Source organism: Pelophylax lessonae (assembly GCF_965119305.1).
Source record: "Pelophylax lessonae genome assembly, chromosome: 4".
In the NCBI taxonomy this organism is placed as follows: Eukaryota; Metazoa; Chordata; class Amphibia; order Anura; family Ranidae; genus Pelophylax; species Pelophylax lessonae.
Window position 1 is genome coordinate 6,116,041 of NC_138771.1, and position 72,089 is coordinate 6,188,129.

Below are 72,089 nucleotides of genomic sequence, written 5' to 3' on the forward strand. Positions count from 1 at the left end.
CACCCAGTAATCAGCACAAGTTAGAATGTGGGCAACTCGGCGGTCGTTGTGTGACCTCTGTGGGAGGTGTATCGTCCGTGTCCTCTGTATCCCCCCAGCCACGCACCAGTGATGGCCATGAGCTGGCCTGGGTGCCACCCTGCTGTGAACATGGTTCCATCTCCTCCTCCAGCTCCTCCTCCTCCTCATCCTCCTCATCCTCCAGAACTGTGCCCCTGCTGGACAATTGTGTCCCTGGCGTTTGTGTGTGCAGGAACCCACCCTCGGAGCCCCTTGCGAATGACTGCCCTGAAAGCCTTGGAAATGTTACCTCTTCATCCTCCTCCTCCTCATCCTGTGCCACATCCTCTTCCATCATCGCCCGAATTGTTTTTTCAAGGAGGCATAGAAGTGGGATAGTTAAGCTGAGAATGGCGTCAATGCCACTGGCCATGTTGGTGGAGTACTCAAAACAGCGCAACAAGGCACACAGGTCTCGCATGGAGGCCCAGTTATTGGTGGTGAAGTGGTGCTGTTCCGCAGAGCGACTCACGCGTGCGTGCTGCAGCTGAAACTCCACTATGGCCTGCTGCTGCTCGCACAGTCTTTCCAGCATGTGCAAGGTGGAGTTCCACCTTGTGGGCACGTCACATATGAGGCGGTGAGCAGGAAGGCCGAAGTTACGCTGCAGCGCTGCCAGGCGAGCAGCAGCAGGGTGAGAACGCCGAAAGTGCGCACAAACGGCCCGCACTTTCTGCAGCAGCTCTGACATATCGGAGTAGTTTTTAAGGAACCTCTGCACCACCAAATTCAGCACATGCGCCAGGCAAGGGATGTGCGTCAAACCGGCTAGGCCCAGAGCTGCTATGAGATTTCGCCCGTTATCGCACACCACCAGGCCGGGCTTGAGGCTCGCTGGCAGCAACCACTCATTTGTCTGCTGTTCCATGCTCCTCCACAACTCCTGCGCGGTGTGTGGTTTGTCCCCCAAACAGGCAAGTTGTAAAACTGCCTGCTGTCGTTTACCCCTGGCCGTGCTGAAGTTGGTGGTGAAGGTGTTACGCTGTCCGGATGAGGAGGCGGTAGAGGATGAGGAAGCGGAGTAGGAGGAGTTAGGAACAGGAGGCAAACTGAAGCGCCCTGCAATCCTCGGTGGTGGAAGGACATGCGCCAAATTGCTATCCGCCTCAGGCCCATCCGCCACTGCATTTACCCAGTGTGCCGTTAGGGAGATATAACGCCCCTGACCGTGCTTACTGGTCCACGTATCGGTAGTTAGGTGGACCTTGGCACAGATGGCGTTGCGCAATGCACACCTGATTTTTTCCCCCACTTGGTTGTGCAGGGAAGGGATGGCTTGCCTGGAAAAGTAGTGGCGGCTGGGCACGACGTACTGTGGGACAGCCACCGACATAAGGTTTTTAAAACTGTGCGTCTCCACCAGAGGGAATGACAGCATTTCAAAGGCCAATAATTTTGAAATGCTGGCATTCAGGGCCAGGGATCGCGGGTGGGTAGGGGGGTACTTCCTCTTCCTCTCAAGTGTTTGGGAGATGGAAAGCTGAACGCTTCCACGGGACATTGTGGAGATGGTTGTTGGTGACCCAGGTGGTGGTGTTGCTGACAGATCGTCTGTTTGCGGGGTGGCAGGTGCCGGTATCACTACAGATGTGGCTGGAGCGGCCGAGACTGCAGCAGAAGAGGAAGCAGGAGGAGCCAGAGACGTTTCTTGGTTTTGAAGGTGTGTACTCCACTGCAGCTCGTGCTTTGCACTTAGATGCCTGATCATGCAGGTTGTGCTCAGGTTGAGAAGGTTTATGCCTCGCTTCAAGCTCTGATTGCACAGGGTGCAAACCACTCGTGTCCTGTCATCAGCACATTTTCGAAAGAACTTCCACGCTAGAGAACTCCTTTGAGCTGACTTTGGTGCGCTCGTTCCCTTGCTGCGTTGGGCAGTAGCGGGCGTAGTGTCTAGGGCACGGCCGCTCCGCTTCTGCACCCTGCTCCCTCTTCTGCTGTGCTGGTGGCTCTGTGCGACCACCGCCTCTTCCTCCAAACTACTCAGGTCACCTGCATGACGTTCATTCCATGTGGGGTCGAGGACCTCATCGTCCTCCACATCATCTTCCACCCAGTCTTCACCCCTGCCCTCCTTGTCGGTCTCCACAATGCTGAACGCCGCAGCAGTTGGCACCTGCGTTTCGTCATCATCGGAGACATGCTGCGATGATCCTTGCATGTACTCATCTTGAGAAATAAGTGGTTGGGCATCGCTGCACTCAATCTCTTCCACTTCTGGGGCAGGGCTAGGTGGATGGCCCTGGGAAACCCTGCTGACAGAGTCATCAAAAAGAAGAAGAGACTGCTGCATGGCTTGGGGCTCAGACTGCTTGCCTGATTTGCAAGGGGGTGAGGTGAAAGACGGTTGGACATCGGCTGCAGGTGCCAACTGTGACCTTTCTGCAGTAGACTGGGTGGGAGACAATGTGAAGGAACTGGAGGCACTGTCAGCAGCAAACCAATCTACTATCGCCTCCACTTGTTCTGGCCTCATCACTTCTAGGGGCGTATGATGCCCTACCAAATACTGATGCAGGTTCTGTCGCCTACTCACACTTGAGGAAGGTGTTTCACTTGTGCGTGTAGCTGGCACAGATCGACCACGTCCTCTCCTTGCAACAGGAGCTCTACCAGCAGCACCACGACCCAGGCCACGGCCCTTATTTGACGGTCTCCTCATATTTCTGTAATTTAAGATCTTGCCCTAGAAAGGTTTTTATTGAATAGCGGAATAGGAAATATGATCCAAAAAAGTGTATGTATCTTGCACGTACAAAACCACACTAGGCCCCAATTACTATTGTTTCTACCCCTAAAAGGATGGATGAGGAGTAGGAGGAGTATGGAACAGACAGCACCCTCAAATCTTCAGAAGTATGAGATGAACCTCAAAAACTTGGAAAGGTGGATCTCACACGTACCGACACAGACTATCCCGCAATTCAATTGATCCTCAAAGGTTTTTATTGAATAGCGGAATAGGAAATATGATCAAAAAAAGTGTATGTATCTCGCACGTACACCACCACACTAGGCCCCAATTACTATTGTTTGTACCCCTAAAAGGATGGTTGAGCAGTAGGAGGAGGAGTATGGAACAGGCAGCACCCTCAAATCTTCAGAAGTATGAGATGAACCCCAAAAACTTGGAAAGGTGGATCTCACACGTACCGACACAGACTATCACGCAATTTAATTGATCCCCAAAGGATTTAATTGAATAGCGGAATAGAAAATATGATCAAAAAGAAAGTGTATGTATCTCACACGTACACCACCACACTAGGCCCCAATTACTATTGTTTGTACCCCTAAAAGGATGGATGAGGAGTAGGAGGAGGAGTATGGAACAGGCAGCACCCTCAAATCTTCAGAAGTATGAGATGAACCCCAAAAACTTGGAAAGGTGGATCTCACACGTACCGACACAGACTATCACGCAATTTAATTGATCCCCAAAGGATTTAATTGAATAGCGGAATAGAAAATATGATCAAAAAGAAAGTGTATGTATCTCACATGTACACCACCACACTAGGCCCCAATTACTATTGTTTGTACCCCTAAAAGGATGGTTGAGCAGTAGGAGGAGGAGTATGGAACAGGCAGCACCCTCAAATCTTCAGAAGTATGAGATGAACCCCAAAAACTTGGAAAGGTGGATCTCACACGTACCGACACAGACTATCACGCAATTTAATTGATCCCCAAAGGTTTTAATTGAATAGCGGAATAGAAAATATGATCAAAAAGAAAGTGTATGTATCTCACACGTACACCACCACACTAGGCCCCAATTACTATTGTTTGTACCCCTAAAAGGATGGTTGAGCAGTAGGAGGAGGAGTATGGAACAGGTAGCACCCTCAAATCTTCAGAAGTATGAGATGAACCCCAAAAACTTGGAAAGGTGGATCTCACACGTACCGACACAGACTATCATGCAATTTAATTGATCCCCAAAGGTTTTAATTGAATAGCGGAATAGAAAATATGATCAAAAAGAAAGTGTATGTATCTCACACGTACACCACCACACTAGGCCCCAATTACTATTGTTTGTACCCCTAAAAGGATGGTTGAGCAGTAGGAGGAGGAGTATGGAACAGGCAGCACCCTCAAATGTTCAGAAGTATGAGATTGTGTTCTATGTACCCCACAAAGATTGTGTTCACTGCACCCCACAAAGATTGTGTTCACTGCACCTCAAAAAGGATTTTGTTCACTGCACCCCACAAAGATTGTGTTCACTGCACCCTAAAAGGATTTTGTTCACTGCACCCCAAAAAGATTGTGTTCACTGTACCCCCCAAAGATTGTGTTCACTGCACCCCACAAAGATTCTGTTCCCTGTACCCCACAAAGATTGTGTTCACTGCACCCCACAAAGGATTTTGTTCACTGCACCCCAAAAAGATTGTGTTCACTGCACCCCAAAAAGGATGTTGTTCACTGCACCCCAAAAAGATTGTGTTCACTGCACCCCAAAAATATTGTGTTCACTGCACCCCAAAAAGATTGTGTTCACTGCACCCCACAAAGGATTTTGTTCACTGCACCCCAAAAAGATTGTGTTCACTGTACCCCCCAAAGATTGTGTTCACTGCACCCCACAAAGGATTTTGTTCACTGCACCCCAAAAAGATTGTGTTCACTGTACCCCCCAAAGATTGTGTTCACTGCACCCCACAAAGATTCTGTTCACTGTACCCCACAAAGATTGTGTTCACTGCACCCCACAAAGGATTTTGTTCACTGCACCCCAAAAAGATTGTGTTCACTGCACCCCAAAAAGGATGTTGTTTACTGCACCCCAAAAAGGATTTTGTTCACTGCACCCCAAAAAGATTGTGTTCACTGCACCCCACAAAGATTGTGTTCACTGCACCCCACAAAGGATTTTGTTCACTGCACCCCAAAAAGATTGTGTTCACTGTACCCCCCAAAGATTGTGTTCACTGCACCCCACAAAGGATTTTGTTCACTGCACCCCAAAAAGATTGTGTTCACTGTACCCCCCAAAGATTGTGTTCACTGCACCCCACAAAGATTCTGTTCACTGTACCCCACAAAGATTGTGTTCACTGCACCCCACAAAGGATTTTGTTCACTGCACCCCAAAAAGATTGTGTTCACTGCACCCCAAAAAGGATTTTGTTCACTGCACCCCAAAAAGGATGTTGTTCACTGCACCCCAAAAAGGATTTTGTTCACTGCACCCCAAAAAGATTGTGTTCACTGCACCCCACAAAGATTGTGTTCACTGCACCCCACAAAGGATTTTGTTCACTGCACCCCAAAAAGATTGTGTTCACTGCACCCCAAAAAGGATTTTGTTCACTGCACCCCAAAAAGGATGTTGTTCACTGCACCCCAAAAAGGATTTTGTTCACTCCACCCCAAAAAGATTGTGTTCACTGCACCCCACAAAGATTGTGTTCACTGCACCCCAAAAAGGATTTTGTTCACTGCACACCAAAAAGATTGTGTTCACTACACCCCACAAATGATTTTGTTCACTGCACCCCAAAAAGATTGTGTTCACTGCACCCCACAAAGATTGTGTTCACTGCACCCCAAAAAGATTGTGTTCACTGTACCCCCCAAAGATTGTGTTCACTGCACCCCACAAAGATTCTGTTCACTGCACCCCAAAAAGGATGTTGTTCACTGCACCCCAAAAAGGATTTTGTTCACTGCACCCCTAAAAGGATTTTGTTCACTGCACCCCAAAAAGATTGTGTTCACTGCACCCCAAAAAGGATGTTGTTCACTGCACCCCAAAAAGGATTTTGTTCACTGCACCCCAAAAAGGATTTTGTTCACTCCACCCCAAAAAGATTGTGTTCACTGCACCCCACAAAGATTGTGTTCACTGCACCCCACAAAGGATTTTGTTCACTGCACCCCAAAAAGATTGTGTTCACTGCACCCCAAAAAGGATTTTGTTCACTGCACCCCAAAAAGGATGTTGTTCACTGCACCCCAAAAAGATTGTGTTCACTGCACCCCACAAAGATTGTGTTCACTGCACCCCACAAAGGATTTTGTTCACTGCACCCCAAAAAGATTGTGTTCACTGCACCCCAAAAAGGATGTTGTTCACCGCACCCCAAAAAGGATTTTGTTCACTGCACCCCAAAAAGATTTTGTTCACTGCACCCCAAAAAGGACGTTGTTCACTGCACCCCAAAAAGATTGTGTTCACTGCAGCTCACACACAGAAAAATGGATGTGGATCACTGACACCTGCCTATCTCCTATCCCACACCACACAGCAATATCGATTGTAGTTTGTAGAACACAGTTTCCCTAAAATTCAGCAGCAGCCTCTCCCTAACAGGATTGAGAAGAGATCGTAGATCAGGATTGAGTGCAGAGTCACCCCACCCCCCACACAGCAATATCGATTGTAGTTTGTAGAAGACACTGACCCTATAATTCAGCAGACTCTATCCCTAAAATGCCTACAACTCGCCCTGCCTAAACACTCCAACCTGTCCCTCAATTCTATCCGGACACAAATGGTTTTTTCCTGCCTGTCTTTCCCTAATCAGCAGCCAGCACGTTGATGTGTGCTCTGTCCCTGATCTAAGCAGCAGAATGAAGACGCTGCGGCTGCCTGGAACTTATAAAGACTTGGTCACATGCTTCAGACGGCCAATCACAGCTACTGAGACATTTGCAGGCATGGCTGGGATGGCTTAAGGCACACCAGTTAAACGATTGTTGATTGGCTGTTGAAAGCCCGCCATGAAAAGAGCGCCAAAGCATGCAAAACCCGGAAATAAAACGACCGAACACGGATTTTTACCCGAACATACAGTAAAGTGTCCGTGTCCGTGTTCGGGTACAAAAAATCCAATTATTCGGTACGAACACGAATAATACAGTCCGTGTTCGCTCAACACTAGTCAGGAGGAAGCCGGGCCAGTAACAGAAATCACAAGCAAAACACAAGTCATGGTGCAAGGAAGGCTCTGAAGACACATCAGCACTGACACTGAGTTACAGCCTCACGTAATCCCTTGGTGCCTCCCAGCCCTTTAAGGTGTGTGAGATGCCGGGAAGTGGGGTTTATGATCATGTGACCACAGTGATTGGCTGTCACGGCAGCCACATATCCAGAAAGCTCCCACAGCGACTGGGAGCTTTTGATTAGCCACCGGTAAATGTTCCGGGAGCGCGCAGGGCATGCGCTCTCGGCACAGCCATTTTTGCAATATTGCGCGCAAATATGCGGCCGCTCTGCGCCAAGGCCCACCCACTGAGAGAGTACATATTTGCTTGCTGCCGGCGCCAAGAGGTTTAACAAATCTGGTGCCAATGCTTGCTCTGTGCGTGTGCGTACGCTGTGATGCACGTGCACATGTACAACCGTGCGCACAACTTAAGTGCACAGATATGTATGTGCACATTTTTCTGAGCCAGCCGGCTAATAGGGATTCACTGATACTTCTACAGTAATGGCTGGATTTCGGCGTATTGTGCAACGTGCGAGTCGCTCTGTCGCTGTAATTCGAAGGCTGCGGTAGAGGCCCCCCCCCCCCCTGTTTTATTACATTGAGGACACAGAAGCAGGTGGTACATTTTATTTTATTTTTTTTTTATTCAAGCTGGAAATCCCTCTAAACACAGAAGCAGAGGGTCTCCTATATGTACTTTTTCCGCGTCCGCCGATGATTGTACACATCATCCCTGAAATTCTAATATCTTATTACCATTCGCAGCAGTATGTTTGGGAAGATGGAAAGGTCAGCGTATTTTATTTGGTGCCCCCTTTCTACTCCGCGGCACTAAATCCCAAGGCGAAGAAAAAAAAAGGGGGGGGTTGCGCTTTTCGGAACACGGCGCGAGCGAGATTTACATTTTCGCTTTGGTAACTTATAGCGGGGATTAAGGGAGAGGCAGAAAGCGCTGTGTAATATTTCTCCGCTGACTTGTTTTATTAGCTTGCTTTAAACATGTTACATTACTGCATTTACTTGAATTGGCAGCCTGATAAATACCTCTCTTGGTCGTGATTGCGATTGCTCAGGGCATTAATATTATTACATTCTGTCAGTGGGAAACGTCTGAGAGATGACTTACTGTAAAGATTACACGCTGAAATAAATCATGTTTCGTTCATTGTTACCGTTTATGGCCTCTTGGAATGGAGTCAATCTCCTTTTAAGTTGCATTTCTATTTTTTTTTCTGCCGTACTCTCAGCCTGTTACATTATGTATCGCTGTCAGATTGGAACAGATGAGGTGTCAAACATGAGCCTTTTTGAATAATTTCCACCCTCGGGTTGTTTTTATGAAGGACAAGTACAAAACCGCAGAAGGCATTAAAAAAGGAGGGGGTTGGGGTTACCCAGCTGATACGGCTGAAAATGGGTCAGAGGTGGGCTCAGAACATGTTCTGTACTCTGCATTATGTGGCCGGGCTTCCTAATAGCTTTTGTAACAATAGATGTATACATACTTTTTTTTTTTCTTTTACCGTCCTTTTTTCTGTTCTTTTTCTTGTTAAGAAAAACAACCTTCCCCTCCGGGTGATCAATGTACATTGCAGGGATTTTAATAACTTTGTAACAGATTCCTGCCTTTTGCTGCTCTGAAGAAATAGCTGTTTGTTTCACCATGTCCTGTGCAGACTGATTCTGAATGGGAGGGTCTGGTTCATTATGATCACCTGGTGCACTCTCAGTGTTCTGGTGAGAAAAGCTGCAGTGTCTGCATCCCTTTAGAAGTATTTAACCCTTGTAGTAAGAATTTTGGTGAGATAGCCTCCACAGGATACCTAATATATGACTTGTATCTTCATGCAGGCTTTGTGTTGCTCTGAAGAAATAGCGGCTTATTCCATTGTGTCGAGGGATTCTGAATGGGAGGGTCTGGTTTGTTATGATCACCTGGTGCACTCTCTGTGTTCTAATGAGAAAAGCCGCAGTGTACTCTGAATTTGGCTAGGCTTCCTAATGGCTTCTGTAACAATAAACTAACCCAACATGTGTTGAAGACCAACATCTACAGAATTGGATGGCTTTTGACTTTTGTTTTATTTCATATTTTTTACCTTCTTTTTTCAGTTTTTTTGTTTTGTTTTTAGAAAAAAAAAAGTCCCCTGTGGGTGTCAGCATCCCTTCAGAAGTATTTAACCTTTGGGGAGTATCTCACCAAAACTTTACACAGAATGCCTCCAGGTTGCCATATTGCATTGAATTGTAATTTTCCACTATGTCCTGGATATTAGATAATGTGTAGCAGATTCCTACTTTTTGTTGCTCTGTTTGTATCGCCATGCCCTGTGCAGACTGATTCTGAATGGGAGGGTCTGGTTCATTATAATCACCTGGTGCACTCTCAGTGTTCTGATGAGAAAAGCTGCAGTGTCAGCAGCCCTTTAAGTATTTAACCCTTGGAGGGTATCTCACCAAAATTCTTGCTACAGAGGATACCTAATATATAAACGGTATCTTAATGCAGGCTTTGTGTTGCTCTGAAGAAATTGCTGCTTATTCCATTGTGTCCTGGGGATTCTGAATGGGAGCATCTGGTTCATTATGATCACCTGGTGCATTCTCAGTGTTCTGATGAAAAAAGCCGCAGTGTCAGCATCCCTTTAGATGTATTTAACCCTTGGAGGGTATCTCACCAAAATTCTTACTACAGAGGATACCTAATATATAAATTGTATCTTAATGCAGCCTTTGTGTTGCTCTGAATAAATAGCTGTTTATTCCATTGTGTTATTTGGATTCTGAATGGGAGGGTCTGGTTCGTTATGATCACCTGGGGCACTCTCTGTGTTCTGATGAGAAAAGCTGCAGTGTACTCTGAATTTGGCTGGGCTTCCTAATGGCTCCTGTAACAATAAACTAACCCAACATGTGTTGAAGACCAACACCTACAGAATTTGATTTTCTTTGTCTTTTGTTTTCCTTTTCATATTTTTTACCTTCTTTTTTTCTGTTGTTTTTTTTTTTTTTTTAAGAAAAAAAGTCCCCTGTGGGTGATCTATGTACATTGCAGGGATATTAACAACTTTGTAGCAGGTTCCTACTTTTTGTTGCTCTGTTTTTTCCCCATGTCCTGTGCAAACTGGTTCTGAATGAGAGGGTCTGGTTCATTATAATCACCTGGTGCACTCGCAGTGTACTCTACATTATGTGGCTGAGCTTCCTAATGGCTTATGTAACAATAGATATATACATTTTTTTACCCTCCTTTTTCTGTTCTTTTTTGTTGATAAAAAAAGCACTCCCCTCCGGGTGATCTATGTACATCTCAGGGATTTTAATAACTTTGTAACAGAGTCCCACCTTTTGCTGCTCTGAAGAAATAGCTGTTTTGTTTCCCCATGTCCTGTGCAGACTGATTCTGAATGGGAGGGTCTGGTTCATTATGATCACCTGGTGCACTCTCAGTGTTCTGATGAGAAAAGCTGCAGTGTCAGCATCCCTTCAAAGTATTTAACCCTTGGAGGGTATCTCACCAAAATTCTTACTACAGAGGATACCTAATATATGACTTGTATCTTAATGCATGCTTTGTGTTGCTCTGAATAAATAGCTGTTTATTCCATTGTGTCCTGTGGATTCTGAATGGGAGGGTCTGGTTCATTATGATCACCTGGTGCACTCTCAGTGTTCTGATGAGAAAAGCTGCAGTATCAGCATTCCTTTAAAAGCATTTAACTAGAGATTGACTGATTATCGGCAACACCTATATATCGGGGGCTGATCTGCACTTTCCCCGATATATCGTAATTGGCCCCTGAGGTTACCGATATTGCCAATATTTCGGGAAAGTGCTGTACCCGAATGATGCCTGTAGATAGAGGCATCACCCTGTTACCGGCGTCCATAGCCGATGGTCGGCTGACTTGTAATGACAGCCAATGCGGCTGAGAAGCTGTTTGGCTGTCATTACAAGGAGCGGGAGGGGACGTCCCCCGCTCCCGCCACCTTCCACGGCTCACCTGGCTCTCCCGTCCCACCGGGAGACCCGGGCATTCTACCTCCACCGCCGCCGCAGAAGAGAAGACCCGGTGTAGCATGAAGATGTGTCCCCGTGAAAGCCAGTATCCCTGCAGCAAGTGCGCATGCGCCGGTCTCCATGTAAAAAACCTGGAAGTGATGTCATGCCGAATTAAAAAAACTGACAGCATTCAAAACAGCCAAACTTGGAATTTTGAATGCTTTTCAGTGCCGAGGAGGGGTGTGGGGTCTTTTAGACCCCCAGATCCCTCCACAAGGAATACCTTTGGAAAAATAAAATAAAACATTTTTCTTACATGTCCAAAAATATCGGCCGATATCGGCCAATACCGATATCCGATGACCAAAATATCGGTATCGGCATTAAAAAAAAGGATATCGGTCGATCACTACATTTAACCCTTGGAGGGTATACCACCAAAATTCTACTACAGAGGATACCTAATATATGACTTGTATCTTAATGCAGGCTTTGTGTGGCTCTGAAGAAATAGCGGCTTATTCCATTGTGTCCTGGGGATTCTGAATGGGAGGGTCTGGTTCATTATGATCACCTGGGGCACTCTCTGTGTGAGAAAAGCTGCCATGTACTCTGAATTATGTGGCTGGGCTTCCTAATGGCTCCTGTAACAATAAAATAACCCAACATGTGTTGAAGACCAACACCTACAGAATTACATGGCTTTTGTCTTTTGAATTTTTTTTTTTTTTTATATATTTTACCTTATTTTTTTTGCCTGTTTTTTGTTTTGTTAGAAAAAAAAGTCCACTGTGCATGATCTATGTACATTGCAGGGATATTAATAACTTTGTAGCAGGTTCCTACTTTTTGTTGCTTTGTTGGTTTCCCCCATGTCCTGTGCAAACTGATTCTGAATGGGAGGGTCTGGTTTGTTATGATCACCTGGTGCACTCTCTGTGTTCCAATGAGAAAAGCTGCAGTGTACTCTGAATTATGTGGCTGGGCTTCCTAATGGCTCCTGTAACAATAAACTACCCCAACATGTGTTGAAGACCAAAACCTACAGAAATGTTCTTCGTCTTTTGTTGTTTTCATGTTTTTACCCTCTTTTTTTTTTTTCAGTTTTTTAGAAAAAAAAAAGTCCCCTGTGGGTGATCTATGCACATTGCAGCGATATTAATAACTTTGTTGCAGGTTCCTACTTTTTGTTGCACTGTTTGTTTCCCCATGTCCTGTGCAAACTGGTTCTGAATGAGAGGGTCTGGTTCATTATAATCACCTGGTGCACTCGCATTGTACTCTACATTACGTGACTGAGCTTCCTAATGGCTTCTGTAACAAAAGATATACATTTTTTACCCTCCTTTTTCTGTTCTTTTTTGTTGAGAAAAAAAACACTCCCCTCTAGGGATGATCGAACGGTTCGGGTCGACCATCAGTTCGACCCGAACATTGACTGTTCGAGGTTCGGCCGAATTCCGAACTTTTTGCTGAAAAAGTTCGGAATTCGTCAACCAGAACCGACCAAAATGCAATGGGAGAGGAACTGGGCTTTAAAAGCCCGTGATTGGACCAGAACCATCAGTAAAAGCCAATCGAGGGGGCAGGAGAATGCTAGGAATGTGATTGGAGTGACTAGGGGGTCCAGAGGCCAATCATTAGTGAATACGTCCCCCAGTATATAAGATAGCCCCGCCAAATCTCTACCATTTTAATACAGGGCTGTGGAAGAGAGTGGAAGAGGTTCTGTTACTCCTGCTCTCAAAGTGTCATTTTGCAATTATTAGTGTCAGGAAAGGGATATCTAGTGTAGTTAGGGTACTATTTTCCACTTTAGTTAGATTCAAAAATCTAGTTTCTGTAGGGAAAGTGTTAAGTGTCAGGGTGACCGTAGTGTAGTGTAGGGTTAACTGACTCTGACTGCTATGGCAGGGTGACCAAACCCTTCCATGTCAGGGTGACCGCCATAGAAAAAAGATTGTTTCTCTTAGAACACTTATAGAACCGGATAGTGGCTTCGCCCCTGTCACCCTGCTTTTTGCTGCAGGCGTTTATAGGGCTTTTTTGAGGACATGTTTGGAGTCAGACATGACATCAGAACTTCTGTGTAGGGGTATATATACACACACACATGTCTGTATATATACACATATATAGGTGTGAAAGTAGCAGAACACTATGCTTGCGCTAATGAAAAAATGAACACCCATATGGCTTCTCTGCTATAACACCTATATATGTGTATGTGTATAAATACATATAAGTGTGTGTGTGTATATATACCCCTATACAGAATTTCAGATGTTTTGCCTGCCTCCAAAGACCCCAAAAAAATGCCCAAAAAAAACACCTGCTGCAAAAACACACCTGGGCGTTTTTGTAGCTGGCATTTTTTGGGCGTCTTTGGAGGCAGGCATAACATCTGTACTTCTGTGTAGGGGTATATATATACACACACACACACATATATATATATATATATATATATATATATATATATATATATACACATATATAGGTGTGGAAGTAGCAGAACACTATGCTTGCGCTAATGAAAAAATTAACACCCATATGACTTCTCTCCTTTCACACCTATATGTGTGTATGTGTATAAATACATATATGTGTGTGTTTATATATGCCTCTATACAGAATTTCAGATGTTATGCCTGCCTCCAAAGACCCCCAAAAAAATGCCCAAAAAAAACGCCTGCAACAACACACCTGGGCGGTTTTTTTTGGCGCAGGTGTTTTTTTGGGCATTTTTTGGGGTTCTTTGGAGGCAGGCAAAACATCTGAAATTCTGTATAGGGGTATATATACACACACTTATATGTATTTATACACATACACATATATAGGTGTTATAGCAGAGAAGCCATATGGGTGTTAATTTTTTCATTAGCGCAAGTATAGTGTTCTGCTACTTTCACACCTATATGTGTGTATGTGTATATATACATACATGTGTGTGTGTATATATACCCCTACACAGAAGTACAGATGTTATGCCTGCCTCCAAAGACGCCCAAAAAAACGCCAGCTACAAAAACACCCAGGTGTGTTTTTGCAGCAGGCATTTTTTTTGGGCATTTTTTGGGGGTCTGTGGAGGCAGGCAAAACATCTGAAATTCTGTATAGGGGTATATATACACACACACTTATATGTATGTATACACATACACATATATAGGTGTGAAAGGAGAGAAGCCATATGGGTGTTAATTATTTCATTAGCGCAAGCATAGTGTTCTGCTACTTTCACACCTATATATGTGTATGTGTATATATACATATATGTGAGTGTGTATATATACCCCTACACAGAAGTTCTGATGTTATGCCTGCCTCCAAAGACCTCCAAAAAATGCCCAAAAAAACGCCTGCTACTAAACCGGCAAGGTGTGAAAATAGCGGAGCCACTATCCTGTTCTATATTAATTATAATACAAACAAACTTTTTTTTTTTTACTGGTTCTGGACATGCTACAGAGCTGAAACTTCACAGGTACACCTTTTATACCCCCCCAGACACAAAATTCAAAGAAATCTCATTTTTTTTCAATAACTTTTCCAATAATTGGCTCTCTATCAAAAATGACAATTTTTAAGAACTTTTTTTTGTGTGATTAATAGTCCCTGGGGCATGACCCAGAACCCTAGGCACTTTTTAGGGGCATTTATTTGGTTTTAGGGCTTCAAAATGGTGTTTTTTGATTACCGAAGTTCGGGTCCCATTGATTTCAATGGGGTTCTGAAATCCGGGCCGAACTTTCAGGAAGTTCGGGTGTTCTGGTCGAACCGAACTTTTGAAAAGTTCGATCATCCCTACTCCCCTCCAGGGGATCTATGTACATCTCATGGATTTTAATAACTTTGTAACAGATTCCTGCCTTTTGCTGCTCTGAAGAAATAGCTGTTTGTTCCCCCATGTCCTGTTCAGACTGATTCTGAATGGGAGGGTCTGGTTCATTATGATCACCTGGTGCACTTTCAGTGTACTGATGAGAAAAGCTGCAGTGTCAGCATCCTTTCAAAGTATTTAACCTTTGGGGAGTATCTCACCAAAACTTTACACAGAATGCCTCCAGGTTGCCATATTGCATTGCATTTTTATTGTTCCACTATGTCCGGGATATTGGAAACTTTGTAGCAGGTTTCTGCTTTTTGTTGCTCTGTTTGTTTCACCGTGTCCTGTACAGACTGATTCTGAATGGAAGGGTATGGTTCTTTATAATCACCTGGTGCACTCTCAGTGTTCTGATGAGAAAAGGTGCAGTGTCAGCATCCCTTTAAAAGTATTTAACCCTTGGAGGGTATCTCACCAAAATTCTTACTACAGAGGATACCTAATATATGACTTGTATCTTAATGCAGGCTTTGTGTTGCTCTGAAGAAATAGCGGCTTATTCCATTGTGTCCTGGGGATTCTGAATGGGAGGGTCTGGTTCATTATGATCGCCTGGTGCACTCTCAGTGTTCTGATGAGAAAAGCTGCAGTGTCTGCATCCCTTTAGAAGTATTTAACCCTTGTAGTAAGAATTTTGGTGAGATAGCCTCCAGAGGATACCTAATATATGACTTGTATCTTCATGCAGGCTTTGTGTTGCTCTGAAGAAATAGCGGCTTATTCCATTGTGTCTGGGGGATTCTGAATGGGAGGGTCTGGTTTGTTATGATCACCTGGTGCACTCTCTGTGTTCTAATGAGAAAAGCCGCAGTGTGCTCTGAATTTGGCTAGGCTTCCTAATGGCTTCTGTAACAATAAACTAACCCAACATGTGTTGAAGACCAACATCTACAGAATTGGATGGCTTTTGACTTTTGTTTTATTTCATATTTTTTACCTTCTTTTTTCATTTTTTTTGTTTTGTTTTTAGAAAAAAAAAGTCCCCTGTGGGTGATCTATGTACGTTGCAGGGATATTAATAACTTTGTAGCAGGTTTCTAATTTTTTGTTGCTCTGTTTGTTTCCCCATGTCCTGTGCAGACTGATTCTGAATGGGAGAGTCTGGTTCATTATAATCACCTGGTGCACTCTCTGTGTTATAATGGCAAAAGCTGCAATGTACTCTACATTAACCACTTGCCGACTGCCAGCAATACATATACTGCGGCAGTAATGTTTATAAATGTGAAAAAGTTAATCAATATATAAATAAACAAAGTCCAAATCGTGTATAAATAAATAATCAAAAATATTAAAGTGCTAGGGTGCTGATAACACCAAAGTGCTGGGGTGCTGGGGTTCAAGACAATTCCGTGCAGGGTGCCTTAGATATATTGATTAACTTTTTCACATATATAAACACTACTGCCGCAGTATATGTATTGCTGGCAGTCGGCAAGTGGTTAATGTAGAGTACACTGCAGCTTTTGCCATTATAACACTGAGAGTGCACCAGGTGATTATAATGAACCAGTGTAATGTTCTGGTACCTTTGGTACCCTAATTCCACTTTCCTTAGTGTATGCGCCCCACCATTCTCTTTTGGTAAGGTGCGCATACACCTTTAAGACCGATGCTGTCATCATTGAGCGCCGCAGGAGCGGCTATTTCAACCGCCGGCGGTCTCACTAACATTGTTCGTTCAACGCCGCATAACCTGCCTTGAAGCTCACATGCTTGCAAGCATACCTCGCTGTCGGAACCTCGCTGCTGATCCCTGTATCCCGCTACCGGATCACCCGCTCATACCGAACCTCTCTACTACTGCTTGCTACTAGTGATAAGAACCCCGCAGGGGAATCCTCCATAAACCTTCATACTAAAGCTTACACTATCTAGCTCTGCATACTAAGGACTGTTACTATCATCTGCACTATCTAGATTGCTAGCTCTTGAGCCTACTAACATCTATCCTTGCACTGGGTTAGTCTCTCCTGTATGTCATCTGCTATCCTATCATGTACTACCATACATGATTGCTAACCTATCTGCATCCTTCCTGTTACCATCTCATTCTCAAGAACATTCCTCTCAAGTGTCTGTCAACTATTGTCTCTACTTAAACCTGTCTCTTCAGCCTATCACCACTATACTACTATATACATAGATCACTCCAGGAACATCTTATTGAGTGTGTGTATTTGTATGCTGAATCAGAGACTATCCACAGTGATGAGTCTTGGGAGTTGGGATTGGTATCTCAGCGTTTCTCTACATGACTACTGAGTGGAGTATTTCTGCAGCTGCAAATCCACATTGTTCAGAAAACGCAGGAGCGTTACAACCAGACCCCCCCATTCAGAATCAGTCTGCACAGGACACGGGGAAACAAACAGAGCAACAAAAAGTAGAAACCTGCTACAAAGTTTCTAATATCCCGGACATAGTGGAACGATAAAAATTCAATGCAATATGGCAACCTGGAGGCATTCTGTGTAAAGTTTTGGTGAGATACTCCCCAAAGGTTGAATGAAAGGATGCTGACACTGCAGTTTTTCTCATCAGAACACTGAAAGTGCACCAGGTGATCATAATGAACCAGATCCTCCCATTCAGAATCAGTCTGAACAGGACACGAGGGAACAAACAGAGAGTACTTCACATACATATGATCTTTTAGCACTGTGCACTTTACATAGTTGATTGAGTATTATTTCTTCATGAGTATATGAATCTTTATATGAATTATGAGAGAGTTATTTTTGCAAGCGCTGTTTTTTTCTTGATTACATTTTATATCCGGTATTTTTGCTTGGTGAGCAGCTGCTGCAATATTTTATTTCTTATTTTAGCTCACTTAGCGCGGGTTTAATTAATATATATATATACACAGGGCTTTTTTTCTCAGAGAATAGGTGCAGGAACTCCCCCTTATAAGTCCCCCCTTGTCTCTGCTCCCCACCCCTCTACAAGAACCGTCCCTTGGTTTCACCCCCTACCCCCCCCCCCCCTCCCCCACCCAGTACTGCCCCAAGTATCAGTTTATGGTGCTAAATAATTTGTATGGAATTTGTTCTTGTCTAATAACAAGAAAAGCAGTTAAATAGATCCCCTGGAGCCAGCAACAATAGATCCCCCAAGCAACGATAGAGTCCCCCAGCAACAGTAGACCCCACCCCAGCAACAATAGATCACTCACACAACAATAGACTCCCCCAGCAACAATGGACACCAACCCAGCAACATTAGGTCCCTCCAGGAACAATAGATTCCCCCAGAAACAGTAGACCCCACCCCAGCAACAATAGATCACTCACACAACAATAGACTCCCCCAGCAACAATGGACACCAACCCAGCAACATTAGGCCCCTCCAGGAACAATAGATTCCCCCAGAAACAGTAGACCCTACCTCAGCAACAATAGATCACTCACACAACAATAGACTCCCCCAGCAACAATGGACACCAACCCAGCAACATTAGGTCCCTCCAGGAACAATAGATTCCCCCAGAAACAGTAGACCCCCACCCCAGCAACAATAGATAACTCACACAACAAAAGACTCCCCCAGCAAAATAGACCCCACCCCAGCAACAATAGATCCCCAAGCAACAATATATTTCCCCAGAAACAGTAGACCCCCACCCCAGCAACAATAGATCACTCACACAACAATAGACTCCCCCAGCAACAATGGACACCAACCCAGCAACATTAGGTCCCTCCAGGAACAATAGATTCCCCCAGAAACAGTAGACCCCCACCCCAGCAACAATAGATAACTCACACAACAAAAGACTCCCCCAGCAAAATAGACCCCACACCAGCAACAATAGATCCCCCACAAGCAATAATAGACCCTCACACAAAAACAGATCCCCATCAGTGACAGTAAATTCCCCAGCAGACAGCATCAATAGACCCTCCAGCACACCCCTTGCTTTTATATACATTTAGTGCTGGACAGCTTGGCCTGGCACTGCTCTCTGTCTTTAACATTGGCATCTATGGGAAATATTGGACAGCTTGGCCTGGCACTGCTCTCTGTCTTTAACATTGGTGTCTATGGGAAATCTTGGTATGGCACTGCTCCCTGTTTTTAACATTGGTGTCCATGGGAAATCTTGGTAAGGCACTGCACCCTGTTTTTAACATTGGTATCTATGGGAAATATTGGATAGCTTGGCACAGCACTGCTCCCTGTCTTTAACATTGGGATCTATGGGAAATATTGGATAGCTTGGCACGGCACTGCTCCCTGTCTTTAACATTGGTATCTATGGGAAATATTGGATAGCTTGGCACGGCACTGCTCCCTGTCTTTAACATTGGGATCTATGGGAAATATTGGATAGCTTGGCACGGCACTGCTCCCTGTCTTTAACATTGGTATCTATGGGAAATATTGGATAGCTTGGCACGGCACTGCTCCCTGTCTTTAACATTGGGATCTATGGGAAATATTGGATAGCTTGGCACGGCACTGCTCCCTGTCTTTAACATTGGTATCTATGGGAAATATTGGATAGCTTGGCACGGCACTGCTCCCTGTCTTTAACATTGGTATCTATGGGAAATATTGGATAGCTTGGCACGGCACTGCTCCCTGTCTTTAACATTGGGATCTATGGGAAATATTGGATAGCTTGGCACGGCACTGCTCCCTGTCTTTAACATTGTAAAAAACAGGGTGCAGTGCCATACCAAGATTTCCCATAGACACCAATGTTAAAGACAGGGAGCAGTGCCGTGCCAAGCTGTCCAATATTTCCCATAGATGCCAATGTTAAAGACAGGGAGCAGTGCTGTGCCAAGCTATCCAATATTTCCCATAGTTGCCAATGAATACTGAAAGCTGAAAATTGGTCGGGGCAGGAAGGGGGTGAAACTGCCCTGTATTTAAGTGGTTAGGGGAACCCTATGACAGAATTTTTTTTAAAAAAAGGCATGGGGTCCTCCCAAAATCTATACGAGGCCCTTTGGGTCTGGTACAGATTTTAAGGGGAACTCCATGCCAAAATTTAAAGAAAACTATCCGAGCATGCAGCTTGGCAGCCCAGGAAAGGGGTAGGATGAGCAAGCAGCCCCCCTCCTGAACTATACCATAGAAACATAGAAACATAGAATGTGTCGGCAGATAAGAACCATTTGGCCCATCTAGTCTGCCCAATATATCTGAATCCTATGAATAGTCCCTGGCCCTATCTTGTATGAAGGATAGCCTTATGCCTATCCCATGCATGCTTAAACTCCTTCACTGTATTTGCAGCTACCACTTCTGCAGGAAGGTTATTCCATGCATCCACTACTCTCTCAGTAAAGTAATACTTCCTCATATTACTTTTAAACCTTTGCCCCTCTAATTTAAAACTGTGTCCTCTTGTGGTAGTTTTTCTTCTTTTAAATATGCTCTCCTCCTTTACCGAGTTGATTCCCTTTATGTATTTAAATGTTTCTATCATATCCCCTCTGTCTCTTCTTTCTTCCAAGCTATACATGTTAAGGTCCTTTATCCTTTCCTGGTAAGTTTTTTCCTGCAATCCATGTACTAGTTTAGTAGCTCTTCTCTGAACTCTCTCTAGAGTATCTATATCCTTCTGGAGATATGGCCTCCAGTACTGCGCACAATACTCCAAGTGAGGTCTCACCAGTGTTCTGTACAGCGGCATAAGCACTTCTCTCTTTCTACTGCTTATACCTCTCCCTATACATCCAAGCATTCTGCTGGCATTTCGTGCTGCTCTATTACATTGTCTTCCCACCTTTAAGTCTTCTGAAATAATTACTCCTAAATCCCTTTCCTCAGATACTGAGGTCAGGACTGTGTCAAATATTCTATATTCTGCCCTTGGGTTTTTACGCCCCAGGTGCATTATCTTGCACTTATCCACATTAAATTTCAGTTGCCAGAGTTCTGACCATTCTTCTAGTTTTCCTAAATCCTTTTCCATTTGGCGTTTCCCTCCAGGAACATCAACCCTGTTACATATCTTTGTGTCATCAGCAAAAAGACAAACCTTACCATCGAGGCCTTTTGCAATATCACTTATGAAGATATTAAACAAAATTGGTCCCAGTACAGATCCCTGAGGTACCCCACTGGTAACATGACCTTGTTCTGAATGTTCTCCATTGACTACAACCCTCTGTTGTCTGTCACTCAGCCACTGCCTAATCCACTCAACAATATGGGAGTCCATGCTCAATGACTGCAGTTTATTGATAAGTCTTCTATGTGGGACAGTGTCAAAAGCCTTACTAAAATCTAGATATGCAATGTCTACTGCACCTCCACCGTCTATTATTTTAGTCACCCAGTCAAAAAAATCTATAAGATTATACCAGGCCGTTTGCCTCAACATAGAGAGGGTGCTTTGGGGGTGCCCCCCAAAGCACCTTATCCCCATGTTTATGGGAACATGTTTATGGGGACAAGGGCCTCTTCCCAACAACCCTGGGCTGTGGAGGTCTACAGCAGGAAAGCTTATCGGAATCTGGAAGGGAGCTCCCAGCCTCTCCCCCTATATGTAAATAGATACGGGTACATTGTACCCCTACCTATTCACTAAAAATGGGTAAAAAAATGTAAAAACCACAGAAAACTGTTTTTGACAAGTCCTTTATAAAAAAAAAAGAAAAAATAATGTCCCTCGATGTAAATCCATCGTCAATCACGACGCCCGCCAGACCCGAAAAATAGAAAAAAAAAAAAAAGTTTTTCCTCCTAAGAGGCTACCCACCTTATGCCCGATCTTCAGCTTTGACAGCTGTTATATAGGCAAGGGGTGGGGCCACCCGGTTACGTCACCTGATGGCAACACCCCCTTCTAACATCTCGGCCCCAGCCCTGGGTTTTCAAGGAATAAGCCATTGTCCACTTCAACATGGGGACAAGATGCTTTGGGGTGGGGGGCAGAACCCCCCCCCCGCCCCCAAAGAACCCACCACCTCCATGTTGAGGGCATGTGATCTGTTATAGATCAGGAGGGGGGGGGGGGCGGGCGCTCGTGCCAGGCTGCATGCTTGGGAAAGGGCCTGGGATGGACTGGGGGGGGGGGGGGTATGACTCTACGCCATTTTTTTTTTCATCTGTATTGCCGGGAGCCGACAAGTTTACATCTTTTATATTTTACAAACAAATTGGGTTTTGTATTTTGTTTTTTTGTTTTTTTAACATTAAAATGAAAAAAAAAAAAGTGTGTTTTTTTTACTAAAAAATTGCTGCGAAAATACTGCGTGACATGAAAAAATCGCAAAACCCAACAATTTATTCTCTAGGGTCTCTGCTTTAAAATATATATATAATGTTTGGGAAAATCTTACTAATTTTCTAGCAAAATAAATTGTTGCGTGTAAACAAAAAGTGCCAGAAAAAGCGCAGTCTTCAAGTGGCCACTTTATTAGGTACACTTGTTCATTTACTTGGTAACACAAATTGCTAATCAGCCAATCACATGGCAGCAGCTCAATGCATTTAGGCATCTAGATGTGGTGAAGACGACTTGCTGAAGTTCAAACCGAACATCAGAACGGGGAAGAAAGGGGATTGAAGTGACTTTGAACATGGCATGGTTGTTGGTGGCAGACGGGCCGGTCTGAGTATTTCTGGGATCTCTGGGGATTACAGAGAATGGTGGGAAAAGGAAAAAATATCCAGTGAGCGGCAGTTGTGTGGAGGAAAATGCCTTGTAGAGGTCAGAGGAGAATGGGCAGACTGGTTCCAGATGATAGAAAGACAACAGTAACTCAAATAACCACTCGTTACACCCAAGGTATGCAGAATACCATCTCTGAATGCACAACACATCCAACCTTGAAGCAGATGGGCTACAGCAGCAGAAGACCACACTGGGGTGCCACTCCTGTCAGCTAAGAACAGGAAACTGAGGCTACAATTGGCACAGAATCACCAACATTGGACAATAGAAGATTGGAAAAACATTGCCTGGTTGGATGAGTCTGGATTTCAGCTGCGACATTCAGATGGGGGAGGGTCAGAATTAGGCGCATGGATCCATCCTGCCTTGTATCACCGGTTCAGGCTGGTGGCGGTATAATGGTGTGGGGGAGGAGGGGGGGTAATGGTCCAGGCTGGTGGTGGTGGTGTAATGGTGTGGGGGAGGAGAGGGGGTAACGGTCCAGGCTGGTGGTGTAATGGTGTGGGGGAGGAGAGGGGGTAACGGTCCAGACTGGTGGTGTAATGGTGAAGGGGGGGGGGGTAACGGTCCAGGCTGGTGGTGTAATGGTGTGGGGGAGGAGAGGCAGGGGGTAACGGTCCAGACTGGTGGTGTAATGGTGTGGGGGAGGGGGGGTAACGGTCCAGGCTGGTGGTGTAATGGTGTGGGGGAGGGGGGGGGTAACGGTCCAGACTGGTGGTGTAATGGTGTGGGGGAGGGGGGGGGTAACGGTCCAGGCTGGTGGTGTAATGGTGTGGGGGAGGGGGGGGGGTAACGGTCCAGGCTGGTGGTGTAATGGTGTGGGGGAGGAGAGGGGGTAACGGTCCAGGCTGGTGGTGTAATGGTGTGGGGGAGGAGAGGGGGTAACGGTCCAGGCTGGTGGTGTAATGGTGTGGGGGAGGAGAGGGGGTAACGGTCCAGGCTGGTGGTGTAATGGTGTGGGGGAGGGGGGGGGTAATGGTTCAAGCTGGTGATGCGACGCAGGGCTCCTACTCCTTGTAAAGACAGCCCTGCGGCTTCTCAGCCACATTGGTTGTCATTATAAGTCAGCCGACCCTCGGCTATGGACGCCGGCACCGGGGTGATACCTCTGGCTGCAGCCATCACTCCGGTAGAAGCACTTTCCCGAAATATCGGCAATATCAGTAACTTCTGGGGCCGATTCCAATATATCGAGGAAAGTGCAGATCGGCCCCCGAAATATCGGCTTTGCCGATAATCGGTTGATCCCTAGTTTAAACCCCACCCCCTACCTGAGTATTGTTGCTGACCATGTCCATCCCTTTATGACTGCAGTGTCCCCATCTTCTGATGGCTCCTTCCAGCAGGATAATGCACCATGACACAAAGCTCCAATCATCTCACCACTGGTTTCTTCACCATGACAATGAGGTCACTGTCCTCCAATGGCCTCCACACTCACCACATCTCATCCAATAGAGAATCTTTGGGATGTGGCGGAACGGGAGATTGGCATCATGGATGTGCAGCCGACAAATCTGCAGCAACTGCGTGATGCTCTCATGTCACTATGGACCAAAATCTCTGAGGAAAGTTTCCAACACCTTGTTGTATCTATGCCATAGAGAATGGAGGTAAAAAGGGGGTCCAACCCACTACTAGCAAGGTGTACCTAATAAAGGGGCCGGGGAGTGTATGGGGGGGTGGGGGTGAGTGTATGGGGGGGGGGTAGGGGTGAGTGTATGGGGGGGGGGAGGGGTGAGTATATGGGGGGGAGGTAGGGGTGAGTGTATGGGGGGGAGGGGTGAGTGTATGGGGGGGAGGGGTAGGGGTGAGTGTATGGGGGGGAGGGGTGAGTGTATGGGGGGTAGGGGTGAGTGTATGGGGGGGTAGGGGTGAGTGTATGGGGGGTAGGGGTGAGTGTATGGGGGGGAGGGGTGAGTGTATGGGGGGAGGGGTGAGTGTAGGGGGGGGGTAGGGGTGAGTGTATGGGGGGGGTAGGGGTGAGTGTATGGGGGGGGAGGGGTGAGTGTATGGGGGGTAGGGGTGAGTGTATGGGGGGGGGGTAGGGGTGAGTGTATGGGGGGGAGGGGTAGGGGTGAGGGTATGGGGGGAGGGGTGAGTGTATGGGGGGTAGGGGTGAGTGTATGGGGGATAGGGGTGAGTGTATGGGGGGAGGGGTGAGTGTATGGGGGGTAGGGGTGAGTGTATGGGGGGGTAGGGGTGAGTGTATGGGGGGTAGGGGTGAGTGTATGGGGGGAGGGGTGAGTGTATGGGGGGAGGGGTGAGTGTATGGGGGGGTAGGGGTGAGTGTATGGGGGGGAGGGGTGAGTGTATGGGGGGGAGGGGTAGGGGTGAGTGTATGGGGGGAGGGGTGAGTGTATGGGGGGTAGGGGTGAGTGTATGGGGGGGTAGGGGTGAGTGTATGGGGGGTAGGGGTGAGTGTATGGGGGGGAGGGGTGAGTGTATGGGGGGAGGGGTGAGTGTATGGGGGGGGTAGGGGTGAGTGTATGGGGGGTAGGGGTGAGTGTATGGGGGGGTAGGGGTGAGTGTATGGGGGGTAGGGGTGAGTGTATGGGGGGGGAGGGGGTGAGTGTATGGGGGGGGGTAGGGGTGAGTGTATGGGGGGGGAGGGGTGAGTGTATGGGGGGGAGGGGTAAGGGTGAGTGTATGGGGGGGTAGGGGTGAGCGTATGGGGGGAGGGGTGAGTGTATGGGGGGTAGGGGTGAGTGTATGGGGGGGTAGGGGTGAGTGTATGGGGAGTAGGGGTGAGTGTATGGGGGGTAGGGGTGAGTGTATGGGGGGGTAGGGGTGAGTGTATGGGGGGGGTAGGGGTGAGTGTATGGGGGTTAGGGGTGAGTGTATGGGGGTAGGGGTGAGCGTATGGGGGGTAGGGGTGAGTGTATGGGGGGGTAGGGGTGAGTGTATGGGGGGTAGGGGTGAGTGTATGGGGGTTAGGGGTGAGTGTATGGGGGTAGGGGTGAGTGTATGGGGGGTAGGGGTGAGTGTATGGGGGGGAGGGGTGAGGGTATGGGGGGTAGGGGTGAGTGTATGGGGGGGTAGGGGTGAGTGTATGGGGGGTAGGGGTGAGTGTATGGGGGTAGGGGTGAGTGTATGGGGGGTAGGGGTGAGTGTATGGGGGGGTAGGGGTGAGTGTATGGGGGGAGGGGTGAGGGTATGGGGGGTAGGGGTGAGTGTATGGGGGGGTAGGGGTGAGTGTATGGGGGGGGGTAGGGGTGAGTGTATGGGGGGTAGGGGTGAGTGTATGGGGGATAGGGGTGAGTGTATGGGGGGTAGGGATGAGTGTATGGAGGGGAGGGGTGAGGGTATGGGGGGTAGGGGTGAGTGTATGGGGGGTAGGGGTGAGTGTATGGGGGGGTAGGGGTGAGTGTATGGGGGGGAGGGGTGAGGGTATGGGGGGTAGGGGTGAGTGTATGGGGGGGTAGGGGTGAGTGTATGGGGGGGTAGGGGTGAGTGTATGGGGGGGAGGGGTGAGGGTATGGGGGGTAGGGGTGAGTGTATGGGGGGGTAGGGGTGAGTGTATGGGGGGGGTAGGGGTGAGTGTATGGGGGGTAGGGGTGAGTGTATGGGGGATAGGGGTGAGTGTATGGGGGTAGGGGTGAGTGTATGGGGGGTAGGGGTGAGGGTATGGGGGGTAGGGGTGAGTGTATGGGGGGGGTAGGGGTGAGTGTATGGGGGGTAGGGGTGAGTGTATGGGGGGATAGGGGTGAGTGTATGGGGGTAGGGGTGAGTGTATGGGGGGTAGGGGTGAGGGTATGGGGGGTGAGGGTATGGGGGGTAGGGGTGAGTGTATGGGGGGGGTAGGGGTGAGTGTATGGGGGGGGTGAGTGTATGGGGGATAGGGGTGAGTGTATGGGGGGTAGGGGTGAGTGTATGGGGGATAGGGGTGAGTGTATGGGGGGTAGGGGTGAGTGTATGGGGGGTAGGGGTGAGTGTATGGGGGGTAGGGGTGAGTGTATGGGGGGTAGGGGTGAGGGTATGGGGGGTAGGGGTGAGTGTATGGGGGGTAGGGGTGAGTGTATGGGGGGGTAGGGGTGAGTGTATGGGGGGTAGGGGTGAGTAGGGTATGGGGGGTAGGGGTGAGTGTATGGGGGGTAGGGGTGAGTGTATGGGGGTAGGGGTGAGTGTATGGGGGTAGGGGTGAGTGTATGGGGGGTAGGGGTGAGTGTATGGGGGGTAGGGGTGAGTGTATGGGGGTAGGGGTGAGTGTATGGGGGGTAGGGGTGAGTGTATGGGGGGTAGGGGTGAGTGTATGGGGGGTAGGGGTGAGGGTATGGGGGGGTAGGGGTGAGTGTATGGGGGGTAGGGGTGAGGGTATGGGGGGTAGGGGTGAGTGTATGGGGGGTAGGGGTGAGTGTATGGGGGGTAGGGGTGAGTGTATGGGGGTAGGGGTGAGTGTATGGGGGGTAGGGGTGAGGGTATGGGGGGTAGGGGTGAGTGTATGGGGGGTAGGGGTGAGTGTATGGGGGGTAGGGGTGAGTGTATGGGGGATAGGGGTGAGTGTATGGGGGTAGGGGTGAGTGTATGGGGGGTAGGGGTGAGGGTATGGGGGGTAGGGGTGAGTGTATGGGGGGTAGGGGTGAGTGTATGGGGGATAGGGGTGAGTGTATGGGGGTAGGGGTGAGTGTATGGGGGGTAGGGGTGAGGGTATGGGGGGTAGGGGTGAGTGTATGGGGGGTAGGGGTGAGTGTATGGGGGGTAGGGGTGAGTGTATGGGGGATAGGGGTGAGTGTATGGGGGTAGGGGTGAGTGTATGGGGGATAGGGGTGAGTGTATGGGGGGTAGGGGTGAGTGTATGGGGGGTAGGGGTGAGTGTATGGGGGGTAGGGGTGAGTGTATGGGGGGAGGGGTGAGGGTATGGGGGGTAGGGTGAGTGTATGGGGGGAGGGGTGAGTGTATGGGGGGGAGGGGTGAGGGTATGGGGGGTAGGGGTGAGTGTATGGGGGGTAGGGGTGAGTGTATGGGGGGGTAGGGGTGAGTGTATGGGGGGGAGGGGTGAGGGTATGGGGGGTAGGGGTGAGTGTATGGGGGGTAGGGGTGAGTGTATGGGGGGGTAGGGGTGAGTGTATGGGGGGTAGGGGTGAGTGTATGGGGGATAGGGGTGAGGGTATGGGGGGTAGGGGTGAGTGTATGGGGGGTAGGGGTGAGTGTATGGGGGGTAGGGGTGAGTGTATGGGGGATAGGGGTGAGTGTATGGGGGTAGGGGTGAGTGTATGGGGGGTAGGGGTGAGTGTATGGGGGGGTAGGGGTGAGTGTATGGGGGGTAGGGGTGAGGGTATGGGGGGTAGGGGTGAGTGTATGGGGGGGATAGGGGTGAGTGTATGGGGGTAGGGGTGAGGGTATGGGGGGTAGGGGTGAGTGTATGGGGGGGATAGGGGTGAGTGTATGGGGGTTAGGGTGAGCGTATGGGGGGTAGGGGTGAGTGTATGGGGGGGTAGGGGTTAGTGTATGGGGGGTAGGGGTGAGTGTATGGGGGATAGGGGTGAGTGTCTGGGGGTAGGGGTGAGGGTATGGGGGGTAGGGGTGAGTGTATGGGGGGGTAGGGTTAGTGTATGGGGGGTAGGGGTGAGTGTATGGGGGATAGGGGTGAGTGTATGGGGTAGGGTGAGTGTATGGGGGGGTAGGGGTGAGGGTATGGGGGGTAGGGGTGAGTGTATGGGGGGGTAGGGGTGAGGGTATGGGGGTAGGGGTGAGTGTATGGGGGGGATAGGGGTGAGTGTATGGGGGTAGGGGTGAGTGTATGGGGGGGTAGGGGTGAGGGTATGGGGGTAGGGGTGAGTGTATGGGGGGAAAGGGGTGAGTGTATGGGGGTAGGGTGAGTGTATGGGGGGGTAGGGGTGAGCGTATGGGGGGTAGGGGTGAGTGTATGGGGGGGGGTAGGGGTGAGTGTATGGGGGGGGTAGGGGTGAGTGTATGGGGGGTAGGGGTGAGGGTATGGGGATAGGGGTGAGTGTATGGGGGGGGTAGGGGTGAGTGTATGGGGGGTAGGGGTGAGTGTATGGGGGATAGGGGTGAGTGTATGGGGGTAGGGGTGAGTGTATGGGGGGTAGGGGTGAGTGTATGGGGGGGGTAGGGGTGAGTGTATGGGGGGGAGGGGTGAGTGTATGGGGGATAGGGGTGAGTGTATGGGGGGTAGGGGTGAGTGTATGGGGGGAGGGGTGAGGGTATGGGGGGTAGGGGTGAGTGTATGGGGGGTAGGGGTGAGTGTATGGGGGGTAGGGGTGAGTGTATGGGGGGAGGGGTGAGGGTATGGGGGGTAGGGGTGAGTGTATGGGGGGGAGGGGTGAGGGTATGGGGGGGTAGGGGTGAGTGTATGGGGGGGGGTGAGTGTATGGAGGGGGGTAGGGTGAGTGTATGGGGGGGAGGGGTGAGTGTATGGGGGATAGGGGTGAGTGTATGGGGGGGGTAGGGGTGAGTGTATGGGGGGTAGGGGTGAGTGTATGGGGGGTAGGGTGAGTGTATGGGGGGAGGGGTGAGGGTATGGGGGGTAGGGGTGAGTGTATGGGGGGGAGGGGTGAGGGTATGGGGGGGTAGGGGTGAGTGTATGGGGGGGGGTGAGTGTATGGAGGGGGGTAGGGTGAGTGTATGGGGGGGAGGGGTGAGTGTATGGGGGATAGGGGTGAGTGTATGGGGGGTAGGGGTGAGTGTATGGGGGGTAGGGGTGAGTGTATGGGGGGGGGGGGTAGGGGTGAGTGTATGGGGGGAGGGGTGAGGGTATGTAGTGCTCCAACACACGATAGAAAGGTGTCCCCTTGTAGAGTTGAGAAGCATCTCCCAGATAAGAGAACCGTTGTACAAATCCACCTCGTGCATCAGAGAGAGAATCTTCCCAGAGATCCGTGCCCCTCTGATTGGTCATGGTAAGCTGATGTACAATCAGAGGGTTCAACCAGGCAGCTGACAAACTCTGGATATCTCAACTCCGAAAAGCTTCACTCGATCTCTCCCTCATGGAAATCATTAGACATGGCCAAAAAATTTGTTTCCTTTTAGTTTTGATTTTTTAACCACTTAAGCCCCGGAAAATTTTACCCCCTTCCTGACCAGGGCCTATTTTGCGATTCGGCACTGCGTGACTTTAACGGACAATTGCGCGGTCGTGCGACGCTGTACCTAAATGAATTTGACGTCCTTTTTTTCCCACAAATAGAGCTTTCTTTTGGTGGTATTTGATCACCTGTGCGATTTTTTGATCATGCGCTATAAACAAAAAAAGAGCGTCAATTTTGCAAAAATAACAATATTTTTCACATTTTTTTATACGAAATTCCCCCCAAAATTTTTTAACATTTTATGCCAATTTGTTTTATGCTACCTATGTTTGGTAAAAAAAAAAAAATCGCAATAAGCGTATTTTGATTGGTTTGCGTAAAAGCAAGGCCCGAAGCGAAAGAAAAAAAAAAAAAAAAATAGCGCAGGGCAGACATGACCATGTGAAGAGGGGAGACAGGGCAGGTGTGAGTTAAATTAAATTGTTTTGAGTTGGGGGGTATTCAGGGATTGGTGTATCAGGTTTGGGAGGGGTTGAGGTACAGTTAGGAGGGGTGGCCCCTCAGATTGGAGGTCAGTGGAAGTTCAACGGACGAAGGAAGAAGAAGCTTGGTCACCCACCTTTTTCACTGCAGAGCGTCTCACCTCAGCTTCCCTGGTCTGTGATGGCGGATTTGGACGTTTTGCTGGAGCAAATTAAGGCCGCTGCCGCGGTGAAGGGGACTGAGTGGCTCCGGTCCCAGGTCTCCACGTTGATGGGGGTTCAGGACTCTGCACAGGATTCGGAGGGGCTTGCGGTCCCGCGGGCTCGGCGGTCACGGCCGCCGGAGCGTTTTTCACCGGACCCTTCCCCTCGAGCTCAGCGTCATCCTAGGAGCCCCGACAGGGACCCTTCAGGGCCGCCGGCTAAGCGTACTCCTGCTGCGGCCGTGCGCGCCTCTGGGAGGAATCCTCTGCATGGACGGAGCTCTGGGGGTAGTGGGGGGAGGCGGCCTTCGGTCTCTCCCCGTCCCTCTCGCCGGGGTGCTACTGGACTGGCGGGCTCCCCTACTGGCGATGCTCCGGTCGGAGGGGTGCCTCGGCGTGGGAGCGGCTTCATGGCGGCCGGTGGCAGCAGTGATCGGCGGGACTCAGAGTCGGCCTCGGCTGGGCGCAGAGAGATGACGCGGCGGGGCAAGTCACGTGGCCGGGTCATCGGAAGTTCGGCTGGTTCACAGAGGTCTCCGTCGGGCGGAGCTGGAGTACGGGGGCGTGGACGCCTGTCGCTCGGCTCTGCAGATGGCGGGAGTGCGACACCTGGTGGACGGATGTCGGCGGTGCCCGGGGACGATCGTTCGGAAGGCGAGGTGTCCGGATCGGATGTGGAAGAGGATGTCGGTGGTCGGTCGGCGACGAGGGAGGCTGGATCGGCGGCTGGGGGCGCCCCCCCTGGGCAGACAGGTGAGGTCACAATTCCTTCTCTGGCTTTGTCTGATTTGCGGGGCTTGTTTGATGTGGGGGGTGGGAGTGCTGGAGGGGCTCGGGGGGTGGGGGTGTCCCGGCCAGTGGGGGCGGGGACCCCGGAAGGGGGTGATGATGGGGGTTTGAGGGGCTTCCTCCTGGGTCTACGGGACCTCTTGGGGCGTTTGCCCCCGGGGGACGGGGGCCGCTTGTCTCCAGCGGCGGCTTGGGTGCCTCCGGCGGGGGGCTCGGGCACGGAGCCGGGGGGGGGCCCCGGGGCTGGCGGGGCCGTCTTCCACGGGGCTAGTTGCGGGGGGGGCTGGGGCCCCTCCCCAGGTTGTTAGTGCGCCGGCAGTGGTGGCAGTGACGGCCGGGGCGGCGGGGGACAAGACCGGGACGGCGAAGGAGGGGAAGGCGGACGCTGTTCGCCTGGACGATTCAGCGAAAGGTGAGGTATATGTTTGTTTTGAGGGCCCATTGGGGGCACATTTGAAGCAGGAAGTCCGGGAGAAGATCTGGAAGGGTGAGTACGTGGAAATCTTCACGCTGTTGCCCCTCGAGAAGTTTCACCTGGACAGGGTTAAACCGGAGGAGCGCAAGAAGGAGGACGAGGAGGCGCGACGCTATCGGCTTATCCCTCGGACCTTCGCCAATTGGCTGCAGGCCTTTGCCATTCTGGCGGGCGTCATAGGGGAAAAGGCGCCGGAAAACTGCTCGGCCCTGTTCTGCTACATGGACGCTGTAGGGGAAGCCTATCGGGTTTACGGGGGGTCGGCCTGCTCCGGTTGCGGAGGTTCCCATTCCTTGGCTCGGTGTTTTAAGTCCGGAAAAGGGCGGTCCGGAGAGCCTTCGCACAAAGGGGACGACGCCGGTGAGGGTGGAAAGGCTGCGGCCTTTTCTAGATAGGTACCCCGATAGGGCGGCTGCCCGACTTCTGGGGGAGGGTTTTGCGGTGGGTTTTCGTATCCCTTGCTCTTTGGCCTCGGTGCCGCCGGTGGCGAGGAATTTGCGTTCGGCATTGCGCCACCCTTTGGTGGTGTCGGATAAGTTGCACAAGGAAGTGGCTCTCGGTCGCATGGCGGGCCCGTTCTCGGAAGTCCCGGTGCGTGACTTGGTGGTTTCGCCGTTGGGGGTGGTTCCCAAGAAGGAACCCAACAAGTTTCGCCTCATTCACCACCTCTCCTTCCCAAAGGGTGGGTCTGTGAATGACGCCATCGACCCGGATGCCTGTACGGTGTCTTACATTTCCTTTGACGCCGCGGTGGCCTGGGTGCGACATTATGGGCGGGGGGCCTTGATGGCCAAATCGGACATTGAGGCGGCGTTCAGGTTGCTCCCGGTTCACCCGGACAGTTTTCGATTGCTGGGCTGCCGGTGGCAAGGGGCGTATTATGTGGATCGCTGCCTTCCTATGGGCTGCTCCATATCGTGCGCGCTGTTTGAGACCTTCAGTTCCTTTGTGGAGTGGGTGGTTCGGGAGGTTTCCGGTGTGAATTCGGTGATCCACTATTTGGACGACTTTCTGTGTGTGGGCCCGCCCTCTTCCAACGGGTGCGCGATCCTGCTTGCCACGTTGCAGCATGTGGCTGGGAGCTTCGGCATTCCGTTGGCCCCCGACAAGACGGAAGGCCCGACCACGGTGCTCAGCTTCCTGGGCATTGTCATGGATTCGGAGGCCATGGAGTGTCGCCTACCGGAGGATAAATTGGGGGCTTTGAGAGCTGAAATTGAAGGGGTGCTGGGTTTGCGCAAGATTCAGTTGCGCAGCTTGCAGTCGTTGCTGGGTAAATTGAATTTTGCCTGCCGCATTATGCCCATGGGCCGGGTTTTCTGCCGACGGCTGTCGGCGGCGACTTCGGGGGTGAAGTTGCCCACTCACTTCGTCAGGCTCAACAGGGAACACAGGGATGACTTGCGTCTGTGGCACGGTTTTTTGGCCACATACAATGGTAGATCCTTGTGGATGGCCGGGCCGATCAGCAACTTTGATTTGGAACTGTTTACCGATGCTGCTGGTTCGGCGGGGTACGGGGCTTTTCACCGGGGGGCGTGGAGCGCCGCCCCTTGGCCGGGGGCATGGCAGGTAGCGGGGCTGGTCAGCAACTTGGTGTTGCTGGAACTGTTCCCGGTGGTGGTGGCCCTGGAGATTTGGGGGGCGGAGTTCAGGAACCTGAAGGTTCGCCTCCATTGCGACAATCTCGGGGTGGTTCAGGTGATCAACCGCGCGTCGGCTTCGTCTCAGCCGGTGGTGCGCCTCCTCAGGTATTTGGTTTTGCGGTGTCTACGGTTGAATGTTTTCCTGTACGCTGTGCACATTCCGGGGGTTAAGAATGATATTGCTGACGCGCTGTCTCGTTTTCAGTGGGACAGGTTCCGGGAGTTGGCACCGGCAGCGGAGCAACGCGGAGTCACGTGTCCGGAGTGGCTATGGGGGATTGCCTTGGGGTCCTCGCTGGATGGATCAGGAAGTCGGTGAGCGAGTCCACGTGGTCGGCTTATTGCAAGGTATGGTTGGAGTGGCTGGAGGTGTTGCGGGTGGCATCGGTGGATCCTCTGGGTCCGGAGGTCAGGTGGGTGTTACTTTCTTTTGTCTCTGATCATTTTGAGAGGGGCGCGTCGGCTTCCGCTGTGGCTCGCAAGTTGTCCGGCTTGGCCTTTCTGTTTAAATTTCTGGGTTGTCAGGATTACACGAAGGACTTCGTGGTGAGACAAGCGTTACGGGGCTATTCCAGGGCTTATCGGAGGAGGGACACCAGGCGCCCGGTGTCCTTCGCTCTTTTGCAGGACGTCTGCCGGCAATTGGGGGAGCTCTGCGCCTCGAGTTACGAGGTGGTGTTGTTTAAGGCGGCCTTTTCTCTCGCTTTTATCGGGGCTTTCCGGATTGGGGAATTGGTCAGCTCCTCCCGGACGGTGCCGGGGGGCCTATTGGGTCAGGATGTCTCTGTCGGTCGGGAGGGGGTTACTATCCTCCTTCGACGGTCCAAAACGGACCAGAGTGGCAAGGGGGTCCGTGTCCGGTTGTTCGCGGTGCCGTCTTCACCACTGTGCCCGGTAGGGGCGGTTCGGGATTACTGGGCAATCCGCCCTTCGCGGCCCGGTTCATTTTTAATGCATGCGGACGGGTCGTCGTTATCTCGTTTTCAATTTGTATCGGTGTTCAGAAGGTGTGTGGGCTCTTTGGGTTTGGATGCCAGTAGGTTTGCATCTCATTCCTTTCGGATCGGGGCGGCCACTGAGGCTGCACGCTGGGGATTGAACGACGATGCGGTCAAACGCATTGGGCGCTGGGAGTCTAGGAGGTTCTTGTTGTACGTTCGTCCACAGCTGTTGGTGTAGGGTATGTACGGGGGGTGGTTTTGTCGCTGGGGGGGGTGTGGGCCCGGCTGGTTATCTGATTATTGGTTGGTTTTCTTTTCCTTTTGTCCCCTTTTTCTTGTAGGTTTGGAACCCTGCCTTGTTTGGATCGTGGGACACTCGTATGTTTTCTGGGGGGCCCGGAGAGCTGATGTGCGTCCTACTGGTAGACAACTTGGTTTTCTCGGCACGAGGCTTGTGTCAGGTGGCTGGGGGTGCCGGGGCTTACTTGGGGCAGGGTCCTTCCCGAAGTGCATCGTTTCGCCCGGTTGGACAGGCAGCCAGATGTTTTGGTGCTGCATGCCGGGGGCAACGATTTGGGGGCCAGGTCCGCGCGGGCCTTGATCAGGGACATAAAGTTGGATTTCCTTCGGCTGCGCACGGCTTTTCCGGCGCTGCTTGTAGTTTGGTCGGATATGGTGGCCCGCACGTCCTGGCGCATGGCCAGGTCGGTCGCGCGCCTTAATAAGGCTCGGATTAAGTTGAACAAGGAAGTGGGGCGCTTTGTGTGTCGGAATGGGGGGTTGGTGGTTCGCCACCTGGAGTTGGAAGTGGACACATGGCGGTATCTGCGGGATGATGGAGTCCACCTCAATGCGGTGGGTATAGATTTATGGGCCCTGGGATTACAGGATGGGATCCAGCGAGCCTTGAGGGTTTGGAGGGGCACGCAAGGGTAAGGTGTCACCCTTGGGTGCTGGTGGCGTTTTGTTGGTCTTTGCTGGCGGGGGAGGTGAACAGTTTAGGATAAGGGTATGGTTGGGACTCATCGTTGGTATGGGTCCCTATGGTGCATTCCATTTAATGTCAGTTTAAATGGAATTCAAAATGGTGGCACTGCGGGGAGTGGTTTGTCTCCGAGCCGGTGACGCGGCTGGAGGCCTATCAGGGCACAGGTCCCGCAGTGCAGGATTTGGAATTATTTGGAGGAGCCTCAAAGACCAACAGGCCTAATGACTGATTGTTTTATGTTTGTAAGGAATGTTTTTTCTCCTTATGTTAATTTTAAGGTAAAAGGGTTAATAAAATGGCTGCTGTGGCCAATTAACTCCAAGCACGGTGTGGTCTCAATTATTTAGGTAAATGGAAAGGTTTATGGCATGGGGGTGGAGCCTTTGGCTTTAAGCAGCCTAAGAGTTTGGGGGTGACATCTATTCTACATTGGTCAAGTTATCGCGTTTACTAACAAAAGGAAAGATTTTTGTAATTTTTGTTGTTTTTTTTTTAACGCGTAATGGCGGAGATCTGCAATTTTTTTTGCGGGACTGCGACATTGCGGCGGACAGATCGGACCCCTGACTGACATTTTTGACACTTTTGGGGTTACCAGTGACATTACTACAGTAATCAGTGCTATACATATGCACTGTTACTGTAAAATTACACTGGCAGTGAAGGGGTTAACTTTTTTGAGAGGGAGGGGTTATGTGTGTCCCTAGGGGCGTGATTCTAACTGTGATTGGCTGTGGCTTGAGGTGTAGGAACACTGATCAACGGTCCTACATAGTAGAACCGTATGATCACCATTCATACACAGGGGAGAATGACAGGCGGCTTGTTTACATTAGTCGCCTGCCTTTCTCCCTCTCCACCGACGATCGCCGAGTGACCGACGTACATCGGGTCCGCCGGTCACACGCGCGGGGGGGTACGTGACCGCGCGGGAGCGCACCTCCGGGGGCGCGCGCTCGCTCCCTAGACCCTCACAGGCTAGTGATGTACAGGCTCTGCCTGTGAGGGGCTGACCACCGCAGTAAATAGTCGTGCGGCGGTCGGCAAGTGGTTAACAACGTAAGGTTTTACCCCGCTAAATGACCAGTCCAGTTTTTGTGATTCGGCACTGCTTCACTTTAACTGACAATTGCGCGGTCGTGCAACATTGTACCCAAATAAAACTGATGTCCTTTTTTTCCCCATAAACCGAGCTTTCTTTTGGTGGTATTTGATCACTTCTGCGATTTTTTATTTTTTGCGCTATAAACAAAAAAGTGCAACAATTTTGAAAAAAAAAAAAACAATATTTTTTACTTCCTGCTATATAATATTCCCAATAAAAAAAAAAATAAAAATAAAAATATTTCATTATTTTAGGCCAATTTGTATCCTGCTACATATTTTTGGTTTAAAAAAAAAAATCCCAATAAGCGTATATTGATTGTTTTGCGCAAAACTTATCGCATCTGCAAACTAGGGGATAGATTTGATCACCTGTGCGATTTTTATTTTTTGCGCTATAAACAAAAAAGTGCAACAATTTTGAAAAAAAAAAAAACGATATTTTTTACTTTCTGCTATATAACATTCCTCCCCCCCCCCCCCCCCAAAAAAAAATAAAAAAAATTAAAAATCAAATTTTTTTTATCCTTTTAGGCTAATTTGTTTTCTGCTACATATTTTTGGTAAAACAAAATCCCAATAAGTGTATATTGATTGGTTTGCGCAAAACTTATCGCGTCTACAAACTAAGGGAAAGATTTATGTCATTTTTTTTTTTTTTTTGCTAGTAATGGCGGCGATCAGCGATTTCATTGGTACAGTAACAGTGCATATTTTTTAGCACTGATCACTGGTCCCAAAAAAAGTGTCAGTTTGGTGTCAGATTTGTCCGCCCCAATGTCGCAGTCCCGCTAAAAATCGCTGATCGCCGCCATTACTAGCAAAAAAAAAAAAAAAAATGACATAAATCTTTCCAATAGTTTGTAGATGTGATAACTTTTGCAAAAACCAATCAATATACACTTATTGGGATTTTTTTTAAACCAAAAAATGTAGCAGAATACAAATTTGCCTCAAATGATGAAGACATTTGTTTTTTTATTACATTTTTTTTTATTGGCTGTTTTATAGCAGAAAGAAAAAAATATTGTTTTTTTTTTTCAAAATTTTCGCCCTTTTTTTGTTTGTATAAATCGCAGAGGTGATCGAATACCACCAAAAGAAAGCTCTATTTGTCAGAGAAAAAGGACGTAAATTTTATTTGGGTACAGCGTCGCCTGACTGCGCAATTGTCAGTTAACCACTTGCCGACTGCTTATGTTATTTTTACTGTGGCAGTCTGGCTCCTACAGGCAACACGACGTAGGTCTACGTCGCTGCCCTGGAGGCAGCAAGGGGGCAAGCGCGCCACACCACCACCAGCCACCATCACCACCAGTGTGCCACTCCAGGCAGCAGCAGGTACAAAAAAACAAAACAAAATATGGTTACTCAGTCACAGTCAGGAGGACTCAGACCCCCACAGTGCACCACACCACCACCACAACCTACCCACCCTATACACCCACTGACCCCTATATACACCTACCCACCCCCTCTATACACCCACTGACCCCCAAATACACCTACCCACCCACTCTATACACCCACTGACCCCCAAATACACCTACCCACCCTATACACCAGCAGTGTGCCACGCAGGTACCACAGTGTCACTCTCAGTAAATACCATGCAGGTACCACTAAGCAAATACCACGCATACAAGGGGCATATAAATTATTTGACATATTTGAGACACAACAGGGATAATGGGGTCACCCTATTAGAAAGTGGGGTCCCGACTGTACCCATAAAAGAAAAAGGGATGGTGAGGAGGTTGTCATGCACCAGCAAGTCAGAGCATCAAAATGTAATGATTCAAAAATTAAGGAACAATGTAGTATAAAAAATTCATTTTATTAATTTAATTTAGTAAAACATACATGACGACATAAAAATGGAGCCAAATCCAAAACCCTGACATTATTTGTCTTACAAAAGGCAACAGGCACTTGTAATGTTAGCAACCGATGAGGATGGGTCTATTTGACATATTTGATTATTTTTTTAAAGTAACCCAATAGTTACTTTCCCTGGTAATTAGCTACTTTTTTATTAATGTAACTCAGTAACTAAAAGTAAAAAGTAAAAGTAAAAAAGTAAAAGTAAAAGTTAATGTAACTAACTTTTTGGGAGAAGTAACTAGTAACTATAACTAATTACTTTTTTTTAGGTTACATGACCAACCCTGCTGATTACTGTAGTAATGTCACTGGTCCCCCTAAAAGTGTCAAAAATGTCAGTTAGGGGTCCGATCTGTCCGCCGCAATGTCGCAGTCCCACTAAAAATTGCGGATCTCCACCATTACTAGTAAAAAAAAAAAAAAAACAATAAGAATGACATAAATTCTTTTTGCAGATCCCCAAATGGGTCTCAGGACCGCTTCCTGCTTGGCCAGGAGGAGAAGCGGGAGGCAATGGCAAAAAATAATTTGCTATTGTCACACAACTGGGTGGGATCAGAGCACAGTGCTCTGCACCCCGAGCCACCTCTTTTTTGAAGCCAATTAGAGCCTCAGGCTCTAATCATGTGCTCCACAAAAAAAAAAAAAAAACATTCAAATCCATGCGTCTAATACCTCGCATGTAGTTAGGGGCCGGGCGCACAGATTAGGGGGGCAGTGCCCCTGTGCCCCCTAATGGAGCTGCTATAACTGTATAAAATGCTAACAACAACAGTAATATAACCAAGCCTGAATAACCCAACTTCTTAGGAATACATAACACCCTTTATTAGTAAACTGACTAGGGTCAGCATGATGACCAAGCATGTAGGCAGGTGCAGTTAGCTAGTCTGCCTCTAGGTGGCTCTGTTCCAGTGTCAGGTTATAGAAAGTAGTGTCATCAGGTGCTAGACCCCTTTTAGTCAGAGCTCTCTTGAAATGATGTTAAAGGTGAGTCGGTGCCCAGATATAAACCAGGTTGGGAGGAGCCCTAAAGCAGTTGGGGCATGAGAGCCAAACACCCCAAACACCCCAAATACCCCACACCAGCACAGATGTAACTAGCATGTTGAGGCCCTGGGCAGGGCTGGGAGACCTGCCCCCAGGAGAGCTGGCTGTAGACTTTCTGACTATTATGGAGGTGGGGGCTGGGGGCAAGTTGCAAAAGGCCTTTTAGGACAGGCAAAGAGTTCCCTAAGTGAGCCTATTAGCCTGGAGGTTCCTGGGAGAGGCGTACCTATGGAGGGGGTACTTACAGAGATCCCAGTCCTATGAGTACTAATGACAACCGGTGGAAGGACGGACTGTTAGAGGGAGATGGCTGCTTGAAGTGCTGCTTATGCTTTCACATGTGACTGCTGCAGACCGTCCACTAAATGTGATTGATCATGTATTGTCAAATGACTCCAGAGTTTGTCAATGTGATGTGACTGTTATACCATTTCCTGAATTCCATCAGTTAGGCCCCGTTCAAACCTCAGCGTTTTGTAGCTTGAAGCTCATAAACGCTGGAGGAGAAAAAATCAGGTATTCTCTATGGAGACGATTCAAATCTCCACTCCAAGTCACCTGAAGCTCAAAAAAGTTTTAGAACTTTTTGTGTAGCTCGAATTGGGCAGATTGGTGCGTTTTTTTTAAGCATTATTTTCCCATAGAGATGCATGAAAATACACAAATTGGGGCGTTTTTGAACATTTTAGAGCATTTTGTTGAGTGTTGTTTTTCAGTGTTTTTCTTCTCAAGTACAAAAATAAATGAAACAAAGAAATTAAAAATAAGTAAATAATTATTAACCACTTTACCGCTGAGTATCGTAGTACTACTGCGGCAAAGTGGCTCGTTATCGTCTGACGACGTAGTACTACGTCATCAGACACTCCCCTTGTTTTCAGTCACAGCGGGTGTCGGGCCAGGGGAGGATCAGCAGCGATCGCGGCTGCTCTTCCCTGATCGTCGGGGATCTAGTGTGGAGATCCGCCTGCTTGTGTAAACACAAGCGGGCGGATCTCCCAAGTGACAGGCAGGGTCAGATTGCAGGGTTCAGCATAGCTGAACCCTGGATCTGTCCTTGTGTCACTCAGTCACCTCCCCCCCCCCCCACACGTCAGTAAGCACCAGGCATACATTAACCCCTCCCTCTCCAATAAAATTAACCCCTTCCCTGCCAGTGTCATTTTTACAGTAACAGTGCATATATATATAGCACTGATTACTGCAGTAATGTCACTGGTACCCCCAAAAGTGTCAAAAATGTCAGTCAAGGGCCCGATCTGTCCGCCGCAATGTCGCAGTCCCGCAAAACAAAATCGCAGATCGCCGCCATTACGCGTTAAAAAAAAAAACACCAAAAATGACAGAAATCTTTCCCTTTGTTAGTAAACGCAATAACTTTTGCGCAAACCAATCAAAATACGCTTATTGTGAATTTTTTTACCAAACATAGGTAGCAGAAAACAAATTGGCCAAAAATTTAAAAAAATTTGGATTTTTACATTTTTTTGGGGGGAATTTCATATAAAAAAATGTGAAAAATATTGTTGTTTTTTCAAAATTTACGCTCTTTTTTTGTTTATAGCGCAAAAAGTAAAAATCGCACAGGTGATCAAATACCACCAAAAGAAAGCTCTGTTTGTGGGAAAAAAAGGACGTAAATTTCGTTTGGGTATGGCGTCGCACGACCACGCAATTGTCAGTTAAAGTCACACAGCGCCGAATCACAAAAAGTGGCCCAGACGTAAGACAGCAAAATCCTCTAGTGGTAAAGTGGTTAAATAAAAAATTAAATAAATGAAAAATAATAAATAAATACATTAAACAAACCCTAACCCTAATATTAACCTCAAAACCTAATCCTAACCCCTAACCGTTATATTAACCCCTAACCTTAATATTGACTCCTAATACTGTTAACTACCCTAAAATTAAACCCTAATCCTAACCCCTAATTTTAACCCCTAACCCTAATATTAACCCCTAACCTTAATATTGGCCCCTGACCCTAAAATTAACCCCTAACCCTAATATTACCCCTAATCCTAAACCCTAGCCCTAATATTAACCCCTAACCCTAACCCCAACCTTAATATTGACCCCTAATCCTAACCTTTAATCCCTAATATTAAACCCTGATCCTAACCCCTAATCTTAATATTGACCCCTAACCCCTAATTCTAATCCCTAACCCTAATATTGGCCCCTGACCCTAATATTACCCCTAACCCTAATATTAACCCCTAACCTTAATTTTGACACCTAATTCTAAACCCTAACCTTAATCCTAACCCTAATATTAACCCCTAACCCTAATATTAACCCCAAATTCTAATCCTAACCCCTAACCCTAATATTGCCCCCTGACCCTAATATTACCCCTAATCCTAAACCCTAAAACTAATATTAACCCCTAACCCTAATCCTAACCCCAACCTCAATATTGACCCCCAATCCTAACCCCTATAGCCCTAATATTGGCCCCTGACCCTAATATTAAACCCTAATCCTAACCCTTAATCTTAATATTGACCCCTAACCCTAATCCTAAACCCTAATTCGAATTCCTAACCCTAATATTGGCCCCTGACCCTAATATTAACCCCTAACCCTAATATTAACCCCTAACCTTAATTTTGACACCTAATCCTAAACCCTAATCTTAACTCTAATATTAACCCATAATCTTAACCCCTGGAAGCTAACAAGAACACTCATAACACCCCAATAAGAGATATTTGCACTGCATGCAGCCGACGCTAGCTGACGCTAGGTCCGGTGGACCTTCAGAGTTCCTTGCCGGGAGCTTGCCGGAAAGTTAATCCCCCGCGTGCATGCGCGGGAGTGACTTCATAGCGGCTCCGGCCACTCACAGCGCCGGAGCCGCCGAACCCGGAAGAGTCCGCTCCCACAGCGGTGTCTGGGGGTCCGTGTCGGGGCTTCATTCTAAGGTAAGTATTTCATAATGAGCTAGTATGTGATGCACACTAGCACATTATGCCTTTGTCTTGCAGGGTTTTTTTTTTTTTTTGAGTATACAACCTCTTTAAGACCCCGTTCACACTGGGGCGATCCGACTTGCCGGGGCGACCTCACAGGTCGCGGTGTGCAGCTCGCACCGCGACCTCGGAGCGGCCGGCACGGACTTCATAATATTGAAGTCAATGCGGGTCGCTCCAGGTCGCCCCAAAGAAGCTCCGGACCCTTTTTCTAAGTCGGAGTGACTTGTGTCGCTCCTATTAGAACGGGTCCACAGCTTCTCTATGCCAGGCGACCTACGGCGACCTGTCAGGCAACCAGGTCGCCTGACAGGTCGCCCCAGTGTGAATGGGGTCTTAATGAGTTTCTATTGTTTTAAAAGTGTGTTTAAAGACATTAAAATGCTTTTAAAAGTACAGTGACAGTTAAAAAACCATGCCTACAGTGTATTTTAATAGGGTTTTTCTATTTCGCGGATTTTCACTTTTTCGCGGGTGGGTCCGGAATGTAACCCCCGCAATGGAGGGGGGTTTACTGTAAAGGTTAAATAAAAGTGGGTGAAAAAGCTGAAAAACATATCAACAAATAATGAAACAGATTTTTCACTATTGGCTAATAAAAAAAAAATGCCAACGTTCAAAAATGCGTTAAAAAACAAACAACCAAAAAAAAAAAATTGCTGCAAAAATGCTTAAAAACATAATGCTTAAATGTAAATGCAGCTTAAAAGTGCAGCAACTCTATTCATGGGTGACCATTACTTCCTTGGGATATAAAGGTCAATGGCCGGGAATGTCAGGTGGAGGTCTCCGGCATGGAGTGGGGCACAAGATGGCGGAGGGTTCCGCCTTACCAGGAGAGGCAGTGTTCTAGCAGGACAGGGACATTACTAGCCAATCACAAAGCCTCTCTTACACCAGCCAGCTTTTTCAGTGATGGTATTTCTCTCTGAACAGATTTCTATTAATGTTAACATAGTTTTGATTTATTTATTACAGATACTTCCTGTATATAGCGCTATCAATTCTACGCAGCGCCTTCCATCTATTATACATTTCCATCAGTCAGTAGTTTATTTTAAACATAAAAGAAACGTCGCCACCTTGAGATGTGAGAAGTTAATGCACAATGTGTGTGCGCGTGGGTGCGCCCGTGTCCTTATTTTTAGTTTGCAGGATCTAAGTATATTTCCTTTGATTCCTTTTTACTGCATTACATCCATGGGCTAAATTTACCCTCCAGTCACATCTCATATCCTACATATGACATTAAAAAGCCGGCCTGTCCTTGCTTTCAGCCCTGGAAAAGGTTGGGGCCGCCATGTGGTTTCCATTTCCCAACCCTGACAAACATTAAATCCGTCTTTGCACATAGGATGTCAAACATGATATTCATCGCAGCCGGGGCCAGGGATCTGTTATTCCAACCAAATCTGATTTAATCTTCGTGTGTCGGAGTGAGCGGCCGGTGATTGGGTCTGAGCTGTGCTCTCCGGGAATTCTCCGGGATTTACAGCAAGCTTTTCCAGGGATCCCATTCGCAGAGAATTCTTCATACTGACGGCCATTATATATACATTTATATTTGTACCTTCACAATATAACGTACTTTAACCAGTTCTGGACCGGAAGGATTTTCCCCCTAACCACTTAAGCCCCGGAGGATTTGGCTGCTCAATGACCAGGCCCTATTTTGCGATTCGGCACTGTATTACTTTAACGGACATTTGCGCGGTCGTGCGACGCTGTACCCAAATAAAATCGATGTCCTTTTTTTCCCACAAACAGAGCTTTCTTTTGGTGGTATTTGATCACCTGTGCGATTTTTACTTTTTGCGCTATAAACAAAAAAAATAGCGACGATTCTGAAAAAATAACAATATTTTTCACATTTTTTTATATGAAATTCTCAGAAAAAAAAATGTAAAAATTTAAAATTCTTTGACATTTTTAGACCAATTTGTTTTCTGCTACATATTTTTGGCAATAAGCATATTTCCTGACAGACTCCATGGCAGCATACGTTCGGGTAGCCCCGCCTCCTCTCCTACCCTATAGGACCCCACTCCCATAAATCTTTGCTCCCTTTCAGCATCCGTGTTCCTTTTTGTCCTCCTCAGCATAAGTGATGCATTCCTGCCAAAGCAGTCCTATACGTATACTGGAAGCAAGGATTGGGTCAGCATGGAGCCTCCGCTAAGCCCTTTGCTCTTAGCAGGGTATGGAGGGGGCAATCGAAGAGACCCTGGGCAGGAGCTCGGTGGTCTTGCTGAGAGAGCCCTGCTGCTGCGGGTGGCCTGCTATTGCCCGAAGAGAAGCCCGGGGTTGCGTCTCCATGGAGCTGTCCCTGCTCCAGGAGGCAGGGTGTTAAGCCCCTGCTATGGGACCTTTTTGTTTTGCTTTCTCTCTGTGTGGTCTCTCTCTTTAGTACACAGGTCAGGCTCTCTTCCTCTAGTATATGTCTTTCTTTTGGGCTGGGAGGTGCGCTTGCTATAGGTCCGGGTGGCTGTGTTCCCGTGTGTTTGATCGTGCTTACCTCCCAGGCGTCCGCTGTTCCCGGTCCAGCCGCGGCCATAATTGCGGCCGCCGCTTCCAGGTTGCGCGGCGATCTGCGCATGCGCAGTAGGGCCGAGTGTCCAAACTCGGCACGCATGCGCGGGAGAGACGCATGACGTCACTTGCGCATGCGCAGTGCGTCTGGACGGCCGAACGGCGCCGTATTTAAAACCCTTTTGCTGCCTGGAGCTGGTGGGAAGGTCGGCGTTTGTGGATAGCCTCCCCCAGCTCACTGGCTTGTGTTTCCAAAGTAAGAGCTAGTCTGCCTTTCCTCCTGTTCCCTCACCTTGTCTATTTTATATTTATGCGGGGGTCTTCTCTGGTTCTTTTATTCAGTCAGCAAGACTCATTTTCTGTGCCTTCAATTATGGATTCATCTCCGCCCCCTGGTGGCCAGCCCGCTCGTGCCAGGTAGGTGCAGGGCTGAGAGGGGGGGGGGGTCTTTCTTGTCATATATGCTAGTGCCTCGTTTTCTTCTATGTTTGCATGTTTCTGGCTCTTTTTAGGTCCGATCCGCAGCCCAATACACGCAGCGAAGATCGGCATTCTAAATCGCAACACCGACACTCATCGTCCAGATCCAGACGCAGGTCTCCCCATAGCTCAGGGCGCGAGGGCCAGTCCTCTTCCACAAAATATCATGGCCGCTCAGAGCGTCCTCATGGAAGAAAATGCTGGGGATGTGATATACCGGTTCCGGACGGTGCGTCCCTCTGCAACCGCTGTTATGCCCAAGCAATGGGCGAGCGGGAAAACTCAGACCAGCGCATAGAAGAAGTAGTGCGCAAAGTCCTCAAAGACTCTCTGGCTGACCTGCACCGCCCAAGTACATCTGCTGGGCCATCTCGCCCGCCAGAGAGAGACAAACTGGATCAAGACCCCTTTGAGGCTTCTCAGCCCAGTCATCCCTCCATCCTTCCTTTGGACTCAGATTCGGAAGCAGATGACTCCTCTCTGGGGTTTGCATTTAATCTGGTTTCTCCATTGGTTAAAGCCGTAAGAGAAGCTCTTGATTGGGAGGACCCTGCAGTCTCCCCCCCCCCGAAACAGAAGAAATTCTTCAAACTGTGTAAAGAACGTTTGAATTTTCCGTTCTTAGGGGAGTTGGGAGACATCATTACCGAGGAGTGTAGTAGAGTTGAGAAGAAAAATTCCATGATCGCTAAAATGGCAAAACTATACCCCTTTAAACAGGAGGAAGTAAAGCATTTAGAGTCACCACCTCTAGTAGACGCCGCGGTGATGCGACTTGTGAAACATGTCACTTTACCTATGGAGGATACGGTGTCCCTTAGAGAGCCTCTGGAGAGGAGAATTGATGCCAACCTCAAGCGGGCGTATCTCACAGCAGGCATGGCTTGCAAACCAGCTTTAGTCTCAAAAGCCATGGAGGTCTGGATCAATGGCCTTGATGAAACCCTCAAGGGAGTGTCGGAAGAAGCAGCAAACAGCTCTCCAATCCAGGAGCTAAGGATGGCTGCGGGGTTCTTGGGGGTGGCCTCCATTGACATCATTCGTCTCTTGGCCTGGGTGATGTTATCCTTGGTCACCGCTAAACGCGCCCTCTGGCTCCGGCCTTGGGTGGCTGATGCCGTGTCAAAACAGGCGTGGCGCCGGATTCCCTTCGAGGGTTCTTCCCTCTTGGGGAATAAATTGGACGCAGCCATAACTCGGGCCACGGGTGGTAGATCTGGCTTCCTCCCCCAGGACAGACGCGCAAGTGCCCAGAAGCGGGCTCCTCCAAGAAAGCAGAACACAAGTCGCGCCAGAGAGGCGCGCAGTTATAGGCCGGGCAAGTCCTTTGGGAGAGGATGGAAATCCAGGCAGTCCGCCTTCCAGAAAGGCTCCAAGGCTTCATCGTCTGGAGACCAGGAGGCCACAAAATCTTTTTGAAAGTGGGCCCGCCCGGGCATCCCCAGTGGGAGCTCGCTTGCTCCGCTTTCGGGATGTTTGGGCGGCCTCTATTCAAAATCCCTGGGTCCTCAGCACAGTATCTCAAGGACACTCCTGGGTTTTCAACAGCGCCCCCAGGGCCAGGTTCGTTGCTACGTCCCTTCCTTCCTCCACAGACAAGAAGCAGATCCTTCTTTCTTACCTAGATTCTCTAGTGGCCCAGGAGGCCGTGATTCCAGTTCCAGAGCCGGAAAGAGGTCAGGGGGTCTATTCACCCCTCTTCCTAGTTTAAAAGAAGAACTGCACCTGGAGGCCCCGTAATAGATTTGACATACCTCAACCAATTCCATCACAATTCAGCACTCGATCCATCCAGGAGATTGGCTAGTGTTCATAGACCTAAAGGACGCTTATTTTCACGTGCCAGTAGCGAAAGAGTTCCAGCGGTTTCTCCGCTTCGCCATCGGAAAAGCCCATATGCAATTCACCTGTCTCCCCTTCAGGCTTTCAACATCGCCTCGCACATTTTCCAAAACCTTATTGGCTGTAGTGGCCCTTATCAGGATCAGAGGCATCAGGTTATACCACTATCTAGACGACCTGCTTCTCCTGTCGCAAGACAGGGCTCAGCTGCTAGTACATCTAGAACAAGTGATTTCCATTCTCGAAGAGTTTGGGTGGATCTTGAACTTCGAGAAGAGTCACCTGGTGCCCACACAATCGCTTGTGTTTCTAGGAGCTCTTTTCAAAACGGTGAAGTGTACCATCTCCCTGCCCGAAGAGAAAATCCCGGTAGTTCGGGACAGAGTGACGCTCGCTCTTGCTTCATCCCACCTCACCGCTTGGCAGTGCCTGAGGATAGTGGGTACCCTGGTGGCTATGGCCCCCATGGTGAAATGGGTCTTGTGGAAACTGAGGCAGTTCCAAAGAGGTTTTCTCCAACAGTGGACTTCGGAGAGCATGTCTCAACGTATCCGTCTGACTTCATCCATGAAGAGTTGTCTTCCCTGGTGGCTAATACGGGGGAATCTTGTCAACTGCCATTCCATAGCTCTAGTCACGTGGATCACAATAACCTCGGATGCCAGCAGTATAGGTTGGGGAGCACACTGCCAGTCGGAAGTGGCACAAGGCAGATGGTGTTTTCCCGCCCACGGCGTGGTCTCCAATGTTCTGGAACTGAGGGCTGCCTTCAAAGCCCTACAAACCTTTCGCCATCTGATCCAAGGAGCCTCGGTTATGCTCAGATTGGACAACACAACGGCAGTGGCGTATGTGAAGACTAGAGGCAGGGAGTGACCCGCAGCCGGTCTCTACTCCAGGAAACAGAGCCGATTATGTCCTGGGCTCAGAGGCACCTGGCCAATCTCTCAGCAGCCTATGTTCCAGGGACACTGAATGTAGAAGCGGATTTCCTTTCCAGGTTCAAACTCGACAACAACGAGTGGTCTCTCCATCAAGAGGTGTTCGAATGGATCCTGTCTCTGGGGTTCTGTCCGGAGGTAGACCTCTTCGAGGCCCCCCGCAACAAGAAGCTCCCAAGGTATTACGCGAGATTCCGGGATCCTCTGGCATTCGGGATCAATTCGCTTACGGACAACTGGAACTTCAAAAAAGCCTACGCTTTCCCGCCAGTACCCATAATTCTCCAGTTCTTGCGGAGACTGAAGATGGAGATGGTGGAAGTTCTGGCAAAAATTCCCTATTGGCCCAACAGACCCTGGTTTCCGCTCTTGTCTCTTCTCAGCTACCAGGATCCGATCCCTCTGCCCCTCAGACCGGACCTGTTGTCGCAAGGTCCTACACTGCATCCATGCCCAGCACGCCTGCATCTCAAGGCTTGGTTCTTGAGAGGGGGAGGTTGGAGGCCCTAGGATGTCCAGTCCCTACGCTTATGAATGCTAGAAGAAGTAGCACCAACAGGGTCTATGAGAGAATTTGGGCAAAATTCGTGAGTCATCAAAACTCCAGGTCCGGCTCAGTAGATGCACCTACGGTCCAGGATGTATTAGGATTCCTACAGTCCGGCCTGGATCACTCCCTGTCGGTCAGCTCGCTCCGTGTACAAGTTTCAGCCATCTCAGCTTTTTCAGGAGTATCATGGGCTAAACATCAGCTAGTCCAACAGTTTTTCAGGGGCGCAGTTAGGCTCAGGCCCCAAAGAAGACCAAGGTTTCCCAAGTGGGATCTTCCTCTAGTGTTGGATTTCTTCTCTACACTCGCGGCTTCTCTCTCAGTTAAAGAACTTACTCTTAAGACGACATTCCTAGTGGCTATTACTTCTGCCAAGAGAGTTTCTGAGATTCAAAACTTAGGGTCAAAGGAACCTTTCCTAACCTTCTTCTCAGATAGAGTGGTCCTGATTCCCATGTTGGGGTCAAACCCCAAAGTGACCTCCGTCTTCCATGAGAACACAGATATAGTCCTTCCCACCTTCAAGACCGGTGAAGATTCTTTAGTTCATCCCTTGGATGTTGGCGGCACCCTGAAGCAATATCTGGCGGCCACTTCTTCTTTTCGTCAGTCAGATTTCCTGTTTGTCCTTCTTCAAGGGAAAAAGAGAGGTATGCGTGCCTCTTCCAGAGCAGTGGCTGCGTGGATCGTCCAGGCTATCCAGTGGGCATACAGAGCGAAGGGCTTGGCTCCCCCAGAGGCGGTAACAGCACACTCAACTCGTAGCATTTCCACGTCTTGGGCAGTCTCTAGGCACGTCGCGCCTCATGTGATCTGCAGGGCAGCGTCCTGGTCGTCTATCAACACGTTTCTTTTTCATTATTGTGTTGAACCGGCTGCCTTATCTTCTGTTAATTTTGGTGTTCAAGTGCTGTCAGTAGATGGCAGTAATTAAAGTTTTTGTTCAGCATCTTCCCACCCGGGAGTGTATAGCGAGTTATTTCCCGAACGTATGCTGCCATGGAGTCTGTCAGGAAAACTGAAAATTTATATCAAATACTTACCGTAATTTTCCTTTCCTGATGGACTCCATGGCAGCAGAGTCCCCTCCCGATTCCTGAGTAGGCTAGTTACAGAACACGGATGCTGAAAGGGAGCAAAGATTTATGGGAGTGGGGTCCTATAGGGTAGGAGAGGAGGCGGGGCTACCCGAACGTGTGCTGCCATGGAGTCTATCAGGAAAGGAAAATTACGGTAAGTATTTGATATCAATTTTCCGTTTTTGATTGGTTTGCGCAAAATATATTGCGTCTACAAACTAGGGGAAAGATTTATGTAATTTTCTTTTTTTACTAGTAATGGCGGCGATTTGCGATTTTTAGCGGGACTGCGACATTGCAGCGGACAGATCGGACCCCTAACTGACATTTTTGACACTTTTGGGGGGACCAGTGACATTACTACAGTAATCAGTGCTTAAAATAATGACACTGACAGGGAAGGGGTTAACTTAGTGGGTGATTAAGGGGTTAAATGTGAGCCTAGGGGGTGTTTTCTAACTGTGGAGGGGAGGGGTTTTTGAAATGACCATATAGACCTGTGTTCCTATATAGAAGGATCACAGGCGCTCTGTGATCATTCCAGGGAGAAGAGTTGTAAACACATCTGACCGTCCTTCTCTCTCAGCGGGGAGCGATCGCGGGTGGCCGGCGGCATCCGTGCATCGGCATCCCTGTTGCTGAGTGGGGGCGGGAGCGTGTCGTCAATGGCGTGTGCTCGCCCCCTAGCACCAGGTGCGCAATCTACATAGTACTAACATACTAACTAACTAGTACTAACGAAGGGGCTGCCTGCCGCAGTAAAACTGCAACGGGCAGTCCAGAACTGGTTAACCACTTGCCTGACGGGCATTTAAACCCCCCTCCTGCCCAGGCCAATTTTCAGCTTTCAGCGATCTTGCACTTTGAATGACAATTACGCGGTCATGCGACACTGCATAAAAAACAAAAAAAAAACCTGTTTTAGGTCATTTATTTTACTCCTTTATTGATGTGCGCTGATGAGGCTGCACTGATGGACACTGATAGGCTGCACTTATAGGCACTGATAGGCTGCACTTATAGGCACTGAAAAGGCGGCATTTATAGGCACTGATAGGCTGCACTTATAGGCACTGATAGGCTGCACTTATAGGCGCTGAAAAGGCGGCACTTATAGGCACTGATAGGCGGCACTTATAGGCACTGATAGGCTGCACTTATAGGCACTGATAGGCTGCACTTATAGGCACTGAAAAGGGGGCACTTATAGGCACTGATAGGCTGCACTTATAGGCACTGAAAAGGCGGCACTTATAGCCACTGAAAATACGGCACTGATGGGCACAGATAGGCTGCACTTATAGGCACTGAAAAGGCGGCACTGGTGGGCACTGATAGGTGACATTAATGGGTGGCACTGATGGATGGCACCGGTGGGCACTGAACGGCGGCACTGAAGGGCACTGATAGGTGCCACTGAAGGCACTAATAGGTGGCACTAATAGGTGACACTAATAGGTGACACTGATAGGCACTGGTAGGTGACACTGATAGGCAGCACTGATGATGAGGCACTGATTGGCACTGTTAGGTGGCACTGGTGGGCACTGGTGGGCACTGATAGGCATCAATGATTTTCACTGGTAGATGGCTCTGGTGGGTACTGGTAGGTGACACTGATAGGCAACACTGATGATAGGGCACTGATTGGCACTGATAGGTGGTACTGGTGTGCTGTGGTAGGGGGCACTGGTGGGCATTGATAGGCAGCAATGATTTTCACTGGTAGGTGGCACTGGTGGGCACTGGTAGGTGACACTGATAGGCAACACTGATGATGAGGCACTGATTGGCACTGATAGGCAGCAATGATTTTCACTGGTAGGTGGCACTGATAGGCAGCAATGATTTTCACTGGTAGGTGGCACTGGTGGGCACAGGTAGGTGACACTGATAGGCAACACTGATAATGAGGCACTGATTGGCTCTGATAGGCAGCAATGATTTTCCCTGGTAGGTGGCACTGGTGGGCACAGATGAGGCGGCAGTGTCTCTCTCTGTGTTAGGGACTGATGTCCCTCTGACAGAAGCCGGTGATCAGATTTTTTTGTCTCCTCATGCTGTCAGCGTCAGGGAAAATAAAGCCGATTACCGTCTCTGTTTACATCACGTGATCAGCTGTAATTGGCTGACAGTGATCACGTGGTAAAGGGCCGAATTTTGGAATGACAATAGCAAAGCATTTAAACAAATCCGAAATAAAGAAACAAAATTTGGGCCAAAATTCATATTTGAATCAGTTTAAATTATTATTGACATCACGTGACATCAGAAGGGGCAGTGCCACCGGTTGATGTAGCTGGGTGGCCCCGCCCCTTGTCTATATAAGAAATGTCAAAGTGCGGAGTGGGCATACGGCGGGAGGCCTCCAAGGAAGTGAGAGCGTTTTTTATTTTTTCTATTTTTAGGGTCCAGCGGGCATCGTGATTGGCGATGAATTTTTTTCCGGGGGACGCAATTTTTTTATTTTTTAATAAAGGATTTGTCCAAAACTTTTTCTTGTGGTTATTACTTTTTTTTACACTTTATTTTGTTAATGGGAACCCGATACCCATTCACCTAGGGGGGGGGGCTTGTTAAAAGGGCTTCCACATTCCGATAAACCCCCCCCACCTGCAGACCCGACAACCACAGCCCAAGATTGTTGGGAAGAGTCCATTGTCCCCATCAACATGGGGACAAGATGCTTTGGGGTGGGGGGTGCAAAGCCCCGGCTCTGCCCCAAAGCACCCCTTCCCCCATGTTGAGGGCATGCGGCCTGGTATGGTTCAGGAGGTGGGGGGCGCTTGCTTATCCCCTCCCCTTTCCAGATTCGCCGGGCTGCATGCTCGGATAAGGGTCTGGTATGGATATTGGGGGGACCCGACATAGCTTTTTTTTTTTTTCAATTTTGCCATGGGGTTCCCCTTAAAATCCATACTAGAACCAAAGGGCCTGGTATGGACTGGGGGGGACCCCACAACGTTTTTACTTTTTTTCAATAGCCGGGCAATTGTAAACCATTTTAAATTGGATTTGACCCGTTTTATTTATTTTTTCATTTTTGCTGCAGTAGGTTTTATACATGCTACAGATGTGCCACTTTACAGGCATATTAAGGGACCCCCCCTCCCCCGGCACTATATTTAAAGGATTTAAACCTGTGCATCCCCATATGGGCAAACACAACCCTCGCATATGTGTATGATTAACCACCTCAGAAGATTTTACCCCCTATATGACCAGGCCATTTTTTGCTATTTGATACCTGCGTTATTTTAACAACACAACACTGTACCCAGTAGAGCTTTTATTTGCTGGTATTTGATCACCACTGGGTTTTTATTTTTAGTGCTAGAAATGAAAAAAATACTGAAAACTCTGTTAAAAAAAAAACAAAAAAAAAACCATATCCAATAAAAATCTAATTTGTGTATACCATAAATTTAGGCCAAAATGTATTCTGCTACATGTCATACTGGCAGTGATTGGGGCTGATTCTCCTAACACTGTGTTTTTGGGGACACTAGTCTATATTTATTTATTTCAGGTACTTATATAGCGCCGTCAATGGAGATTATACCCCCCCTATGTATTTATACATTGAGATTATATCCCCCCTTATGTATTTATACCTGGAGATCATATCCACCCTTATGTGTTTATACATGGAGATCATATCCCCCCCTTATGTATTTATACCTGGAGATCATATCCCCCCTTATGTATTTATACATGGTGATCATATCCCCCTTATGTATTTATACATGGTGATCATATCCCCCCTTATGTATTTATACATGGTGATCATATCCCCCTTATGTATTTATACATGGTGATCATATCCCCCCCTATGTATTTATACATTGAGATTATATCCCCCCTTATGTATTTATACCTGAAGATCATATCCCCCCTTATGTATTTATACCTGGAGATCATACCCCCCTTATGTATTTATACATGGTGATCATATCCCCCTTATGTATTTATACATGGAGATCATATCCCCCCTTATCTATTTATACATGGTTATCATATCCCCCCTTATGTATTTATACATGGAGATCATATCCCCCCTTATGTATTTATACATGGTGATCATATCCCCCCCTATGTATTTATACATGGAGATCATATCCCCCCTTAAGTATTTATACATGGAGATCATATCCCCCTTATGTATTTATACATTGAGATTATATCCCCCCTTATGTATTTATACATGGAGATCATATCCCCCCTTATGTATTTATACCTGGAGATCATATCCACCCTTATGTGTTTATACATGGAGATCATATCCCCCCCCTTATGTATTTATACCTGGAGATCATATCCCCCCTTATGTATTTATACCTGGAGATCATATCCCCCTTATGTATTTATACATGGTGATCATATCCCCCTTATGTATTTATACATGGTGATCATATCCCCCCTTATGTATTTATACATGGAGATCATATCCCCCCTTATGTATTTATACATGGTGATCATATCCCCCCCTATGTATTTATACATTGAGATTATATCCCCCCCTTATGTATTTATACCTGAAGATCATATCCCCCTTATGTATTTATACCTGGAGATCATATCCCCCTTATGTATTTATACATGGTGATCATATCCCCCTTATGTATTTATACATGGAGATCATATCCCCCCTTATCTATTTATACATGGTGATCATATCCCCCCTTATGTATTTATACATGGAGATCATATCCCCCCTTATGTATTTATACATGGTGATCATATCCCCCCTTATGTATTTATACCTGGAGATCATATCCCCCCTTATGTATTTATACCTGGAGATCATATCCCCCCCCTTATGTATTTATACATGGAGATCATATCCCCCCTTATCTATTTATACATGGTGATCATATCCCCCCTTATGTATTTATACATGGAGATCATATCCCCCCTTATGTATTTATACATGGAGATCATATCCCCCCTTATGTATTTATACATGGAGATCATATCCCCCCTTAATCTCCTCTTCTCAGGAGAGAATAAATTAATTTCCTCCAGTTTACTCATGGACACGTTTCTAAAGTGTTAAAGTGATTGTAAAGGCAGAAGGTGCATTCTATGCATTAAGTTAAAAAACCTTTTGTGTGTGCAGCTCCCCCCTCAGCATCCCCCCCCCCAACATCTCGATTCAGCAATGTTGCATGAGAGCCTGGCTGTCCGGGACTCTCCCTCCTCATTGGCTGAGACAGCAGTGTGTGCCATTGGCTCTTGCTGCTGTCAATCAAAGTCAGTGAGTCAATGAGGAGATAAGGAGAGAGAGGGGGCGGGGCCGAGCTGTGGCTTTGTGTCTGAATGGGCAGAGCAGCAGCTCAGCTCGGGTGCCCCCAATAGAAAGCTGCTTGCTGTGGGGTCACTCGGCAGGAGGGAGGGGCCAGGAGCTCCAAGAAGAGGAGAATTGGGACTGCTCTGTGCAAATCATTACAGAGCAGGTAAGTATACCATGTTTATTCTTTTTTCTATTTTAAAAACTTGTATATGGTCAATATATTCCTGGGGTGCATATTTAACCACTTACCGACCGCCCCTCACTTTGTTACGCCGGTCCTTTGAAGCAAAATACCAGGGTTATGGTGGCAGATAGCAGATAGCTGCCATAACCCCGCTATTTTTAAATACGGCGGGCGAACGGCTTTCTGATAAGGGTGGTCTCAGCAGCGGATTCACTGCGGCATCACACTTACGGTGCGGTGGAAGAGGTGCCGCCCCCCCCCCCCCCTTCCGCCGCATCCCAGCTGTTTTCCCCACTTACCGGACAGCGGGGAATACGATCCGGTCCCGGATCCTCTGAGACAGGAAGCTCTATGGTCTTGGAGGACCGGAGCGACGTCAAACGTCGTTGCCTAGCAACCGGTTTAAAGGGACAATTTTTTTTTTAAAGAAAAATTTTATTTATACATTTTTTAGTGTAGATGTGAGGTGTGAGGTCTTTTTGACCCCCAGATCTCACATTAAAGAGGACCTGTCCTGCTTATTTCTATTACAAGGGATGTTTACATTCCTTCTAATAGGAATAAAAATTATAAATTTTTATTTATTTTTAAAACAGTGTAAAAATAAAAAATAATAAATAAAATAAATAGGAAAAAAAATAGTTAAAGCGCCCCGTCCCATGTAGAAGCGAACACATATGCAAGTCCCGCCCACAGGGCCGCTGATAGGGAAAGGGGGGGGCACCAGCCCTCTTGTAGGGGGCCCAAGCTCACAGGGGGGCCCACACAGAGAGGGGGATTAGTGATGGACAACAAATACAGAAATCTTCCTCCAGCACCTGAATCTGATCTGTCCCTCTCCCTGCTATCAGCTTTTATCTGTTGAGAAAGAGACAGTCGTCCCTCACTAATCCCCCTCCCTTGTGTGTGCCCCCCTCCCAGCACTGGCTCTAATGTTATCTCTGCTCAGGAGTTTATTTGTAAATTGTAACTTTGTTTCTCTCTCTCTCTGTCTCTCTGATTACTGAGCTCCAACTGCCCAGCCTGTATATTTTTCTCATCTCATCTTCTTTTTTGCTTAACATAGTTTTTTTTTTTTTAGATTTAGCAGGAATTATGCGAGTTATGTTATATTTGGGTCTGCTAATAGTGATTTTTTTTTGTAATTTTAGTTAAATATATCTTTAACCACTTGCCGACTGCCTAACGCAGATCTACATAGGCAGTCAGCCCCTCACAGGCAAAGCGATGTAGGTCTACGTCGCTAGCTTGTGAGGGTCTAGGGAGCGAGCGCGCGCCGCCGGAGGCGCGCTCCTGCTCCTGCGCGGTCACGCACCCCCCGCGCGTGTGACCGGCAGACCCGATGTCCGCCGGTCATTCTGCGATCGTCGGGGGAGAGGGAGAAAGTCAGGCGGCTTGTGTAAACAAGCAACCTGTCATTCTCCCCTGTGTATGAAGGATGATCATACGGTTCTACTATGTAGAACCGTTGATCACTGTTCATACATCTGAAGCCACAGCCAATCACAGTAGAAAGCACGCCCCTAGGGACACACATAGCCCCTCCCTTTCAAAAAAAGTTAACCCCTTCCCTGCCAGTGTCATTTTTACAGTAACAGTGCATATGTATAGCACTGATTACTGTAGAAATGTCACTGGTAACCCCAAAAGTGTCAAAAATGTCAGTCAAGGGTCCGATCTGTCCGCCGCAATGTCGCAGCACCGCAAAAAAAATCGCAGATCGCCGCCATTACGCGTTAAAAAAAAAAACAACAAAAATGACAAAAATCTTTCCCTTTGTTAGTAAACGCGATAACTTTTGCGCAAACCAATCAAAATACGCTTATTGCGATTTTTTTTTTTTACCAAACATAGGTAGCATAAAACAAATTGGCCTAAAATGTTAAAAAATTTTGATTTTTACATTTTTGGGGGGGGGGGGGGGGAATTTCATATAAAAAAATGTGAAAAATATTGCTATTTTTGCAAAATTGACGCTCTTTTTTTGTTTATAGCGCATAATCAAAAAATCGCACAGGTGATCAAATACCACCAAAAGAAAGCTCTGTTTGTGGGAAAAAAAGGACGTCAAATTCGTTTAGGTACAGCGTCGCACGACCGCGCAATTGTCCGTTAAAGTCACGCAGTGCCGAATCGCAAAATACCCGCTGGTCAGGAAGGGGGTAAAATCTTCCGGGGCTTAAGTGGTTAATATTTTCTTGGGGGGGCCCTGCCAGGTAGTCTGTACGGGGCCCCGCGATTTCTAACAGCAGCCCTGCCCGCCCACATATGTAAACGGTGTTCAAACCACACATGTGAGGTATCGTCGTGATCGTTAGAGCGAGAGCAATAATTCTAGCGCTAGACCTCTTCTGTAACTCTAAACTGGTGACCTGTAGAAATTCTTAATATGTCACCTATGGCGATTTTTAAGTACCAATGTTTGTCGCCATTCCGCGAGCATGACATGTTGGGTATCTATTCACTCGGCGTAACATTATCTTTCACATTATGGAAATAAATTGGGCTAACTTTACTGTTTTCTTATTTTTTAATTCAAAAAAGTGAATTCTTTTCCAAAAAAATTGCGTTTGGAAGACCGCTGCGCAAATATGGTGTGATAAAAAATATTGCAACCATCTCCATTTTATATTCTAGGGTCTCTGCTAAAAATATATATATATATATAATGTTTGGGGGTCCTAAGTAGTTTTCTAGCAAAAAAAACCTGATTTAGCTTGTTGTAAACACGGGGTGTCAAAAATAGGCCCAGTCTTAAAGTGGTTAAAGCCCCTCAATATATTATGTTTCTTTACAATGGTTATAACCCTCCTTAGAAAAAGAAAAAAGTTTGCCTTTCGGTTCTACATTAATGTCGGTCAGTTATTGCCAATGGTCTGTGGACCTCCAGCAGTCCCCGGGATTGCAGTTGGGAAACCTTGGCCTAAGAAGCCACCAAATGTGGATTGAACCTATTAATGGCATCTACAAGAGGCTCCTTGCCTGGGGTGAATTCTACGTTATTAGGAGCAGATGCCTCCTGGCAGTGGCGATGAAGGAAAATCTGAGGACTGGGATGGATCTGCTGAACGCATGCAAACGATCCAAGGTCACGGAAGGATTCGGCTGAGAACGATCAGCTCCTGACAGCTCGGGATTTGAAGTCTTCTGCCACATCTCCTCCTCTCTGCCTCGTGTCCCGGAACACAGCCTGATTCCAGAAATAATTTATTAATCTCCAAAGGAGTGTCCGGCGCGGAGCAGAGCAGGCCCCATGTGCTCGCCAGATGGGAGGAACGGCGCATTCGTCAAAGTCCAAGAGCCAAAGTTAAATCCATTTCCACTTTGGCAATGTCACCAGGTGAATGCCTATGCAATGAAGTGTGTCTACAGCAGTCTTTTTCTATTGACGCAACTCTGGCCGTACAGGTGTTTCCTCCATAGCATTGTCTGTTTCCCATAACACTGGGCTGGAGTTATGCCGGGCTGACAGCGCGATCTTGCATCATGTTTTCTATTACGGAAAGAAAAGGCGCGCTGACTGATTTGCACCGCTCTATATGCACCAAGAGACGGAGTGGATTTATTGTCTCCCTCACTCCGAATGTACATTCCAAGAGATCTGCCATTCATCAAGTCAGCCAGTCAGGCCTACACGTGCAGGACATATGCCACCCGCTCTATAGGATCCAGATGGCCGTGCGCTGGGAGGGGGGAGCTGGTGGCAATCAGTACAAGGAAGGACTATTTGTTACCCATTGAGCATATTGGAGTCATCTGAAGGTGTTACCATTTGCCTGTTAAATTTTTGAACTGAAACTTAAAATGAGTCTGCTGCTTTGACCTTTATTCAACTTGCTTGTAATTAATTTCCATTGGACTGCATCACTTATGAGGCATGTTACCCGTCATTGCATTGGTGTCACTCTATTCCCCAGATTTGTGAGAAAGCTACGCCCACAGTTGACAAAGTAAAGTGGTTGTAAAGGCGGAAGGTGCATTCTATACATGAAGGTAAAAAACCTTCTGTGTTCAACTGCTACCCCCAAAGCCCCCCAATACTCACCTGAGCCCCCTCTCAATCCAGCGATCTGCAAAGGAGCCTTGACTACCCCAGGACTCCCTCTCCTTATTGGCGAAGACAGCAGTGGGAGCAAATGTTAATAACAGCCAATGAGCCAATGAGGAGAGAGCAGGGGGCTGGGCCAAACTGCGGCTTTATGTGTCTTATGGACGCATAGAGCAGGGCTCGGGAGTGAGCATGCACCAGTGCCCTCATAGCAAGCAGTTTGCTATTGGGGGCACTGGTCAAGGAGGAGGAGCCAAGAGCGCCAGCGGGGAACCTGAGAAGAGGAAGATCTATAAATTGTACATATAGAGTCCATTGTGGTCAGTGTAGATCTACTACATAAATACAGAGTCCATTGTGATCAGTGTAGACCTCCTACACACATATAGAGTCCATTGTGGACAGTATGGACCTCCTACAGTAGAGATGGGCCGAACACACCCCCAGTTCGGTTTGCTCCAGAACTCTTGAACATCACAAAAGTTCAGACCCGAACCGCAAACCCTATTAAAGTCTATGGGACCTGAATGTAAAAAAAATCATAATGCTTATATGCAAGGGTTTGGCCATAAAAAGGATATGGGGGCCCAGTTACTGCCCTGGGGGACATGTATTAATGCAAAATTTTTATAAAGAAAAAATAACTTTTAAAGGAGCACGGATTTTAAAGATGCTTAAAGTGAAACTGCCTGTAAAGTGGCAAATCTGTGCCCCAGGACGATGTCAGTGTGTGACGAAACACGTTGGGTGGAGTGACATGTTGACGTCATTGTACTTCATATATCCCGGCAGGACGGGCTGCTACACAAGGCCAGCCATCTGGTTGATGCTAATTTTAAAGAGCTTTGTTGTAAGTGCAATCTTTTTTTTATTATAAAAAAAAGGTTTAAGGATTTTATGCTATGGTGAGTTGAAATCTTTTTTGGGGATCTTCTGTGATCAAGTCTTCCTGAGGGTGGATTTCTTTATTTCGGTAGAGCAGTGGATGGTGTCAGTAGGGCAGTGGACGGTGTCAGTAGAGCAGTGGACGGTGTTAGTAGAGCAGTGGACGGTGTCAGTAGGGCAGTGGACGGTGTCAGTAGGGCAGTGGACGGTGTCAGTAGAGCAGTGGACGGTGTCAGTAGGGCAGTGGATGGTGTCAGTAGAGCAGTGGACGGTGTCAGTAGAGCAGTGGACGGTGTCAGTAGGGCAGTGGATGGTGTCAGTAGGGCAGTGGATGGTGTCAGTAGTGCAGTGGACGGTGTCAGTAGGGCAATGGATGGTGTCAGTAGGGCAGTGGACGGTGTCAGTAGAGCAGTGGACGGTGTCAGTAGGGCAGTGGATGGTGTCAGTAGAGCAGTGGATGGTGTCAGTAGAGCAGTGGACGGTGTCAGTAGAGCAGTGGACGGTGTCAGTAGAGCAGTGGACGGTGTCAGTAGAGCAGTGGATGGTGTCAGTAGGGCAGTGGACGGTGTCAGTAGAGCAGTGGATGGTGTCAGTAGGGCAGTGGACGGTGTCAGTAGAGCAGTGGACGGTGTCAGTAGAGCAGTGGACGGTGTCAGTAGAGCAGTGGACGGTGTCAGTAGCGCAGTGGATGGTGTCAGTAGAGCAGTGGATGGTGTCAGTAGAGCAGTGGACGGTGTCAGTAGGGCAGTGGATGGTCTCAGTAGGGTAGAGGTTGCTGTCAGCAGTTTATTTTTATTATTTCTTAATATTACATTTTTTACAATTTTATTTTTTTACAATCATTTATTATTTTGTTTTTGTGAAAAGTTGCCCTTGGTCTCGTGCACACTGGGCTTAAACGCCACTTTTTTTCCAGCACCTCTATGTTAGCCCATGTTAGCTTCAGACCTTTATGAGCATTTTTTGAAGAGGAGTGTTAACAGGCTGAAAATAAAAGGTCACCAGCGTAATCAGGAGAGAAGCGTTTGAGCAGAAATATGCTGAACACCCATAAATGATGAACACGTTTAGGTGAGTTTGCGCATTCATGCGTTAACGCATTCTAATGGGCAGAATACAGCAATATTTTGGCCAATCCAATGCATTAACGTGCATTTGCATGAACGTGAACAAACACGTGTGCAATACACGGCTTTTCCTAGGGTTTTTGTAAGCAGCTTTTTTCCTGCCAGGAGTTCTGGTGTTCAGAGGAGCTGAGCAAACACTAAGTGTGTATTAGGCCTAGAAAAGGTCAGAAGAAATCAGCTACCGCAGAGAGTGAACTGATATAGAAAATTTATATAATGTTGCAGAGGTGCGGGTACGAAAGACGAAGCAAGGTCAGACAGCCCGGGTCAGCAACGTTCGGGCACATCAAGGTACGGACAGCAGGCAGCAGAATGGTCAGGCCGGGGAAGGTAACAGCAAGGCAGATTATCCAAGGGCGTAGGCAGAAGAATAGTCCAGAGGCAAGTCAGGGGTTGGAACCAGAGCAAGGACAAGGTGTGAGCAGGAGGGGAGGCTGCCCTGGGCGCAATGGTTTACTGTAGGGATGGGGGCGCCTTCCTTCTGCTACAAGGCTGACAGGAGCAGTAATTTTGACAATCGAGTGACTGCTGGGTGTAGGTTGGCCAAAGCTTGCACATCATGAAGGGGGGGGGGGGCACAGTTACATAGTTATTGAGGTTGAAAAAAGACACCAGTCCATCCAGTTCAACCTATGAAGATTGTATGTTGTGGTCATTAAGGTGCCCATCTAGTACGGTATTTGTACATTGATATCATATCCCCTCTAAAGCGTCTCCTCTCAAGAGAGAATAAGTTCAGTGCTTGTAGTCTTTCCTCATAGCTGATGTCCTCCATTCCTCTAATTATTTTTGTTGCCCTTCTCTGGACTCTCTCCAGTTCCAGCACATCCTTCCTGAGGACCGGTGCCCAGAACTGGACAGCATACTCCAGATGTGGCCGGACCAGAGTCTTGTAGAGTGGGAGAATTATTGTTTTATCTCTGGAGTGAATCCCCTTTTTATACATGCCAATATTCTGTTGGCTTTGCATGCAGCAGCTTGGCATCACATGTAGGGATGATCGAACGGTTCGGGTCGACCATCGGTTCGACCCGAACATTGGCTGTTCGAGGCTCGGCCGAATTTAGAACTTTTTGCCCAAAAAGTTCGGAATTCGGCAACCAGAACCGACCAAAATGCAATGGGACAGGAAATGGGCTTTAAAAGCCCATGATTGGACCAGAACCATTAGCAAAAGCCAATTGAGGGGGCAGGAGAATGCTAGGAATGTGATTGGAGTGACTAGGGGGTCCATAGACCAATCATTAGTGAATACGCCCCCCAGTATATAAGATAGCCCCTGCCAAATTCCTAGCATTCTTATACAGGGACATGGAAGAGAGTGGAATGCTGTTCTGTTACTTCTGTTAGAAAGTGTTACATAGTGTCATTTAGCAATTTTTAGTGCGAGGAAAGGGATGTGTAGTGTAGTTAGGGTGCTCTTTTACACTTTAGTTAGCTTTAATTTATTCAGTTTCTGTAGGGAAAGTGTTAAGTGTCAGGGGACCGTAGTGTAGTGTAGGGTTAACTGACAGTGACTGCTATGGCAGGGTGACAAAACCCTTCCATATCAGGGTGACCGCTATAGAGAAAAGCTAGTTTCTCTTGTGTCACTTTCGCTGCAGTAATATGGCTTCGCCCCCATCAGCATTCTTTTTGGCTGCAGGCGTCCATAGGGATCTTTTGAGCACATGTTTGGAGTCAAGCATGACATCTGAACATGTGTATAGGGGGTATATATACACACCCATGTATGTATATATACACCTAGACATATATAGGTGTGAAAGGAGCAGAAAAAAACTACTTGCGCTAATGAAATAATTAACACCAATATAGTTACGCTCCTATCACACCTATCTATGTCTAAGTGTAAAATACATATAAGTATGTGTGTATATATACCACTATACACAAGTTCAGATGTTTTTCCTGCCTCCAAAGAACCCAAAAAAACGCCTGCTTCTAAACTGGCAAGGTGTGAAAAGCGAGAAGCCACTAACCTGTTCTATAAGTGACAAAATACAAACAATCTTTTTTTTTTATGGTTCTGGACATGCTACAGAGCTGAAACTTCACAGGTACACTTTTTAGACCCCCCAGATACTAAATCCAAAGAATTTTTTTTTTTTTTTTTTTATTTATTTATTTTTTTTAATTTTTTCAATAATTGGCTCTCTATCAAAAATGACACTTTTTAAGAACTTTTTTTGTGTGATTAATAGTCCCTGGGGTATGACCCAGAACCCTAGGCACTTTTTAGGGGCATTTATTGGGTTTTAGGGCTTCAAAATGGTGTTTTTTGATTACCGAAGTTCGGGTCCCATTGATTTCAATGTGGTTCTGAAATCCGGGCCGAACTTTCGGGAAGTTCGGATGTTCTGGCCGAACCGAACTTTTGAAAAGTTCGATCATCCCTAATCACATGCCATTGTTGAGTTTTTCGTCTACTAGGACCTCCAGGTACTTTTCAAACTTAGAGTCCCCCAGAGGTTCTCCCCCTAGTTTGTAACTTGTGTTCGTATTTCTGGCACCCAAATGCATTACCTTACATTTTCCAACATTAAACCTCATTTGCCATGTAGCTGCCCACCCAATTGTTTTGTTCAGGTCTTCTTGTAAGGCATCCTGCATAGAAATTATTGCTCTGCTTAATTTAGTATTGTCCGCAAATATGGGGATTGAGCTGCTGATCCCATTCTCTAGATCGTTTTTGAGTAAATTAAACAAGATTGGTCCCAGAACAGATTCTTGGGGGACCCCACTTTCCACACCAGACCAATCCGAGTACTAACCATTTATCAACACCCTCTGGACTCGCCCCTGAAGCCAGCTTTCAATCCAGGTTCTCACCCTATGGTCCATACCTACGTACCTTCGTTTGTACAGTAAGCGTTTGTGGGGAACTGTGTCAAATGCCTTTGCAAAATCCAGATACACCACATCCACAGGCCTTCCTTAATCCAGATACACCACATCCACAGACCTTCCTTTATCCAGATACACCACATCAACAGACCTTCCTTTATTCAGATAAACCACATCTACAGGCCTGCCTTTATCCAGATACACCACATCCACAGGCCTTCCTTTATCCAGATACACCACATCCACAGGCCTTCCTTTATCCAGATACACCACATCCACAGGCCTTCCTATATCCAGATACACCACATCCACAGACCTTCCTTAATCCAGATACACCACATCCACCAGCTTTTCTTTATTCAGATAAACCACATCCACAGACCTTCCTTTATCCAGATACACCACATCCACAGGCCTTCCTTTATCCAGATACACCACATCCACAGGCCTTCCTTTATCTAAATACACCACGTGTTATTAACATTAACATTACAAACTGGGTTATTGTATCCCCCCAATTCTTTTGTGAAGACTGAGGAGAAGATATTATTTAGAACCTTTGCCTTCTCTCTGCCCTTTTTAGCCAGATTCCCTTTTTTTCGTCCTTTATGGGGCCAATATGTTCTGGTCTCAATTTCTTACTATTTATATACTTAAAGAATTTCTTAGGTTTTTTTTTTACTCTCTTCCGCTGTGTGCCTTTCGTGTTCTATCTTAGCCACCTTGATTGTGCGCTTACATTTCTTATTGCATTCTTTGTAATGTTGGAGTGCTGCCAATGACCCCTCAGCCTTGTATTTTTTGAGGGCATTTTCCCACTTATGCGGCAATACTCAGATACTCAACAGTACTCAGATATGCACACTACTCAACAATACTGAACAGTACTCAGCAGTACTCAGATACTCATACAACAATACTCTGGTACTCAACAATACTCAGGTACTCAACAATAAACAGCTACTCAACAATACTCAGCTACTCACACTACACACAGTCAGTCTTTACTGTCACAGTCACAGTCTTTTCTATTAGTTTGTGTTTCTTTGCTCCTGCTGCTCAGCCGCCCCTGTAAACTGGCACTTGCAGGGCTTTTCAGCAACTTCTTTCTCCCTCTGTCAGTCCGCCTTTGCCTGTCACACTCCCCCTCCAGGCACTGGTTTGCCTGTCACACTCCCCCTCCAGGCTATGGTTTGCCTGTCACACTCCCCCTCTAGGCACTGGTTTGCCTGTCACACTCCCCCTCCAGGCACTGGTTTGCCTGTCACACACCCCTTCCAGGCACTGGTTTGCCTGTCACACTCCTCCTCCAGGCACTGGTTTGCCTGTCACACTCCCCCTCCAGGCATTGGTTTGCCTGTCACACTCCCCCTCCAGGCACTGGTTTGCCTGTCACACACCCCCTCCAGGCACTGGTTTGCCTGTCACACTCCCCCTCCAGGCATTGGTTTGCCTGTCACACTCCCCCTCTGGGCACTGGTTTGCCTGTCACACCCCCCCCCCCTAGGCACTGGTTTGCCTGTCACACTCCCACTCTGGTCAGCAGTTTACTTACCCACCGCCTCCCCGGTCAGCCTGTCACCTTTTGGTCTCCCGACCCCGCTGTCGATCCCGCTGTCGATCCCGATGTGACTCCCGCTGAACTTGATCACCGATCCTCTGGTCACCTTTCGCCGGTGCCTTTCCCAATCCGCTCCTGGCCCCCGGGTCACCAGCCGCCACCGCCTCTCAGTCTCGGTGGAGGGGGTCTCAGTGGGGGGTCCTTTCTGGTCTGGTCAGCAGCTCCCACCTCCACACACCACACTGTCTCAGTGACAGCACTTTCACTCCTTCCTCTCCTCTCAGAAATGTAACAGCACCACCTGCTGTCGTCTGAGGGGCCAGTTTGGCATATTTGCCCTGGGCACTGAATGACCTTGTTTCGGCACTGGTCAGTACAGGTGGCATTCACGCAGAGTCAGGTACAGATGGGGTCAGCAACAGGAGATCAACACAGGAACAGATGCTCAGAAACCTAATAGACCAAACGGCACTGACACAGAGGACTAGTGCAGTTTAAATAGCCTGCCTGGCGCCAATGCGCATATGCACACGTGATGGCGGTCACACCCTGCTCGAGCGCGCACACTCGTTACTCGCCCACTGGCAGCATTTCATAGGCATATGTGCTTGCCTGTCTGCAAACGTCTTTCCTGACACACACTCAGTAATTAATATTGTAGACTCTTCATTATTCTCCAGCTTACAGTGTTCAGAAGATCTCTGATTCATGAATATGTGTCATTTCACAAAAGTTAATTCAGCTCTTTATTATAAAATAATGGGGACACCCCATCACCCCTAGTCATGGACCTCGCCGTATGCTTATTCAGGAAAGGGTTCAAAAGACAAAATGAACGTCTAATCAATATTTGAAGAAAGCTTTATTCAGAGGTCACGGTAAATCTGGGCCGTGTCATCAAGGAGCAGCTGTGTCAGACAAGAATCATCCATCACTGTAAAAGTGTGTTTTAGTCTTCATGTAATGTTATTAGTCCACTGAAATGTCTCATAGCATCCAGGTGAAATTGGTACTCCGCAGTGCTGATTGCATTACTAGAAATAAACTGTCATGTCTGCCATTTAGTTGGAAGATCATGGCCATGAGAAAGGAGGATGGCGGTAATCCTGTTCTGGGTTCCCCTGGCATGTTCCACCGGTGTAACGCAATTCTCTTTTAGCAGACACATTGGTTCGTGTCTGGCCATGGATAATAATGTAAGCATGGAAAGGAGCACTCCATCAGGGTGATAATGATCTGCAAATGTATTTCATGTCAGGTTATGTTCCTGGGCTGCGGGAAGGATCCTTAGAAGAAGATAATGTTCCAATTGTTAGTGGAGTAAAGTACATGACTAGGGTAGTTAAGATTAGGGATGATCGAACGGTTCGGGTCGACTATCGGTTCGACCCAAACATTGGCTGTTCGAAATTCGGCCGAATTCCGAACCTTTTGCGGTAAAAGTTCGGAATTCGGCCAGCAGAACCGCCCAAAATGCAATGGGACAGGAACTGGGCTTTAAAAGCCCATGATTGGCCCAGAAACATCTGTAAAAGCCAATTGAGGGGGCAGGAGTCTGCTAGGAATGTGATTGGAGTGACTACGGGGTCCAGAGGCCAATAAGTAGTGAATACGCCCCCCAGTATATAACATAGCCCCGCCAAACCTCTAGCACTGTAATACAGGGGCTGTGGAAGAGAGTGGAAGCATTAGTGTTACTCCTGCTGTATGGAGCTGTTCTTTTAGTGTGAGGAAAGGGATATGCAGTGTAGTTAGGGTACTATATACCACTATAGTTAGATTCAATAATCTAGTTTCTGTAGGGATACCTTTAAGTGTCAGGGTGACCGTAGTGTAGTTTAGGTGACCTGACTCTGCCATGTCAGGGTGACCATAGTGTAGTTTAGGTGACCTGACTCTGCCATGTCAGGGTGACCGAACTCTTCCATGTCAGGCTGACCGTAATGAAGTTTAGCTGACTCTGCCTGCCATACCAGAGTGACCGAACTCTTCCATGTCAGGGTGACCCCACTATGCCGATTTTAGGTTAGGGTTATACATATATATATATATATATATATATATATATATATATATATATATATATATATGTATATATATATATATACATACATATATATATATATATATATATATATATATATATGTATATATATATATATATATATATATATATATATATATATATATACCCCTATACAGAAGTTCAGATGTCATGCCTGCCTCCAAATGCCTGAAAAATGCCTGAAACAAAAACGCCCAGGTGTGAAAGGAGGGTAACACCATCCCTGCGCTACTAAAATTCTAAGAAAAATAATCTTTTTTTTCTGGTTCTGGACATGCTACAGAGCTAAAACTTCACAGGTACACTTTTTAGACAACCCCCGGAACACTAAATCCAAAGAAATCTCATTTTTTTTTTTCAATAATTTTTTCAATAATTTTTCAAGAAATTTTTTTGCCTGATTCATAGTCCCTGGGGCATGACCCAGAACCCTAGGCACTTTTTAGGGGCATTTATTGGGTTTTAGGGCTTCAAAATTGTGTTTTTTGATTCCAGAAGCTCGGGTCCCGTTGATTTCAATGGGGTTCTGGAATCCGAACCGAACTTTCGGGAAGCTCGGGTGTTCTAGCTGAACCGAACTTTTCAAAAGTTCGATCATACCTAGTTAAGATCCCACCTGTTTAACCATATTAGCCAGATCAGTACCCAACACCACCCCCCTTTACCGTTAAATGACAACACTAACTCAGCATTGTGATTAAATGGCCGGTTCAGTCTTTACATTAAACCAAAAATAACAGAAAAACATAAAACAGTCAAACCAATCCAGATCAACAATGGTTGTAGATCCTTGACGATACCATCTCCCACAACTTTGGAGTCTGTGGTGCCATTAAGTTAGGTTCTGTCCCCAGCCACCAACACACCGCCTCATGGACTATCCTAACTGACCACAGACTCCTACCACCTTACAATACCTGGTCTATCTGAATCAGACTAACCATAGGACTCCATACATGGGATGGGTTCCACTGTTTTATTGTTCGACACCATGTTTTGGACCCTCTTCAAGGACCCCAACTGCCAACGTTCAATCACCTTAAAAGAGTGACAAAAAACGGCATCACCAGGGTGGGCAGGAGGGACGTTTCTCCTACGATCTCCAGTCCGCAAGTAAAGCCCCTTCACTCCGCCCCTCCAACTAGTCTCTCTCCTGCTCCTCCCCATCACCTCGTCTTGGTCTCCACCCAGAGAATGACCACATCAGACACCTTGCAGGTGGACAGACAGATAGGGAGAATGCATGACAGCCAAAACCAAGATGCCGGAATGAGACACTCCTGACATTAAGCTGAATTCCAGAAATTAAGTTTCTTTGTAAAAAGTGAAGGCACACTATGAGTTAAGTCCAAGAAGGTGCATGACATCTCCTGGGTGTATCTCTATTATTTATATCTGACAATTTTATTGCACTCCTGGAAGATAGGTAACACTGCATTTCCAGGATGCATCAGGTTTAAGCATCTTCAACATTAAAGTCAGTGCAGCTGCGATGTCTGCCCCTCCCCTCCTCGTATCCAATCACAGAAGCCGTTGTGTTATGTGAACTTCACAAAGTACAAAGGCTTCTATGAATGGGCAGCAGAGGGGTGGGAAGGGCATAGCTGCTGTGTGTGCCTCACTCTCCTCTATCACAGCCCCGAAAGTCAGTGTATGCTCTGGCAGAGCCATAGACCTGTCAGATATAAATAATAGAGATAAATTCAGGAGATGTCACGCACCTCCTTGAACCTTACTCATAATGTGCCTTCACTTTTTACAAAGTGGCTAAATTCCTTGAATTCAGCTTCAATTTCCTTTAAATTTCCTTTCCTCTTAATTTCCTCCCTAGACCAGTTCTTGGTTGGATTAGGCACATCCTAGAATTGCCATCTTGATACCACCCCAATGGGTGTTTTTTGCTAATCCAGCGCTCTGAATGCTCACTTTATCGGTAGCCTTACATAAGCCACCAACAGATCCATAATTCCCACAATACACAACATAAGCGATTCACATTCACTTCCCGGCTGTCTAAGAAATACTTAGGATGAAGGATCTGCTGCTGGAATATAAACATTATGCTAAGCAAGTAGAACAAACAGCCCGAAAACCCAGTTAATTATCAATGAGGCTTAATTCCCATCACTCATATTAATTGTGGAATTATACCTTTTCTCCGAGAGACTCTGGCTAATAATCAATCCATTTGTCTCTTTTAAGATAAGCTTCATTTTACTGAGCAGTCTGTCTCATTCAGGAGACGAATGGTCGGACTTCAGGCCAATGAGATTAAAGGCTTGATAGGGATTCATTAGTCAACGATAATGAAACGGGTTCAATCGAAGAAGATCTTTTAATATGTGTTATTTGTATTCATGGCTAAATGATGTTGTAAATAGGATACCTTTACTACCACGCTGATGAGCGAAAATTCAAGAGTTTAACCACTTTGTGCCAACAGTCCCTCGCTCTCTCTTCTCCTAAGGCTGGCCATACCCATACACCGATTGTCCCTATACAGATTATTATGGTGTAAGGTAACTGTTCAACAATCAGTCTATGTATGGGGTACGAGAAATCTTCTAAGAAGACTGACTGTCGGGGAATTCCTGTGAGCCGTCTGGCACGCCACCGAAGGCACGCTCCCGCCCCCGCTCGTTCACGGACATTCCAGCGCGAGTGAACGGTGGCACCGATGTCCGCAGGTCACTCGCGATCTCCCGCTGGAGAGGGAGAAAGGCAGGCGGCTGATGTAAACAAAGCCGCCTGTCATTCTCCCTGGTGTAATTGCAGAGATCATACGATCCTGCTATGTAGGATCGTATGTCTCTGTGGTTACATGAAAAGCCACACCCCTTTACAGTTAGAAGCATGCCCCTAGGGACACATTTAACCCCTGCATCTCTAATAAAGTTAACCCCTTTCCTGCCAGTGTCCTTTTTACAGTAACAGTGCATATTTATAGCACTGATTACTGTAGTAATGTCACTGGTACCCCCAAAAGTGTCAAAAATGTCAGTCAAGGGTCCGATCTGTCCGCCGCAATGTCGCAGTCCCACAAAAAAAATCTCAGATCGCCTGCATTATTAGTTAAAAAAAAACAATAAAAATGAAAAAAATCTTTCCCTTTGTTAGTAAACGCAATAACTTTTGCGCAAACCAATCAAAATGCGCTGATTGCGATTTTTTTTACCAAACATATGTAGCAGAAAACAAATTGGCCTAAAATGTTAAAACATTTTGATTTTTACATTTTTTGGGGGGGAATTTCATATAAAAAAATGTGAAAAATATTGTTATTTTTTTTCAAAATTGTCGCTCTTTTTTTGTTTATAGCGCAAAAAGTAAAAATCGCACAGGTGATTAAATACCACCAAAAGAAATCTCTGTTTGTGGGAAAAAAAGGACGTCAATTTCATTTTTGGGTACAGAGTCGCACGACCGCGCAATTGTCCGTTAAAGTCATGCAGTGCCGAATCGCAAAATAGGGCCTGGTCAGGAAGGGGGAAAAATCTTCCGGGGCTTAAGTGGTTAAGCAGTGGTCAAGTGCTGACTGGTCTTCAGCTGTTTCCTATGTCCGGCATTTATCCAGTGTGTTATCTTTGTTGCTTGCTCCTGACCCGATCTCAGATTCTGCTCTTGACTAATCGCCATTCCTGACCTGGCTTGTTCCTGACTCAGGCTTTGCTTATGATTTGGTACCTCACTGCCCGCTTGTTGATGACCCTGCCCAATCCTTTGACTAAGCTCCCGTCTCTGATCTTCATTTCTCGACCTGTTCTAGTGCCAGCCTGGCTGTCTGTTGTTGCAGCTCTGCATCCTGCTGAGTGTTCTTGCTGCAAGTCTGCTGAGAAATTGGACCAGTCCCAAGTCCTGGGCCTGCAGCGCAAGTGAAGTGCTTTCTTAATCTCAGCTGGTCTAAGGAGCATGGCTACTGTTCCTGACCTGATGGATCACCAGTCTCCTAGGGACCACATTTCCTGCTGCAAGTCCTCCAATCAACATCTTCTGGCACTTGTTATCCTTCTGTCCATCGGCACTCTCTGTTTCACTTTCAGTGGGGCCTGGACTGAAGATACAAGAGGGGCTGACCTCATCATTTTAGTCTCCTCTCAGGTATGTGACACTGATGTTGTAAAAGCTCCCATTAATTTCAGTGGAGTTCAGGTTCAGCATTCAAACTTTGAAGATTGCTGAACCCTGCTCAAACCTAACCCAGGGCAGATTGGCTCATTACTATTCAACACCAGTATGTAGGGATGCTTAGTCAGGGGGGACTCCCCATTGGCAAATCACCTTGTCCCCATGTTGATGAAGGCCAGGGCCTCTTTGCCACAACCCTTTCCCAGGTGTTGTGGGGTCTGCAAGCTTATCTAGAAGACCCTTTGATAATAAGGGGGCCCACAGATACCACCCCCTGACATGAATGAATATAAGTTACATAACTCATGACCGATCCCAACAGAACTATTAGACAAATGACAGCTCCCAAAAATATAAGAAATATAAGGGAAGGGGCGAGGACAGTGGTAAAATCACTGACCAAATATAGCCATTTGCCTTTTTTGGTCAATGTTCGCCGAACCCTGCTGAAACCTAACCCAG